This window comes from Coptis chinensis, chromosome 3, assembly GCF_015680905.1.
Source record: "Coptis chinensis isolate HL-2020 chromosome 3, ASM1568090v1, whole genome shotgun sequence".
Lineage (NCBI taxonomy): Eukaryota > Viridiplantae > Streptophyta > Magnoliopsida > Ranunculales > Ranunculaceae > Coptis > Coptis chinensis.
In genome coordinates this window covers 85917319-85985581 of record NC_141458.1, presented here as the reverse complement: position 1 = coordinate 85985581, position 68263 = coordinate 85917319, and the positions used below count along the sequence as shown (strand labels likewise).

Sequence of the window (68263 nt, the reverse complement as noted above, 5' to 3'; positions counted from 1 at the left end):
AATAAAGCTTGTAAATTAATAAATTCCAATTGTCCATCGTAATAAAGATATAATTCAATGTGGCTCACAACTCACCTAGTGTTGGCATCACTCTACCACATATATACCTCTTTGTGCTGATATATATATATATAGGGGTAGGTTCCGTTTACAACACTTTTTATACAATGTTTTATACAATACCCCCCACCGGACCCTTCAAGATGTTTTAAGGGCTAATTTTTTGTGGATAAGATGTTCTCACCATGGATATGACCTCCATAAAAAATCGGGGCCTTTGAACATTTCTAAGTTTGCCAAAAAATGGTTACAAAATCGATATTTCTGAACCGTAGATAAAAATTCATAAGTTGAGAGCAATTTTTCTCATCGTTAGGAGTTTTCAAATGAGTATAATTTTTGTGGAGATGATATCCATGGTGTGAATATCATATCTACAAGGAATCAATGCTTAATTCATATTTTCAAGGGGTACTGTATAAAACGTTGTATAAAAAGTGTTGTAAACGGAACCTACCCCCCATATATATATATATATATATCGAGATGTTCGTATCTCATTTCAATATTTGGTAGTGGGTTACACAAAATCTTTCGATCCTTTCACGTAACTTTATTTGCTATGAATATTTCATTATCATCGTCTATAATGTTAACCAATCTCGATCAAGGCAATTCTTGACGTCTTTCATGCATCATTAATTATTAATGTTTTCCGAAATGAGTTATCAATCAAAACTTAGAGAGGTGTGAGCTTATTTACGTGGATACTATGAATAAAAAAAATATTATAAGAATACTCTTACTATTTTTTCTTAATATTCTTCTTTAGAGTGACTTTATTATGTTTTGTAGGCTTGGTCGTGATATGTGATTTCTTCTGTTAGATTAATAGAAATATTGAAAAAATAAGTTTGCAAAACAATATCTCAATACATATATGGTGTCCAAAATCCATAATTACCTCATCATATTCAAAAATTAATTATAATTATATAAAAGCATGAGACAATTAAGTTGCTTTTAAGATTCATAAAAATAATGTAGAACCAGTGGCGAAGCCAAGGGTGTGCAAGGGTCAATAGCCTGCACACCCTGAACTTTTGGTGAAAATAAAACTAGTAGTAGTTATGTAGTTGGTGGTTATCATTTGCTACTTATATATAGGATTTAATAAATAAAATTAAAGTGTTTTACTACATGTGATACTTCATGTTTTTCAAGATAAGCATGCTAAGCAGTGTTATACAATTGAACTATTGGAGGAAACAAGATGCTTTCTAGCTTCAATCACTCAATTTAACGCTTATCTCTATCCATTGAGACCATAAAATCATAAAATTCTTTGGTTTGAATATGTAATTGTGCAGTTTTCTCCCCACTAAAACCCAACAATGTTTTACCAATTAAATATGTTATTTTTTTCTCACTAGAATGTAACTCATCCCATTATACTCGTGCATTTAAGGAACACATCAAATTCTTAATCATCTTGCCCAACCAAAAATAATTTTCTGGTTCCGCCATTGCGTAGAACATGAAGATAGCGAAATTGTAAACTGCACGGATATATCTATTGAAAAGAAAAAAAAACGGGATTATATGAATAAACATGCATATTCTTCGTAGTAAGGGCTCAAGGCACATGATGATCATGTGACAATTTGTAAGAAATTATTTTGGCGAAATCTCTCTTATAAGGCTTATTTTGCCCAGTTGAAAGGGTTGTACAATAGAAGTAAAAACTTTATTGTGATACTAGAACACTGGGTACACTACTTAATAGCTACTGATTTAAGGCCTAAACAATTAAGGAGTGGAATCTCACAAAATCACGTTAGTTTTGGCGATCAGACAAATCATATTTTACCAAAGTTTTTTACATTAATGAGCTAAGGGAAAAGTCTACAATTGACATTCATCAAATTCGTTCTGCTGACAATTTGGCTGATTTGTTTACAAAGACATTACCAACAAGTCAACAACAACCTTTAATAAGTTAGTACATAGTATTGGCCTAGCTATGACGGCTCAATGATATCTCATAAAAGAATGTTTGAGTATTTCTTGCACTTATCAGGGGGAGTAATGGAACAGGGGGAGCATCCTGAAGAATGTTCCCAGGGCATATGCCGATATGCGTTGTACTATTTTTCCTTAGCTATGGTTTTGTCCCAATGGGTTTTCCTAACAAAGTTTTAATGAGGCAGTATTATGAAAGTCCCAAAGTAATTCAGTTCAATGATCCTGAATAATGTTGTAGTTTTTTTCCTTCGCTATGGTTTTGTCCCACTGAATTTTCTTAGTAAGGTTTTAATGAGACTATTGTCATTGAATAGTTATAGAGCATCTAGAAGAATGCTATGGAAGCAAGTTAGTTACACATTTAAATTCAATCTGGTTTTTCTTATAAGATTTCCCAATAAAAACTTCGACAAGACTATGTTTCCAATGTAATCATATACTGTGATCACTCAAGGGAGAGTGTTATGAAAGTAAACACAATAATGAGTGATCACTATGCAACACATGCTATTTTAAGTGTAATAGTTATGTTATTATACAAAGCATAATGTCTTAAGTGTAATAGTTCCACACCACTATACAAAACATGAAATCATGAGTGTAATAGTTTTACTTTGTAAACTATAAATTGGACCTCAAATGAATAAGAAAATGATATGATTCCAAGTTTGATACTAATCATTCTCTTTAGTTTCATTCTTTTAAAACAGTCTATAAGTTTTTCATTTTCACATTGTTCAACTTTTAGGTACTTATTATACGCTCAATAATTCCTATCTAACGTCGGAAAATTAAAGTTTCAGATTCTATCATTTTAATCCATATCAAACACAACAATATTGAATTTTGACAACAAAACACTTGCGTTTTGAACGGACCTAGTAACTTATCCTTATCCTTATAGCTTCTCCTCAATTCTTGTCATATAAACAAAATAAGCAAATTCGATCATTAATATCCAAGTAGTTTTACTACTCATACTCCCTCTATAACTCATTTGGGACTCTATTTCCTAAATGACATCAAATTATATTATTATTATTTTTTTCAAAATCCAAAATGCAAATATATAAACAAATTAATTATAAATAACTTACCTAATTATATAGCTAATACAAAAAATAGTAACACATAAATAAATAAAAAAAACTTACCTATATTTCTACAAAATAAGAAAAAAAGAATAAACTTTAACACCCAAAAAAAAAATTGAATTGGGTGCCCAACGTTTTTGACATTTATATACACCATACATGTGAACCATTTGTTAAAGTCAATAGATAAAACATTATTATAAATTAATATAAACTAAAGTTTATGTAAAGTGATAAAAAAAAATAGAATTTTGTGAAAATAAAAATAAAAATAGAGGATTGAAAATGCAGAGAGTGAATTTTTTGGGGCACCCAACTTTTTTTTGGGCTTTGATTTTTGATTTATTTTGCTTGATTTGTTTGTGGAAATATAATTAAAGTAGAGAATAACCTATGCATGTTTAGTTTGTTGGAAACAAAAGTTAAGAGGGAGAATTTTAATAATATTAATAATTTATGCAGTCCATTTTGGTCTCACTTACATAATTATGATTCTAATCCTAGTGGCAGGATTTGGTTCTTTTGGGACCCGAGCTTTGCATCTGTAAACTTACTCAAGGAAACTTCGCAAATGTTACATTGTGAAGTGTTGTTGCTGCCCACCAATAAAGTTTTTAATCTATCTTTGATATATGCAAGTAATGGAAGAAATGAAAGGGTTCAATTGTGGAATGAGATTATGAATCTGAAAAACAACATCACACTGCCATGGTGTGTGTGCGGAGACTTTAACAGTGTGTTATACACTAATGAAAGACTAGGCATGGGACCTGTGCACCCAAGAGACATTGAAGATTTCTCTAACTGTGTGAATACTAGTGAGTTAGTGGACCTTCAATTTTCTGGAAGTTTGTTTACATGGACCAATAACTCTGACGGAGATTGTAGGAAATGCTCCAAAATTGACAGATGCCTAGTAAATTTGAATTGGAGCACCAGCTTCCCCGCGTCTGAAGCTGAATTCCTTCCTTAAGGTGTTTCAGATCATACACCAATGATTTTATCTTGGTTCAATAAAAGTCACAAAGCATACCCTTTTAGGTTCAGTAATTCATGGGCTTTACATCCTGGTTTCCATGATATTGTCAGAGAGGCATGGGGCTTACAACTGCTGGTAACCCCATCACTACTCTTTACTCAAAGTCAAGAACTTGAAGCTCATTTTGAAGGGGTGGTCAAAAAAACATTTTTCAAGGTTGTCTGAAAGGACTGAAGAAGCCAGACAACAACTTTTTCAAATCCAATTGTTGTTATAGGGTGATCCCACAAATAGACTACTGATGTTAATTAAATGAGAAAGCAACCAGATTGGCTTACAGGGATCTGTTGGAAACGGAGTACGAAGATATCAGGCAGCGATCTAGTTGTACATGGATGGTTAAGGGGGATAGATACACTGAGTTCTTTCATAACATTTTGAAAGAAAATAAAGCAAGAAACAAGATCTTGACTCTAACAGATGAAGATGGTCCGAAGGTAACAGGTGATCATGTCAAGCCAAAAATAGTTGAACACTATAAAAATCTGCTGGGAGAGGATAAAACAGTTAGAAATGAATCAATAATTCCACAGGTCCATGTTTCTAATGTAGTGGAGCCTAACCTGATCTGCGCACTCTAGAAGAGGACATACATGAAGAAGAAATCCGTAGGGCCCTGTTTGATATGGACAACTACAAGGCACTAGGACCTGACGGTTATAATGCTTTCTTCTATAAAACATGTTGGAGTATAGTTGGTGGTGATTTCATTGCTGCCCTCAAGTTTGCTTTTCACTCAAACACTATGCCAAAAGGTATGAATTCTACATTCATCTGTTTGATTCCAAAGATCACAAACCCTTAAAAAATCACTGACTACAGACCTATAGCTTGTTGCAACATATCTTATAAATGTTTTGCGAAGGTTATCTCAAATAGGCTTAAACCTATCATGCCTCTACTGGTCAGCCCAAATCAATCTGCTTTCATAGCAGAGAGAACCATCCAAGACAACTTATTACTATCTCATGAACTTCTCAGAAGTTATAACATGAAAAGCATATCCACTAGGTGCTCTCTCAAATTGGATATAAGTAAAGCTTACGACTCTGTGTGCTGGAAAGCTATAGAAGAGATGTTGTTGAGACTCAGATTCCCTCTCAAGCTTATTCGCTGGATCAATCTATGCTATTCCACTACTCATTTCTCTATTCTTGTTAATGGCACACCAGAAGGCTTCTTTAAAGGAAATAAGAGACTCAGGCAAGGAGATCCCCTTTCCCCTTATCTCTTTGTTCTCGTCATGGAGATACCCACTTGTCTTCTTATGACAAAGTTCAATGAGGGATTGATTAAACCACACCCCAAATGCGAAAAAACTAAAGTCTTCAACTTATGTTTTGCTGATGATTTACTTCTCTTCCTCAAAGGTGATATTCAATCTATGTCAGCTGTTAAACATGTTCTTGAGAGTTTTGCAGAAGCCACTGGACTAAAAGCAAACTCCTTGAAAACCACTCTCCTCACTGGTGGCATGAATGAAAGAGAGAGCAAGCATCCGGCGATTATATGGGAGTGACTCTCACCGAGCTATATCATCACATACCTTGGTCTGCCACTCACCTCCACTAGGTTGGGCATTAAAGACTGCTACCCTCTAGTAGAAAAGATCACTTGCGAATTCAAAACCGAAGAATCGATCTTACCGGAAGACTTGAACTTATACACTCGCTTACACAACTTTCCATGTATACCGGCAAGAACATTTGTAATGCCGCCAACCACATTGCTTGATCAAGTATCTAAGATTTGTAATGACTTCCTATGGAGTGGCTCTTCGAATAATAGTAGCATGCACCACGCAAGCTGTCTCAAAACTGCATTACCAAAGAATGAGGGTGGGCTCAATATCATGGATCTTAGAATCTGGAATAAAGTTTCATATTGTGGGTTAGTGTACAAGATCATAACTAAAGGTGAGAGTCTATGGACTAAGTGGGTGTGGAACCAACACATTAAAGGAAATAAGTTCTGGCATATGAAGGTACCACAAGATTGCTCTTGGGTATGGAGGAACATATTACAGATAAGAAAAGTGGCTTCAAAGTTCATCCGATATATCATTGGTTATGGGAGAAACATAGAAGTATGGTATGAACCATGGTGCAGTGACAACATTCTTATTAATGATCTAGTTGCAAAGAACCAATTGCATTTACCTTTGGAAGCCAAAGTTAGTGACTTGATCACAGATGGAGTATGGAACTCTAATGTCCATAGTTTGCCGGAGGGAGAGTTGAAAAGAAAGATTCTAAGTACAGAGATATGCAATCATGTGCATGAGGATAGAGTGGTGTGGACTTTAGAACCAGATGGGATGTACAGTTCAAAGACAGCCTATAATGCTCTAAGGATCCCTAGAGAGAAAGTCATGTGGTATAATATGGTGTGGGGAAAACTGGTGGTTCCAAAACATTCTTTCTCCTCATGGCAACTCATGTCAGGCAGCCTACCTACCCAAGATAGACTGATCAAGAAAAATGTGTTAAAGGAATCGAAGTGTTGCTTCTGTCACAACGCCAGAGAAAACTCAAAACATCTCTTTTTTGAGTGTTCGTTCACAAATGCAATTTGGAAAGGTATCAAAAAACTGTTGGGGTTGAGAATTCAAGGAGATTCAAAGAGAGAATGGAGGATCCTTATGAAGTTGTGCACGAGGAATGATATCGAGGCAGAGATACTGAAAACCTTCGTTTGTGCCACGGTAGACCATATTTGGAATGAGAGAAATGCAAGGAGATTCAGAAACATTAACTTATCTTGTACGGTGGTGCTAAGCAACCTGATTTCAGAAATGAAAACATACCTGCAAAGCCAAATTTCAGAGATTAAAGACACAATGAGAGGGAGGATTCTAATTGAAAGACTTAGGCTTCAAGCAAAGTACAAGAGAAAGGAGCCGATCCCATGTCTATGGATCAAGCCTCCAGAAAATGTAGTGAAATTGAACGCTGATGGTTCAATGACAGACGAGAGATGTAGTCTGGCAGGGTTATAAGAGATAGCGAAGGGGAGGTTCTACTTGCCTACACCAGTGAAGGAGGGTTGAGGTCGGTACTTTACCAAGAACTAAAGGGTATTCTGCTTGGGCTGCAATGGTGCCAAAAAATAAACAAGTCTGAGATATATAGTAGCTACTGACTCTCTCAGAGCTGTAAGAATACTCACAGATAAGGAACCACCACCGTGGTACTGCCTAAACTTGGTACTTGCTGTTAAGAGCATCATGAACGGCCCCTACAATGTGTCTGTGGTTCATGTTTATAGAGAATTGAACAGGGCTGTTGACTATTTAGCTAGCATATCTAGTCAACAATCTTGTAACTTTTTCATATAGCTTCTTGATGAGAAGCTCAGCGTATATGTAAAAGAGGATAGAGATGCAAAGATTTATGTGAGGTTTTAATACAGATCAGGGTCAGCCATAACCCTTAATCTAGTTAAAAAAAATAAAAAATAAATTTTTTGTTATTTATTTATTATTATTTTGAATTTTAAGTATTTAATTGAATAAATTATTAATTGTTTATTTGTTTATTTTTTTTTATTTTTGGAAAGAAATATATAATTTAGATGCCTGTAAGATATGGATCCCACAGTAGAGTTAGTAAGGGAGTCTAAATAGATTTGTTTTTGTTAATATCCACTTCCGAGAACATGATCCCATAAACAACTACCTCAAAACAACATACACATTTGACATCTGGCACCTTCTCATCCATTCTCACATATCCACACCGCATCAAATATCTAAAGACTCAAATCATTCGGACTATTCAACTAATAACAACCTACCACACGTCGCTGTAAAATAAGTCATTCTTACTATAGACTACAAGATCATTCTGTTCATACACAAAAAATGATTCTAGTTACAGCAAGCATCACTCCTTTACCTAGAAAATTCCAGTCTCCTCATATTCTCACTTTCTCTCTTTCCCTCTTTTCAAACTTCAGTCTTCCACTCAAAACGCTCCAACCACGACTTCTTCTGAAGATTTCGTTTTGTAAGCTCTTTTTTCCACTCTCTCATGTTTGTAGTCTTATTTTTCTTAGATATGTAGCTGTGTTAAAGTAAATGCAAAATGTATACTCTGTTAAAAGTTAAAACTCTGTTTTTTTTAAGTAAAGACCTTATTTTGTTTATTTGTTAGGGTTTCTGACATGAAGAAAAAGATAGGTGAGTTGGAAAAAGAGTTGGTTACTTATACGGCTAAGTGTGGGTCTTACGCGATTGCGCTTAATATGAAGAAGAAAGAAAATGCTGAGTTGGAAGTTAATAGGATAGCTTTTGAAAATGAGGTTAAGGAATATAAGTTTGTATGTGATGAGCTTAGGGAGAAAGTTATACGTTTGGAGGAAGATTGTAAGATTGCGAGTGAACGAGAGAAGAGGGGGGTGGAAAGGGTTAGTAGTTTGTCGAATGAGGTTGAGAAAGTGAATAGGGAGAGAGTTAAAGAAGTGGTTGAACTTAAACGGGTGATTAGAGAATTGGAATGTGATAAAAGAAGAGTAGAGGAAGAGAGTGACAATGTTATGAAAAGGGTGAAAGAGATGGAAATCCGTGTTAGAGAATTGGAATGTGATAAAAGAAGAGCAGAGAAGGAGAGTGAAGAGTATAAGAAAAGAGTGAAAGAGATGAAAACCCGTGCTTGGAAAGAAATTGAAGGGTATAAGAAACGGGAGAAAGTGACTGAAACCCGTGTTGCAAAGTTAGAAAAAGAAGTAGTGGATTTGGTTTGTTTAGCACCAGATTTTGAAGTTGGAGCTGATCTTTCCTACAAAGAAGAGAAGGAAGGTGAAACTGGAAACTGTAAAACCAATGGAGAAGTAAATGGTTCCGGTTCTTCCGAGTTGAATATCAAAGAAAAGGGTTTGAGTTGCAGCGGAGGAGTTCGTGAATCGGTGGATACTGGTTACATCTCTCACTCCCCTGTTAAAGGGAGCGGTGCTGGCCAAGTTGAAGGTATTAATGCTAAACTTTACTTCATTATAATTATCTGCAACATCTCTTTTGATTTCCATGTATTTGATGTATAAATGAAGAGACTATGCCCTTTTAGTTCAAGCATGGTCATGTGCTTTGAAGTAGCCTAGTTTACAATGTTTATTTCTTTCTTATGTGTTGTTGTTTTTAGTATGAGTTGATCTTTTCTGGTACGGGTAAAATGGCTGTATGGAAACCTTAGCTGACGATCTCTGGAGTACACCAAATGGTGAATAGCAACTCAATGAATACCCTCTAGTTTGGCCAATTAGTAATAGAAAGTCTATGACTATAATAAGAGGCATATGTACACAATCAGAGCCACTATATCTAGAATTTGATGTCATCGTAGGTTTGCTTCTAGGTGGGAACTCCATCCCTTCAAAGGGAAAAAACCTCAATTTTACACGTGATTAGTGCAAGCAGATCTGACATCTCGTGTTTCAGAGTTCTTTTGATAATCTAGCAGGGCAAGCTTATGTCTGTTTATCAATTGCTTCAGCAAAAATAACAGTGTCTATATAACTTGCATTGTTACATGGACACAGCTGCGAAGTGGAAACAAAATTGATCAGCAGGGGCACACACACACACACACACGTATACACACAAAGGAATGGGGGTATACCTTCTATTATTGAAGTGCTCATGCAACATATTATGAGTGGTAGTAGTTTAAGGCTCCATTTGTGCAGATACTCACATACCCTATGAATCTAGTTTCTGTTACTGTTTTCTCCCCTCATGCATTTGACTATTTGAGCTACTCTAGCTAGTTACTATAACATTGCATTTGTTTGCTGCCTGATTTAGTGAGAACAGTTAGCTTAATGTCTTGTTATGCTTTTTGATCATCTAACAGGCCCACCTGTGTTTAACTTGTTATCCAAGCCTTTGGCTAATCTTAAGGAAGAGTCCGTATCTGAGATGGCACATGGAAGCGGAGGTATAAAGAACACCGTGATTCAACTAACAGGAACCTCTGACGAGAAGCGGGGTTCACCCAAGCTGGGCATTGAAAGACCGAGATTTGAAACTGTAATTGAAATCTCCGATAGTGACAATGATATGGAAACAGTCCCAGAGAAAAGCCTTTCAAACAATAGTGTGAAGAGGGCTTGTTCAAATCAGATGTTCGAGGAAAATGGAAGCAGCAGTGGAGAGAAATATTCACAAGTTTCACCACTCAAACGTAAGCGGAGACTAAAATTGGTCAGCAGTGACAGTGAGGATGATGATCAAATTCCAATTGCTAAACTTCAGAAACATAGAGAAGAGGGTTCAGGAGTCGAACATCACTCAGATTCTTCTGGTAAACAGAGTTGTTGGGCTCCTACTGTCTCTTATCAGGGTGAAAATATTGATCAGTCTTTATATCCTTCAAGTCATCCATCAATTTCACTGAGACATTGTGAGGAGAAAAGGAGGACAGATGAATGTGTTCCCTTGAGACCTTTCGAGATGAGTGGGACTGCATACAATAAATCAGAAAGCATTACTCAGAATCGTAAAGAGAAAGGAGTAGAAGACGCTGTGTCAGACAGGGAATGTAAAAAATTTAATGAATTTTGTGTTAATGGGCCCAATGAGTGGGAGAGAGAAGGTAATTCTATCAATCCCAACAAAGCGGGGGATGTTTATACTCTGTTTAATTCAAGGATTAAAGCTAATAGGAATTGGAGGAATTGGGAATCTGCTATCGACATGGATACTTCATTTGAAGCAGAACCTAAACTCTGTATGAGAGCTGTTTGTGCTCTGTATCAGCAGCATAAGCGTCAAGAGAAACGAATGGGGCAATCTTTACATTTCACTAGTCGAGGATTTAGTAAATCTGATGAACGGAGGTATGGGTTAGAAAGTTCATTTTCTTTTCTAATACAAAATTCTATCGAATAGTTTCCTTATATTATGAAAAGTTGGCTTTTACTGCTTTGTTTTTATTCACTGTATTTTTCTTCTTTCTTGGTAAATTTATATCAGCATGCCGTAGCTTTTTGGTCCTCATTTACATGTATAAGTGTTTTAAGACAAGTTGGGACTTTAGCAAAACAGCTAAACTTGTTTGAATTTCTATGATCGGGAAGCTATTGCATTATAACTTTGCGATGTAACATCTGTTATGTGGGCTCTCTCTGGGTGTGCCACTTGTTTTAGTGCCATGCTAATGGAGCAAGAGGTGTGATGCACAGAATGAGTTGGATAGTAAGGAAGAAGGATGTCGTAGTTACGATGCACATTGATACCTGCCCATCCCGTCTGCTAAGGCAATGTACATAAATTCTATATTTAGGATATTATGGCTTTAATGCATGGTTTTATGAACTGGTTTTTTAAACCTAATTGAACCAGACTGGTTCCAGTTCAAACCACCGGTTAAACCCGTCTGGTTCTGTGTTGAGAAAAGTCATTGCAATTACAATGCATTTAAGGTTAATAAAATAAAGTATCTAATGGTTAAATTGAGTCAACTTGGTCGGGTTGAGTAAAGACCCCGTTTTCTAACTGAGTTACAGTTGAACCACGGAGTTCATCGGTTCCTAACAGTTCATACTGGTGGTAAAACTGGTTCCGTGCTGAACCAGTTCAACATAAAGAAATTGACCCGGTGAGCTCCGACTCCGGGTTAAACCGGCCGGTTAAAACTTGAACTGGCCGAGTCGTAAAACCATGCTTTAATGATTAAAAAATAAAATAAAATAAAATGGACAAGTATTTAATTTTTCGATATCTCATCTTTAGTTTCGACAGGTGATTTTTGTTGAGCTTTCATGCTCCATTTGTATAAATAGTTATGAAGATTGCATTTGCTTTACTTTCCAAGTTACTGGTTTATGTTTTTTTTTCGATATTGTGACTTGGTCAATTGATCTTTAAAAACTGTCCATGGACTCCTGGAGACTTAGACTACTGTAGGGATTTGCTGAATCGATCAATATGCATGGAAAGTTATATTATGTGTTCAGTGTTCTTTCTGTGAAATGGATACTGGAGTGACTGCTTTATGTGTCTTTTTTTCCAAGCATTTGGTGATGTAAGATAGTGTCCCAGTTTGAATTCTATACAGTTTCTTTTTTATCATCTCAAAACAGTTCTTGACTTGTGAGAATCAAATGAGAAATTTTAAAGGAGCAATAAGAATAAGACTTCTATCCGACTTTCTCTAAATTTTTGTGTGAGTTTTGGCTCTTAGTTTCAAGATGATGGAGAGTTTAGAGGAGGACCAACCTCCACAACTGGCCAGCTAGACTGGCATCCATAACAGCCTCCTCACCTGGAGGCAGAGGATGGACTAGCCTCACCTACACATTCTACCGGCCCAGCTCCACGTTATGGATTTTCTGGTCATGTAACATTTTGGGCCCTTAGAATGGTGAAGAGTTGTTTCCTTGTCTGTGTAACTTCCTCCTTATAAATTGTATTAATCGGAGATGTTTAGCAGGGAGGAAACATTGAGTCTAGTGTGACGAAATCTAAAGTTTTCATGTGGGAAGTTCTATTGTATAATTGGTGTAGATACTGGAGCGACTGTGGTTTGTGTTCATATATGTTAATTTTTTACACAGGGTTATAGTTAGAAGTTATTAAATACAGTTTCTTCGTCTCATAACAGTTCTAAAATTATGAAATTGATAACTTTTGAATGAGCAATTGGAGGAAGAATAAGAAGAACAATTCTCTCCCTTTCTCTGACTTTTTAGACTTGGATTGGTTGTCACCTATTGTGATAGAATATATCTTCTGCTACAAAATTAAGCAACATATGATAAGACAAAGGATAGTGTTTACTGTCTAGTAGCTTTTTTCATTAGCGCAGTTGGTAGGCTCAACTCGCCATTCTGTGAAACATCATCTATAAGTTAATTACAGAGCTGAAAACAAGGGACACATGACCCTTTGGACTCTAGTAATTATGAAATATTTGAGTTTCAATAGCACCCTGATGTATTGCTTCAGAAGCTGAGAATGAATATACTCCCTTCATCTATGTGCTCTTGTAGCTGTTTTGAAGCCGTGTCTTATGTTAGTATACAGATCAACTTATTTGGCGCTTTAACACTGACATGTTTTATGGTGGAAAAACAAAACTATTGTGTTTTCCAATTATGAAAAGAAAGAATGGCTTTCAGTTTTAATATATATATGTTTGCCGATATCAGATATGTTATATCTATTTACTTTTTGCTCATTCAAATGTGTTTCAGGATCACTAGGTTAGCCACCTTTCTTCTTGAGGGAAGCGAGAAAGGCGAAGTAAAGAAAAATATCAGTGACTTGGAGAGATACGAACCTAGGGGGCTTGAAGAGTGCAAGAGATTGGCCAGGTCCCACTACAAGCAGTTGTTCACTATTTACCAGAACAAGGAGGATCCTTTCTTCCCTTGGGGTTAGAAGTCATCAAGCAAACCAAGTAGCCCAAAGTGGTATGTGATGATGCTGTAGGTAGGTTAGGAGATGACCCTATGGGTTTTTGCTGTTTCTCACCCTGGACAGGTAGTAAGATCCTTTCTTGTAAAGCTTTTGAGATGTATCTACATGGTAATCGGTGTTCATAATCCTTACGTGCATACAATAGTACATGGTCAAGTTTTTTGTAAAGCTGTACAGATCTGACAACTCATGACTAGCTAACAAAATCTTATGGTAGTTAGAAGTTAAAACAATTGTTCTAGTTGCAGCATTTACCAAAAAAAAAAAAAAGGTACGTATGGGAAGATGTTATGACCCTAAAATATGCATATGTAAGAGCGTAAGTGGCAATTTCCCCTCTTCACTTAATTACCTTGCAATGGCAACAATATGATTGTCCACTTATGTAAATATCTTTATCTATTTACCTATACTATATTAATTGCTTGTCTGTTTCGGAGTTCTGAGCCAGCTTTGCCATGAAATTGATGAAACTGAAACTAAAATAGTCAAAGAGGCTCCGAGGCTATCATTGTAAGAGCAAGTCCAATGGGGAGCAGCTATAATGTGCTGTTAAAAGGTGACACATAGGCCTTTTAGCAGTCTCAGCTAAATTTGGCAGCCCAAATTTGAAAAACCAGTCCAATGGGGATTTTTAGCAGCTGTTAAATTCGGGATACGAACGTCAAAGTTTCTACAGTCTGTACGTTAAATTGCAACAGACGGCATAAACTCTGCCGTCTGTCTAGTCCAGACATCCCAACGGCTAAAAACGGTTAGTTTTTCTGAAATTGCAAATTTATAGCAACTACTTCACACAACTCTTTCACCATTTGCTCCAAGTTTTCGTACAATTTCTATCTACTCCAACTACAACAATCACTACTCCAAGTACAACATTCGATCCAAATGAACATGCAACCACATCAAAATGAATAAAATCTACAAGGTCCACCAATTTTTCAATTCAAGAAGACGAGGCTCTTTGTAAAGCGTTGATATATGTTAATGAAGATCCAATTGTTGGTGCGGGGCAACGAGTCACACACTATTAAGATAGAATATTAGAGAAATTTAGAGAGAGAGTTGGCAAAAACAACAAAAGAAGTAAGAATTCGGTGTCCTCTCGATTTGGACACATCCAAAAAGTTTGCAACCAATAGGCGGGAATTATCTCCTCTTCGGAGATGACTGCAAGAAGTGGCACAACGATCCAAGATCGGTTGGTCAAGGCAAAAATAACATATGTGTTGGCTCATAACACACACTTTCAATTTGAGCATTATTGGGTCCTCCTCAAGGATAGCTCAAAATGGAATGAAGAATTTGAGAGTCGGTCCACAGCTACATTGAGGAGACAAACCAACGTCATTCTCGATGTAGATGACGAAGTTGTGCCTTCAACACTCACAACGCCGTCGGCAACTCTTGGTGGTGTTCCAATTGATCCATTTCCTACACAAGTTGGGGATGGAAGTGAAGGTGGAGGTGGAAGTGGAAGTGGAAATGCAAGTGGAAGTGAAACCAAAAAAAAACGACCACCGGGAACAAGGGGTGAGAAATAAATGATGAAGAAAGGAGAAGAGAATTACAAGATGATGGGGAATTATTTGGTACAAATGATGAATGCCGCCACTGATAGGGTGAAGATGATGGAGCTCAAGAAGTGGAAATAATACAACAAATTATTAGGACAAAATACTTCTACTCTTGAGCCGGAAGTTGCCGAATACTTCAAGACGATGAAAATGGAGATAATTTGCCAAAGGAGAGAGAGTGAACGTTTGGAACTTCAAGTGGTGCTTTTAATGGGGGTGGTGCTTGTACTACTTAGATTAATTTCAATGTTGTTTTAGTTATTTCATTTCGATTGTTGTTGTTAGTTCATTTCCAATATTGTAATTTCAATTTGAATTTGAATTGTCTTGAAACAACATAAAGTCAAACATAGATAATACTTAAACTATATAACAAACATAAATAATACTCAAAGTACAAACATAGAAATACTCATACTACAATCCTTGATTCGCACGAAATTGTCAAAGGTGATTGACGAGGTTAACTTTTAGTCGAACATTAGTTTATCTGCTCTTAATGTGATGAAATGTGTTGAGTCTTCTTGCAATTTTCTCATTTCGATTCCCGACAACATGCAATGCGACTGGTGGCTCCCAATCTATGTCAATTTGTCAATTTGTCAATCTTCAATATCAATATCTCGTTCATCATTGACAATCATATTATGTCAAATTATACACATTTTTATTATCCGATTAATGTCATCCCTACTCCACATTCGCGCAGGCCTCTTGATTATCCCCCATCTAGCTTGTAAGACACCAAATGCATGCTCCACATCTTTGCAACACACTTATTGTATCTTAGCAAAGAATCCCTCTATATATTTGAGTTGTTGGGTGAGAGATTGTTTGTACAAGTGTAACCCATTTATGATAAATCCCATCGTCTAGCTAGACAGTAACCCATTTTGTATTGGCAACCATTCACGGTGTAATTGCAACGAGGAGCATTACCAGACATAAGATTGTCAAAGAGGTGAGAACATTGAAGTACGTTGACATTGTTGTTTGAACCCGCCATACAAAAAAAAAAGTGTCAAATCCACAAGTCTTGATCGGCAACGACTTTTAAAATTATTGTAGATTTATTCTTATGTCATATATGTGTACATTGTCAGGCCGTAGAACACATTTCTCATTGCCAATGCATACAATCCAAACTTCTAAACATACTCGGGAAGCCATGATTTTCACCTTGTACAAGTAGACATTAAATGTCTTATTCGTTTGGGGCCCTCAAATATTCTTCCTCAAAGACCGCCAACATGGCATCACAAAAATGTTTAAAGCTTTCAAAAATGGTGCTCTTTACGATTTGAACGTATTCATCCCACGCATCCGCACCACAACCATATGCAAGCAAACGAATACAAGCAACCACCTTTTGCATATATACTCGTCAAACATGACTTTCCAATGCCATCAACCCTGTATGTGAAGTACTTGTCATGGTCGGAGATGACTTTCAAGATTCGGAGGAAGAGATGGCGGTGCAACCTAAACCTCCTACGGAAGATATCAAGGGGATACTTCGGGTATTGCACGAAATAATCCCTCATAATCCTATTGTGATCGATCGTCGATTCGATCACAATAAATATACTTTCTACCAGGTATTGAGCCTCGATGATCACGAGTAACTTCGTGCATGTCTTGAAACAACGAGAAAATAGGTACAAACATGTTCTCACCGTCATTCATCATGTTCTCATATTTTGAATGTGAGAAGAAAAGTTGCAAAGTTGATAATGAATTTGAGAAGAAAGGTTGCAAAGTTGAGAATAGTAATACAAAAAGTTTGAGCGAAGACAAAGTTGAGCAATTTGTGGTCTATAAAGTTGACACAAGAAATGAGGTTGGTGGTTGAAGAGTTGATGGTTGAGGCTTTGATGACAAGTAAATGCATGTGAGTGAAAAATTGGTTGAATTTGGCTAAGTCTAAATCGGGTTGAGTGTTTGGAAGGTACGGACGACACAGTGTTTGCCATCCGTCCATTTAATTAAAACGGGAGATACAGACGATATAGTTGTATGTACATAAATAACCAACAAACGGTAGAAACTATGTCGTCTGTCTCCCGGAGCTTATTATGGTAGTTGTTAGCGAATGTCTTAACTTTGGCTGGGTTTTTTACTCCTACCCTTTTAGCGCCCCATTGGGATGACATTTTTGTGGCTGGGGTGCTATATTTACCTTTAGCAGCCCATATAGCCCCCATTGGACTTGCTCTAAGAGGTGCCATAAAGCATGAACTCATGAAGTAGCAGCGTGATCAAAGCTACTATTCTCTCATATTGGAGCCCAACCCAAGACATAAAGGCCTAAGCCTAAGCCCAAGCCAACAACAAAAATAATCAGATAACTAGGGCTGTCAATGGGCTGGACCTAGGTATGTCCAGGCTTGGTCCGATTACAGTCTTTGTTGGTCATGGGAATTGAACCTTGGTCTCATATCTGGCAACTAGAAAGTTATCCAACAGACTACACATTCTATTTGTTCTAACTTTGTTTAATCTAAACTAATACTCTTAAAGCTTAAAAACAAATAAAAAATACAACTACAAGTATCAAAATGTCGGGCCGGGCCACTAATGGACCGGACATAGGTGTGTCCAGAACTGGCCCATTAAAGCTACCGGGTCTAATTTTAAGTCTAAGTCCCTATGTTATCAGTTCGGATCCAATCGGGTTTCGGGCCTAGCCCGGCCCATTGACAGCCTAAAGATAACGAGTACGCTTTGAATTATTATCTGGTAATAAACAGAACAGTTTTCTAGCTTTACCCCCAAGTTCTTTCATCTAGAGGTTTACCCCCCAAGATCACACCACATCCAAGTCAACTGTTATCTTTTTTGTTAATGCATGTAAAAAGACTTTATTCCCCTTTACTCTTTTAATAGTTTTCTAGTTTACCCCCCCATAACTTATGCCAATTAGCTTTATCCCCCCCAGTTCTTTCATCTAGAGGTTCACCCCCCATAACTTAAGCCAATTAGCTTTACCCCCCTAATTATTTCATTTAGAGGTTTACGCCCCCAATACCATAACACATCAAAGTCAACTGAGTTTTACCGTAATGTTTTTGGTCAACACAAATGAAAAGACTCTAATGCCATTTTATAGGTATAATTACATAAATATCCTGTGACTTTGGAAAATACAAAATTGGAATTTAAATCATCTAGGACACATGTCACGATCTTGTGAACTATATCCGACAGCTATACACCATCACTACCATCTAGGGGTGCAAATGGATAGGTTTGAATTCGGATATGGTTGTATCCGAATCCGAAAATTTATACCAATATCCAAACCCGTATCTTAATCCGATGAATATTAAAAAAATTATCCAAATCCGATTTCGGATATCCGAATCAGATATCAGATAATATCCGATCCAAAAATTAAAATTAATTAAAAATTTATTTGCTTTTAATAATTCATTTTACCACTATAAAAACTAGTATAAATATATATATTTATCATTTATTATTATTATTTTGTTATTACAATTTTATATTATTAGTTTATGATTTTATATAATAAAAAAATAATAATTATATATTTTGTTATATACCAATTATTATCAAATGACATCCACACCCTTAGAGTGGTGTATGGCTGTCGAATAGAGTTTACAAGATCATGACATGTGTTATAGATGATATGAATTATAATTTTGTATTTGCCAAAGTTACATGGTATTTATGTAATTATACATAGAAAATGGTATTAGAGTATTTTCATTTGTCTTGACTAAAAACATTACGGTAAAACTCAGTTGACTTTGATGTGTTGTGTTATTGGGGGTAAACCTCTAAATGAAAAAATTAGGGGGTAAACCTTTAGATGAAAGAGTTGGGGAGTAAAGCTAATCGGTATAAGTTTTGGGGGGGTAAAGCTAGAAAACTATTAAAAGGATACAGGGCAATGAATTTTTTTTACATACATTGACTAAAAAGATAACAGTTGATTTGGATGTGGTGTGATATTGGGAGAGTAGACACGTAAAGGAAAGAACTGGGGGTAAAACTATAAAACTGTAAACAGAAAGAGACAAAACCTTGGTTGAGATGCGCTGTTTTCCCCAAAATATACACTCCTCGTCATAAACAAAGTCACTCATTCGAGTCTACCCCTCCTATTTTGAATTTTCTTTTTCTTTCTTTATTTATTTGGAGTTAAATAATAAGAAGACGAAGAAAGTTTCAAAAATAAAATGGGCGATGATAAACCAACGGCTGTAATGGCAAACAGAGAAAGAGATCGTGAACTTCTCATTCCAGTTGCTGATGATTCAATCCATGATGATGATGATGATGATGCTTCTTCTAAACCCTCTTCTTCAAACGCCGCTTCTTCTCACACCGGTAGAGAGGTTCGTTCCTTCGTTCATGTTTTTATGTTATTTCTAATTTGTACGATTAAATACTGAAATTAGGACCACATTCGATTGGGGGAAGAGTCGATCTAGATCATTTTCCAGAGTGTCACTTTGGTTACCTGTTGTTAGTTGTTACAAATCCAATTTTTAGGTTTAAGGAGGAGAAGAAGATGTTGAAGCACCTACTGCTGTATAGTTAGTTTGACTACTTATTAGGCAGTAGCCCCACGATGTTTTGAATTGAGACAGAATGGCGTTCTTGTAGGTGGAAGGGGATTTAAAGACTTTTAAAAATGATCTAGTACGATCGAAGTGAAAGGTTTGGAAGGATGTAGAATGTTACTAATGTCAAAACAAGAGATTGTCCAAGCATGAACGAGAAGAAAAATAATCAAGATTATGAGTCTCGAACCGGTAAAAAGTATAAAACATGCCACTAAATTCATGCATTTCTGATCTCCATTGTGATTTCCCAGGCGATGTTGTCCTTTGATAGATTTTGTTTAACTTTTATCTTCTCGTCTCTCACCACCTCTTCTCTGGAATCCTTGTCAGATAAGCAAGGAAGTGGGAGGTCAGTTATCATAAAGTATAAAACTTTGCTGTAAAGCTCATACACTTGAATATACAGCAAAGTTTTATACTTTATGATATAACTAAATATTATACTTTATACAATTGTAATGTAGGATATCTCATCCTTATGTATCTATATTTAGTTATATTAATAAAATTATACTTGACTGATCAAAAAAATAATATATATATATATTTTTTGGTCGGAAAGCGAGGTTTTAATAGAGGTCCCCTACCCCTTTTCATTAAATAAATAATATCATATCATAGCTTGTTACATTCTCTCACATATTGTTAAAAAAAAAAAAAAAAAAAAAAATTGACGTCCCGGGCATTTACTATTGGTTAATTAAAAGTCAGTGATTAAAATTTACCAGTGAGGCAATCGGTTTCAAGATGCATAATGGCAGGGCAAGGTCTTAGGAAACTGACAGTGCTGTTTAATGTTGCTAATTACAAGAAATAGCTTATCTATTTTTCCATCCGACACTTTGTTGGCTGTAGTTTTGTTGTTAAATGGTATTGTATCTGGAGGTGGTCCTGGGTGAAGTATCAGAGTAGAAACTCCTGTTGTAGTGGCAGTACCTCTTGCAGTCTTTAAGAACTACAATTAGAGGTCTACTCTAACTCTAGTCTCTTATAGCATCAGGTCGATGGCATGTTCATAATAAAATTGTGGAATATGTCTTCACCATGTAGGCGATTCAGAATGGGAAATGAGGCTTGCTTGGTTATCTGTAATAGTCAAAGGTGGGGCCTCAAGATCTTTTTGTACTTTGGAGCAAGCTGAAGCATCAGGGTATGCAAGGATTCATTGCTAGGAAAATCTCATTCTCTTGATTGCCTAATTTGTGAATATTCATTTATGTTACTATCTACAATCTAAGGAGCAATGATTGGCGGGAACTCCGGGAAGGTATATGCTTATTTGAGATTTTTAATCAGTTGAGGGCATACGACATGGATGAGAGTACCAGTAGATGATTCTTTGTGTTTAACGAGGATGAAGATCGAAGACACTGCCAGGCATTTGTTGGGCTAATATAGCAGATGGATGAGAGCCACATACATAGAAGGAATGTTTTGTAGCAGTATACAGGGTGTGAGTTCTTGTGAGTGTAATCGCATATTACTACCATCCACAGTGGAATGCTTTAATTTGAAATAAGCACTGATAGAATCTCAGTTGACTGAAAGATGAGGTTTTACCGTCAACATCATTTGGTTGTTAAAAGGAAACTAGGCTTTTGATTTTAGTAGCTTGGAACAACTTTTATGGACAGTTTTTGTGATGTGGATTAAGTATTACTGTTTGGACTGTTGAAGTTTGGAATGTATATGTGTTACACTTCATAATTCGTTTTATATTAATTTAATTAGTATTTACTTGAATATAAAACTGTATACACATTGCTCTGTTAAGCACCTGAAAGGAAAATTGTAAGTATATACTATTTACTGATGGGACATAATTTAATGATATTTAGAGAAGATTAGACTGTTCCCAAATCACCACAGTATTTGTGGTTTAGGTATACTTCGAAGTAGAATCTTCTAGGATTTTATTAGCTACTTATAATAGATCTCTTTTCTTTGACTTTTGGTTCAAATTAGCAATTAGGAATTAGGCTTTAGCAATGGTTTACTGGACTTAAAAAACTTTATGGCAATTTGTTGACGAGTTAGTTTGATTGGAAAGTGGTGTTTTTATTTTGTGAAAAATGAAAATATTATTAACTGTTCTGTTTGATTCTTGTTGTTCTATAACTTGACCCGTGATTTTCTTTTGGAAGTCATGCTTTCAAAGATATTACACAAATATTTCCGTTCTTTTTAAGGAATGAACTTGTACTTATGTCAATACTACGAGACAAGTAGTATTTCACAAAAGAGTACTCGTTTGGTCAATTTTTTGGGGGTTGGCCAAGAAGATTTTGCGATTAAATGGATTTTATACTTGGAATAGATCTTAAAATTTATTGATCTACTAGGGTGAGTATGTTCTCAACACTTCGGCCATGTTTTCATTGATCTTATTTTAGTTCTTTTAGAGCCCTCAAGATGTATCTTCTTCTAGTTGTTGTTTTTGGTGGTTTGTGGCTTTATGTTATACGAGGCCAAATAATCTTAATTACTTTACTCAAAAAGTTTCTGTTGATGAAACTACTCTTTCACTTTCTCACTTACAATCATTTGAAGGAAAGCGAGATTCTTGGCATTAATCAATGCTTATAGCGATTCTGTAGATTCTTCTGCATACTCTTTTCTCTCCTGCAGCTTGGTGAAGCAACTTGGATTCCTCCTTACTTGATCATGCTTTCATTCTGCAGGCTTTTTCCAAAGTTGTTCAAAGTTGGGCTTCAAAAAAGTTCATGACTGGATGGTTAGCATTTTCTTTTCTACTTTTTTTGTATACTCATTCATTCTCTCTCTCTCTCGTTGGTGGTTGTTGTTGTTATTATAATTAATAATAATAATAAATAAATAAAATAACAACAACAACAACAACAACCACAACCACAACAACACCAACAACAACCAATAAGAGATTATTATTATTATAATATAAACTCATATGCAAAATCTCCACACTTTAGTATGGTGACTGTATGCCTGTAATAATAATAATTGTTGAACTGCTATTCCTACTCTTGAGTCACAATGTCATAGGGAGGACAACTCCTGAATGCACCAGTTCCCTTTCCCCCCCTTAAATGGGACAGTATAATCCCTAGCTTATCAACTCGGGGTCGACTGGTTATGCTACTGAAATAATGATGGAAAATTTGCATTTTACCTGGAAATTTGGATGGATAAATTAAACACATCTTTGATACTTTTAGAATAATGAAATAATCCTTTACTCAAAAAGGTACTTGAGTTTTGTGGTCCTTTAACTAGTGCTACAATGAGAAATGGAGACAAATGGACTGTGTTGCATGGGTACGCTTATTATTCCGGCGTGTCCGTCGTGTCGTGTCGACACCGACACCGACACGACACAGATTCGCCGTTCGAATCTATACTCAGTTTCAAAGAAAAAAATAAAAAAGATTAAGAAAGAAGGAAGAGAGCGAGAAATGGAGTAGACTGACCTGATGTTGTCGGCTGTGCACTATCTTCTTCAATGGTGGCAGCTGCAACCCATATCTAGGGTTTATTTAACACAATTAAGAAAAAGTGGGCTTTTAATAAGTGATGTGGGCTTTAATAAGTGACGTGGGCTTGGGCTATTTTCTTTATTTCTTCCATAGATAGGATTAAATGGGGCTTTTAATAAGCAATGTGGGCTTGGGCTTTTTTGGAATAGTTATATTCAAGATCTAAACTTGTTTTAAATGGCAAATGGGCTTTATCAAAATCTCTCTCTATATATTTTTTCTATTTAAAATAATTTATTTTTTAATAAAATATAATATAAAATTAAAATATTAGCCGTGTCCCTGTGTCTTGATTTTCAGACCTCGCCGTGTCCAAATCGCCGTACCCGTGTCCAAACCGCACACTCGTACCCGTACCCATGCAACACAACAAATGGAGTAGTAGGTTCTGGTCCCTTTTTTTTCTTTTACATTTCAAACAGTCTCGAGGTGATCCAGCCATTATCTGAGTTTGGAACACCTTGAGATGTAAAACCTTGGACCAAAATGGAAAAAGCTAACAATCAATTTAATGTCTCCATTTCCTTGTTAGGGGGATCAGAGCCCAAATATCCCATTCATGAATTTGCTCGCAAACACAGGGTTATTTGAAACCTGTTTTCATCATCTCCAGTTTAAGTACTTCCTAATGGTGTTTTCTCACCCTGGCTCCTGTCTTTTTTATGTCAAATACTAACGAAATAACTTTGTTGACAAAAGTATATCTGGTTCCCTTTTTTATTGGGCAGGTAAGTACAATAAAGTTCTTATGTTGATACACATCAAATACGGATTAATTATTGGAAAAAGAGAAAAATCCTAGGTTACATGGATATGGCACTTTTGAAAAAAAATGTGTGTCGACACCGTGTCGACACCGTGTCGACACACCTAAAAACGGCAAAATTCGGCAGATCTAGAAGAGAAGAAGAAAAAATTGAAAACAATAGAAAAAGAAATAAAGAAATAAAGAAAGAAAGGAAGAAGAAGAAGATTAGAAGAAGAGTTAGTGGGTTACCTGTTTTAGCTTCGTCTTATTTATTCCTCTTGACTTTTGAGGTGGTGGCGGCTGAGTTCTTGTTGCAGATCTAGATCTAGGGTTTGTGTTTGAGGTGGATATTGGGTAATGACTAAAAGTCTAACTAAACATTGGACCTGTATGCCTGTTCAAAACTTGGGCTTGTATACAAAACAATTTACTGGGCTTCTCTTACTTGGGCCGTATTTTATGTCTAACTAAACATTGCAAATAGGCTTAATTTTTATTAGGCTTCTCTTATATGGGCTGTGTTTTATGTCTAACTAAACATTGCAAGTAGGCTTAATTTTTATTGGGCTTTTCTTACATGGGCCGTGTCCCCGTGTCGATCTCCAACAGCTCGCCGTATCCGACATCCCGTGTCCGTGTCGGACACCGACACACGTGCCCGTGTCAATGTAACTTAGGAAAAATCAAATATGGATACTCGTGTTGATGATTTAGACCATGTCCTGTGTTCTCTGGAAGAAGGATTTTGGAATCTCAAAATAAAGAAATTGCTCATCTTTGTCCTTTGTTCATTGCTAGAATCTTTTCACCCCTGTTCTTTTACCTACAATTTTACCCTGATGTTATGTCATCGTGGAGCTCTAGCTATTGGTATGAAGGTAGGACCAGCTGGCCCCAAGTGAGACTTGGACAGAGATGATCAGATGGTCCAAAAGAAAATTAGATTGAACATCTTACAAGCTTGTAATATTATTAAGAGTTTAAACCTATATCTTTATTAGTCCCTGGTAACATAATAAATGACCAGAGACATAAATTTTTTTTTTTGGGTGCGTGTGCATGTGTGGATTAGTCCCATGGACACTTTGATAGGTGGGCAAGTACATATTTTACTCCTCCTAATAAATGCAATATGTCTCGGAATACTTTAAATTAGATGACTACTTGTAGACTAGTAGTCAAGAAGAAATGATGTATGGACAGTCGGGCACTCAATTACGCAATGATATTATCATCTTGTAATTTTCTGAACATTTTTTAATCGCTCAAAAGTATTTTTCTTTCCTGTGTTAATTTAAATCAACATATCAGAGGCAAATGATAAAAGGCTACAATTGACTTGTGGGTGGTAAATTAAGTAATCGTCTACTGTTAATGGTATTGAGAATGGGGGGGGGGGAGTAATTCTTAGTAGCGTTCTATGTTGTGGGTTTACTCCCACATATTAAATAGTTAAAAGAGATATACATGATCTCTCCTTATTGAGGGAGAAGAGCATCTTGTAAATGTGATCTTTGCTAACATAAAATTTCCTTTTATGTTTTCACATTGTAATACCGGTGAAGAACTTTGGTACCCTTATCATGAGAAACTTTAGGCTACTGGCAACTAATGAAAACAAAAAGCATCATATTATGTCTAGAATAGGATAGTATTGTTGTTTATATATATTTGAACTGAAAAGATGATGTGTCAACTTGAGATTTAAGTGCCTTTTTAGTGACAACTAGTTATGTATTTGCTACTCATTGGTTTACATTTTGCAGTGTTATCCTACTTCCGATAGCAATCACATTCTACATTACATGGTGGTTCATTCATTTTGTGGATGGTTTTTTCTCTCCAATCTATGCCCAACTTGGAATTGACATTTTCGGTGGGTAACTATTTTCTGCAAAATAATAATATTTTCACTGTATCGTTTCCTGCCATATATGTCAACGTCGGATAAAAGTTCCTGAATACTCTTCTGCTGGGAAGAAAAGCAGAATGAGTTGTGCAGTTGTGCTGTCTTTCAGTTATGCCTCTCCTAGGATTGAAGCTCCTTCTTTTCTTTTTTCTCTTTTAAGGAAAAGGAAAAAGAGAGGATAAGTTGGCATTGTAGCAGATTCAGTAGATTCATAAAGATCAACTAGAAGTAATTGTGTAGACTATGTTGGAGCTCTAAATAGAAATCTCATTTTTAGGTCTATGCAGTTATAGGGCAAGAGCTGTGCTCGAGCCTAGGTAGCTAGTGCTTGGGAGTCGGGCCTAGCTTTGGGTTACTAGAGGCACAGATTCTCAACATGCTTTTGATGGCTATGATTCAGTTCATAGATAATTGTTCCACTACGTACTATGTATTTTAAAGAAATTTGTATCATAAATAAAAAAAGAAATTATCGCTTAAAATGGAATAACATGGGGGCATGGGATGGTCGCTAATATAAGACAATTTTCTTTTACTTGTCTAAAATCGCTATGTTGGAACTTGGAAAAAGTGCATGTACTGTGGCATGGATAGATTTCGACGCATACCTAAACAACATTACCTTATTATCTCTACGTGAGGACGGAGTAACAACTGGACAGGAGACGTAAGATGATTTTGAATGTTCAAGGTTTGAGAAAAACATGTGTTTTATATTGCTAATACTTTTTTCCCAGTAGAGGTTGCCACTGACACAATATGGCACCATCTTTCTGAGCATTGGATAATTTTGTTCTGTTTGAAAGTTTAGTTTTGCAATTTGAAGAAATGCAACTGTTTGTTTTTGTTGTAATGTCAGTATATATGTCAAATCTTTTGTTGAATGATAATTGTAAGAAATTGTCTTGGATGTGAGTTGGCTTCCACTAGGTGGAAAACTGTAGCATCCATCCACTAGGCTCACTAGGATGGAACACGTTGAATTATATGGGTCTTTTGTTTTAACCAGCACAAGTGCTCAGACCTTTGACCATAGGTGTTCGTGACATAGGACAATATATGGGAACTATTCCCCACCCTCGGATACAATGATGGAATCTAAAAATAGAGTACTATGAAAAATCACAGTAGCAATCACATAGGCAAATTTTGATAGAAGAACTCGAAATGAGTGCTCTTGAAGGTGGTGCATGAAGGAACTTTGCCCTTGGAAACCCACTGTTTTGTAAAGTTTTGTGATATAGGACAATACGAGGGAACTATTCCCCACCCTCATATATCAGTGGTCCAAGGTGTTTAAGGAGTTTTAGATATTGTCGTTTTGAGCAATTCTTGTTTAGATTGAACCAATTGCTAGGTTTGGATATGCTGTGATTGGTATTTATCTGCATGGTTGTAATGCTTTTCTATTGTATTGTAGGCTATCTGAGCCTATGTTTATTTATGATAAGTAAACTTTGACTGAACCAAAAATAAATAAATAAAAGAAAGTCCCTACTCTCCAATACAATTGATGGGATCTAAAAAAAAGAGTACAATGAAAAATTACAATTGCAATTGCTTGGGGAAATTTTGATAGAAGAATTCTTCATGAGAGCTTTCAAAGGTGGTCATATGGTTAAGTTTGTGAATATCCTCCACTAAAAAGTGTGTTTAGCAGGAAAATTGTGCCATCAAACACACTGTATATACTTGTCCTCATTCCTGACTTTCCATTTGATTCTGTGGCAGTATTTCTACATTTAACTTTCATGCTCATCTGCATATCTACATATGGCCACGTCCTTTGTTCTTATCTTTCCTTGTGAAATCAGGTCTTGGGTTTGTTACTTCCATAACATTCATATTCTTGGTTGGGGTATTCATGTCATCATGGCTGGGCGCTTCAGTTCTGGGCCTTGGTGAGTGGTTCATCAAAAGGATGCCATTTGTTCGCCATATCTACAATGCATCCAAACAGATTAGCTCTGCCATATCACCTGGTATGCTTTGGTTTGTTCTTCTCTCGTTTATTGACATGTTTATTTTTGCATTTCTGATGTCTACTTTTATTATTACAGATCAAAATACACAGGCCTTCAAGGAAGTTGCAATTATCAGGCATCCACGTATTGGCGAATACGCATTTGGTTTCATCACGTCATCTGTCGTCCTTCAGGTTCAAGTCAATTCCATGCTTTGATCTTACAGTGAAACTATGCTATTGCTGTCATGTTAACACAATTATGCATTACTTGCATATACCTCATGAAGGAATCAAAAGGATTGAGGCATATTTCAGTTGTAAAAATGTAAAGAAAAATTGGGTTTTTATTACAGAAGAGCTGCATATTGTACTGACAGATCATCATCCTCTCTTTTCTTTCCGCCTTTTAGTTATTTATTTTAGGAAAACAGTTTTATGATGTGAATCTTGGTGGAGGCAAACAAGGCTAAACACCAATTTGTAAAAATAAATTAAACCCAATTGATAGAACTTTGGGATTTCTTGCAAGCCCTGAAAACTAGAAAGAAGGAAACTAAGATTATAATATAATATAAGAGGAAAAACTAAAGTGCTGGGTCCTTCAAACAGTGATCATGTGGTTTGAGTACCTCACGAAAGATGTAAACATAGGAAGCTTGCGTATCAGATATAAACTCAGCCATCCGCCCAATAAAGTATCAGTCTCCTTCGTCCAGCATTATATTTGCAATGTGTACATGTAGCCATAGTAGTTGGATTGAATCAACTGCCTATTAAGTTGTAGATGCTTCTAACAACTTATGTAAGCAATAGACTTTCAATGACAATCATCATAGCAATATCAGTTAATTTACCACAAGATTGTTTAACTTTTGTTATAACCATTAAGTTTTCTTTTTGGTCTAATTTGATTGGTATAGACTCTAGAGTAATATTGGTCTAAAAGTTTAGTTCGTGACTTGATTCAGAGCTATTCCGGAGAAGAGGAGCTGTTCTGTGTTTATGTTCCTACCAACCATCTTTACATAGGGGATGTATTCTTAATTAATTCCAGAGATGTCATTAGACCGAACTTATCGGTTCGGGAAGGCATTGGTAAGTCTAATTTTGTTATTCTTTGCATATCTTTTATTGTCTATGAGTTCAACAAACTATTTTTTTGGATGAGCCTCGCTCACTTCCACTTAATCTCATCATCTGATTGGTCATACTGTAACCCCGCTCGAGCAAAAGAAATAACCTGAGAACATTACTCAGTCTGACAACCTATTTTTAATTTTTTTTTTATCATTCACTTGCTGTGACCTTGACCTCCGAGTGAAATCTACGACGTGGTAGTGTTTATTGTGGTCTGTAGGCATTTTGTTGAGGTCTGGAATGAGAAGTGAAAGTTTTTGATTTACGTGTTTCTAGTTGACATGGGAAAATAGGCGTGAATAAGAAAGAACGTATTCGTAGACATTTGGATATGATGACATCTTGTATCTTCTTTGACTGCAGAAATTGTTGTCTCTGGAGGCATGTCTATGCCCCAAATCCTTTCAACAATGGAGACACAGACAATTCAAGTGGACAGAACTAGATCTGCGAGAAGCTAAAACAAATGTTTTAACATACGTGTTGCGTGTTAGTCACTCTCATTCTAGGATGGGGTGCAAGGATGGCAACTGTGATTATATCAGTTTTCAGATAGCTTGATATTGGAAAACTTTATTCAGTAATTAAAATGGGATGGTGGATTCTGATGACAGATGTAACATTTTCGCTTATTAGTTTTCTGAAATTTGATGTAAAATGTAGACGCGGAAGCTTGGGAAAAGGAAATATACTGTATTTAATTGATTTTTGTTTTCCACTTTTAAAACATTGCTTTGTTGTCCAGAGATTGTCGTTTTTGATGTTGTTTTTATTTTTATGTCATGGATGCTTTGTTGCACCAAATTTCCACGTCTATTACACAGGCTTGCAACTATATATTGTACTAATGTGTGAAGATTCAACTTGATTTGAACTCCAGTTTGCAACTCAGCCAGCTGAACATCAATATCTGAGAGGTTTGGATTTGTAGAGTAAGGGGCCATTTGTTTTTGCCTCTTATAAGACCTTGAGGTCTTATAACCTCTTATAAGATGTGGCTCAGTGATTTTGGACATTTTTTTTGTTTGTTTTTTGCCTCTTATAAGATTCATTCTACTGAAATGTCTTATAAGAGGTTCCAATTATATAAGTACCAAAATTAGATCTACTTCAATATAAGTCTTTATAACTTGAAAAATGACTCAAACACCCCCGTCCATATACCCCAAATTCATTTATCTCTTTCTTCCATTTTCATTATTTTATTTTCCAAATAACTCCATTACCCCTAACCACCACCGACTACCACCACCACCACCACCACCACCACCCACCACCACCATCAGCACCACCACTACCACCACCACCACCACCACTCATCACTATTAAGACCAATATCTTCACCTCCACTACCACCACCACCAATCTTATTAAAACTATTACAACCACCACCACCACCGCTTATTAAGACATCCACCACCTCTACTACCACCACCACCATCCACGCTATTAAAACCAATATCATCACTTTCACTACCACCACCACTTTTATTAAGACCACTACCACTACCACCGCCAATTATTAAGGTAGTTTTCTAAAATTGATATTCTAATTATCAAAATTGATTTGAAACCCAAAATCAAACTATCGTTTATTTCAAATTAATATATTCAAATTAAATGTGATGTAGAGTAGGGTTATATTTGTCAAATAACCATCTATAAGATGTCATGATTTTATTTTTTTTCTATTTTACAAGTCTTTATAAGAGGAACTTAAAATTAAAAACAAACCACTTTATAAGACCCTCTTATAACACATGGTCTTATAAGACCCTCTTATAACTTAACCCAAAAAAACAAATAGCCCCTAAATCTGACTTATAAATGGGTCGGTATATGAGTTTACCACTTTACTCGCTATGGTAATGAAGAGAGAGGGATCACGCAAAAACTGGAATTACATTACCGAAGCAATACAAAATCAGTAAACAATATCAACGGTTAACACTTTGAATTACTAAAGCAAGGACTTCTATAAGACGGTTAGACCCACACGATAGGGACCCAGTTTAGAAAGAATAAAACACCACAAAACCCTAACCCTAAAAGCCTTTCTATATAAGTACCAATACTTCACGTCTCAAATCAAATACTCAGTTTACACTTCTTCATCTAGGGTTTATTTTAGGTTTAGTTGTTGATTAATGGGATAGATGTTTTTAGTTAGTTTAGAATTAGATGTAGGGGACGATGACGATGATATGTACAAGGTCTCGTTCGTCGTAATGGCTTTGTTAATAGCAGAGCCTTGCCGACCATCCTGATATATCACCACCCATAAGCTGAGTCCCTCCTCAAAATTATCATTTTGATTCATCTTTTCTTTATTGTTTTTTTTTAATCTTATTTTTGTATTTTTGAAAAGAAAAGAAAAAAAGGCCGATGATTATAAACATTTTAATAGACAAGCATATGTCTGAATCATTCTATGTTGAAAATCTAATCTTCTCTATGAGGCCTTGTTATTTATTTATTTATTTATTATTACTATTCTTGTTTTGAATTATGGAAGAAAAAACCGATGATGAGAGTTGGTATAAAATTTCAGTTATGAAATATTTTGTGATTACATACTTACAACTACTGCCTTCCTTCTGAGGTTTTTTTTAATCATTGGTGAGTTGTAGTTCAATTGTTCTTATTCAAGAATGGAGTCAAGTGATGATTAATTGCATAGTTCAGATGAGATTGACAATCAATCTTTGATTAATTTTTAGAAATTAGTCTTTCGCTCCTATCTGATGACTCCATCTTGTTCAAGTGATCGTTCCTCCCCTAAGAAAACCCATTTAATATTGTTTGCAATTAAAGTTTTGCATACGTTAGTTCTTAGACGATGCATTTAGTTTGGATAGCCTAGTTTATTAAATGTTTGAAGTTTTTTCTCATTCTTGATATTGAAGACGAATGCCTGACTGGGAACTTGAGTGCTGCCTGAAAATATTGATCGGTCTTTATATCCTTCAAGTCATCCATCAATTTCACTGAGACAATGTGAGGAGAAAAGGAGGACAGATGAATGTGTTACCTTGAGACATTTCGAGATGAGTGGGACTGCATACATTAAATCAGAAAGCATTACTCAGAATCGTAAAGAGAAAGGAGTAGAAGACCCTGTGTTAGACAGGGAATGTAAAAAAATTAATGAATTTTGTGTTAATGGGCCCAATGAGTGGGAGAGAGAAGATAATTCTATCAATCCCAACAAAGCGGGGGATGTTTATACTCTGTTTAATTCAAGGATTAAAGCTAATAGGAATTGGAGGAATTGGGAATCTGCTATCGACATGGATACTTCATTTGAAGCAGAACCTAAACTCTGTATGAGAGCTGTTTGTGCTCTGTATCGGCAGCATAAGTGTCAGGAGAAACCAATGGGGCAGTCTTTACATTTCACTAGTCGAGGATTTAGTAAATCTGATGAACGGAGGTATGGGTTTGAAAGTTCATTTTCTTTTCTAATACAAAATTCTATCGAATGGTTTCTTATATTATGAAAAGTTGGCTTTTACTGCTTTGTTTTTATTCACAGTATTTTTCTTCTTTCCTGGTAAATTTATATTAGCATGCCGTAGCTTTTTGGTCCTCATTTACATGTATAAGTGTTTTAAGACAAGTTGGAACTTTAGCAAAACAGCTTAACTTGTTTGAATTTCTATGATTGGGAAGCTTTTGCATTATAACTTTGCGAGGTAACATCTGTTATGTGGGCTCTCTCTGGGTGTGCCACTTGTTTTAGTGCCATGCTAATGGAGCAAGAGGTGTGATGCACAGAATGAGTTGGATAGTAAGGAAGAAGGATGTCGTAGTTACGATGCACATTGATACCTGCCCATCCCGTCTGCTAAGGCAATGTACATAAATTCTATATTTAGGATATTATGGCTTTAATGCATGGTTTTATGAACTGGTTTTTTAAACTGAATTGGACCAGACTGATTCCAGTTCAAATCACCGGTTAAACCCGTCTGGTTCTTTGTTGAGAAAAGTCATTGCAATTACAATGCATTTAAGGTTAATAAAATAAAGTATCTAATGGTTAAATTGAGTCAACTTGGTCGGGTTGAGTAAAGACCCCATTTTCTAACTTACAGTTGAACCACGGAGTTCATCGGTTCCTAACGGTTCATACCGGCCAGTTAAAACTTGAACTCGTTGGAGTTGTAAAACCATGCTTTAATGATTAAAAAATAAAATAAAATGGACAAGTATTTAATTTTTTGATATCTCATCTTTAGTTTGGACAGGTGTTTTTTGTTGAGCTTTCATGCTCCATTTGTATAAATAGTTATGAAGATTGCATTTGCTTTACTTTCCAAGTTACTGGTTTATGTTTTTTTACGATATTGTGACTTGGTCAATTGATCATTCAGAACTGTCCATGGACTCCTGGAGACTTAGACTACTGTAGGGATTTGCTGAATAGATCAATATGCATGGAAAGTTATATTATGTGTTCAGTGTTCTTTCTGTGAAATGGATACTGGAGTGACTGCTTTATGCGTCTTTTTTCCAAGCATTTGGTGATGTAAGATAGTGTCTCATTTTGAATTCTATACAGTTTCTTTTTGATCATTTCAAAACAGTTCTTGACTTGTGAGAATCAAATGAGAAATTTTGAAGGAGCCATAAGAATAAGACTTCTATCCCACTTTCTCTAAATTTTTGTGAGTTTTGGCTCTTAGTTTCAAGATGATGGAGAGGTTAGAGTTGGACCAACCTCCACAACCGGCCAGCTAAACCGGCATCCATAACAGCCTCCTTACCTGGAGGCATAGGATGGACTAGTCTCACCTACACATTCTACCGGCCCAGCTCCACGCTATAGATTTTCTGGTCATGTAACATTTTGGGGCCCTTAGAATGGTGAAGACTTTTTTTCTTGTCTGTGTAACTTCCTCCTTGTAAATTGTATTAATCGGAGATCTTTAGCAGGGAGGAAACGTTGAGTCTAGTGTGACGAAATCTAAAGTTTTCATGTGGGAAGTTCTATTGTATATAGTTGGTGTAGATAGCAACTGTGGTCTTAATTTTTTACACAGGGTTATAGTTAGAACTTATTAAATACAGTTTCTTCATCGTCTCGTAACAGTTCAAAAATTATGAAATTGATGACTTTTGAATTAGCAATTGGAGGAAGAATAAGAAGAAAAATTATCTCCCTTTATATGAGAGGTTTGGATTTGTAGAGTAAATCTGACTTTAAAATGGGTCGGTATATGAGTTTACCACTTTACTCGCCAAGTTAAATCTTGCCTTACCGAATCAAAGTCAGTCAAGTCACATATGGTAAATACTATGGATGATGATCGTGAAATTCTTCAAGGAATAGGTGCTTCATAAGACAGTGGAGCTCATATAGCAGCTGCCATTACCGAATTTAGTGAAGGTTAATGAAGACAGAGAGAGAGATCACAAATTCACATTGCAAAAACTGGAATTACATTACTACAGCAATACAAAATCAGTAAACAATATCAACGGTTAACACTTTGAATTACTAAAGCAAGGACTTCTAAATTAGAAGTTGAGTTCTATTTTGATTGGAAGTTGGATTACTTCCTACCATGTATATAAGGAAACTTTGAAAGAATTCATAGAAGTTCTCGTTCCCAACTCTTCTCTCCAACATGGTGGGTGTGGTGAGATACTGGCCTGACCAACCTCCACAATGGGCAAACCTCGAAGAAGAAGAATTTGAAGAAGAAAACTGGGAGGATTGCAGATTACAAAGATTAGCTAATCACATATCTTTTCGACATGAAACCGAACAATTGGAGGAGGACATTGATAATGAAGATGCTACTGTGGAAGAGAGGAGACAACTGCTTAGAGAAATATTTCTTCAACGGCATCACCTAGACCAAGAACACGATGCTTATGATGAAGAAGAATATGACGAGGAGGAAGATGAGGAGGAGGATGAAGTGATTATGACTGATAGGAATAATTCCAATATCTTGGAGAAGCCTGTTTATGTTCCCAAGACAGAATGGGACACCTTAGTTGAACGCGGACACATTGATGACGAACGATGTGTGCTTGAGTTGATGTATGAGAAGGGGGTGGAAGAGAGGAAGGCTGAGACAAAACAGATTGTGGCTGAGTTTATTCGAATGGATCAATGTAGCAGCAAGAACTTGGAATCGAAGGCTGATGATATTGTTGATGATATAATGAGGGGGGGGGGGGAGGAAGATGTTCAAACCCGTACCCCTACCTGAACCAAAACTTAGGTTAATGCCACAAGTCTTCACATCAGATGGAGATGATAATTCTGTAAACACTGACACTATATTTATGCGCAATTTCTCTGCTCCGACTGGTGAAGATAAGATGAACAAAATCAATACTGCCCAAGGTCATGCAGGTCAAACACTTCAGATGCCGTAGAACGGAAACATCTCGTTAATGAAGATACAAGTTGTGCAAGATCATCTGTAATTTGCTAATTGTTTTTTTTTAAGTGATTACCTTATGATTGTTTTCAACAAATTTTTACAATAGTGGTAATGCTGTTTACATATTGTCATGGGCAAATATCATCACCCCGATATTCCAGCCCAAATATGGCGATATTTTGATAATTGGTATTATAGTTTGTATGTTGCAGGGTTTAAGACCGGAAAAGGAAGGAGAAGAAGAGAATGAACACGCGTCAGTTAGTGATTGGAGAAAGCTAGTATCACAACACTATATAAAGAGTATAAGGGGAAAGAAAGAGGCATTCCGAATTCATTCAAGAAAAATCTATAAACCAGAACAAAGAAAGAGAGAAAAAGGAAAATGTGTAACCACCATTGATACTAATACTAAAAGCTTAATTCCAGTTCTTTCAATCTTGTTTCTAGCTCTTCAATAGTTTCTTGTTAATTGATCTTAGAGATACATCTTCTCCAACTACATTGGCGTCGTTTGTGATTCAAGGATCAAGAAAGAACATTTCTTTTCTTGTTTTCTTTGAAGTTTTGAATCTATTGTAAAGGAGTTGGAAGGAGTTTTGATAGTATCAGTGGAGAATAGGAGTTTGGTTAAAGAGTTTTGTCAAGATGCTTCCCAAACGAGCGACAACAAGTAAAGCATTAATGGTTGAGGAAGCAAGTACGTCTTAAGCAACATCTAAGAATGCAGATCGTAGAACTAGACGATCAGTAAGTAGAATGGTGGAAGAAGTGGATGAGATACGAGAGGAAGAAGTATCTCTGAAAGATTTGTTGAGAAGGATGGCTGAGTTAGAAAAAACTAATCAGATGTTAATGGCTGAAAATAAAGCTGTCAGGGAAGAAAATGAAAAGCGTGCTGAAGACGCTATGTATGAGAAGGATGACGAAGAGTCGAGTTCAGGCACCCCAATAGTACGAAAGAGTCACCTTGAGGAGGTAAGAAGAAGCCATCCTGAAGAAGTACAATCTATAGCGAGAACGACACCGAAAGTGGTGCAAGAAGAAGAAGTTAAAGCACCAGTCACAAAGGAGTTGGTGCAGGAAATGATGAAGAAGCAATTAGGAGATTAGTTATTGGAAAAGGTCTTGGCCTCAATAAGAAAGTTGGCAGATGATGTCGGTAGAAATCCATTGAAAAAGGAGATAGAGAGGGCCTTGTTACCTCCAAAGTTTAAGAATCCAAAATTTAGCCAGTATGTAGGGGCTACTGATCCCATGGACCATCTTTTTAGTTATCGACATCAGTTCTCGATATATCAGGGTACTGAATATTGGGATACGTACAGTACTATGTCGATCATTTTCATCAAGCTTGAAAGGAAAAACACTAAACTGGTTTTGCCCAATTCCGGAGGGATCCATTTCGTGTTTTCGAGAAATTGAAGAAAGGTTCCTCACTAATTACGGTCACCAGAGGGTGAAACCAAAGCGGGTGTCAGCCTTATTTCAATTAAAGCAAGCAAAGAAGGAATCACTGAAAGAATTTTTGGCAAGGTTCAAGGCCGAAACCTAGTCGGTAGAAAGGTTGGATGAATCAGAAATAATAGCCGTTATAGCGTTCCAGTCAGGTGTAATTCCAGGATCTTTTATGCATAAGTATTTGTTGAGGAAAGAGGTTAAAACTCTACAGGTCGGAATTCTATGATAAAGCTGATAGAGATATCAGAGTGGAGGAAGGGTTAAAAACGGCCAATGCTCAAGCGGTGTTGCAGGTCACTGATGCAGGAAGAAAAGATAAGGCTAGTAATGATTGATTGGAAAGTCGAGATTCTTCGAGGTCAGATCATAAAAGACCTTAGGAGCAGTTCGCAAACAGAGATAATCAGCCGCAACAAAGAAGGAAGTTTGAGAAAACACTAAAGGAGGAATTATATCCTAGTAATTTCATAGCTCTCAACTCCACGCCAGAAGATATATTGAGGAAGATAGCGAAGGAAGAATTCGTGATCTGGCCGAAATATACTCTCAGAGGGATAAAAGGAAAACCTTATTGTCAATTTCATAAGGTGGAAAACCATGAAACTAATAGGTGCCTGCAACTGGTAAAAGAGATTGATAGGCTCATGAAGGATGGAAAACTGAGAGAGTTTCGGGTTGATGTTAGACCTGAGGAAACGACAACTATACGAGAGAAGCCACTGGGGGTAATAAACATGATTTACAAAGGAGAAATTCCCCAGAAAAAAAAATCTTTCGAGATAAGATAAGAAAGATATCGACTGTGAAAGAGGTGCTCGAGGTCAATGTCGAGCCAAGTCCGGTGAATCAGCAGTTGGTGTCGGCTAGCATTCCTGGTGCAATCATGTTTGTACCAGAGGATCTGTCCAAGGTAATGTTACCACATGACAATGCTTTGTTAATCACTTTGCGTATTGCAGGTTATGATGTACAGAAGATATTAGTGGACTGTGGTAGTTCAGTTAATATTTTGTTTTGGAGAGCATTCAAAGGGATTGGTCTCGATGAGTCTCATTTAAAGCTACCGAAGTTCAGTTTATATGGGTTTAATGGAACGTGTACTAATCCCGCTGGAGAGATAAAATTGCCAGTTCGAGCTGGGCCTCAAATGATGATGATGACATTCGTGGTCATAAAGCACCATTCTGATCACAATGCCATATTGGAAAGGAAGTGGATACACAAAATGTGGGCTGTGCCTAGCACATTTTATCAAGTCATCCGATTCCCAATGGTATATGGATTGCATGAAATTAGGGGCGATCAGTCAGAATAAGAGAAGTGTAATTTTGTCACAGTAAAGGGAATGATGAAGGGGAAAAGCCAAAACACTGAGGGTGCCTTGGAAGATTCTAATTAGCAGTTACAGCAAGTTTTACCTGTCGACACCAATGTGCAAATACTTGAGCAGGTAAAGTTCACTCAAGAACTGAAGCAAAATGAGGAGCCCATCTGGGAAAGAAAAATCATAGAAACGGTGGAGAAAATTAACATTAGTACAGGAGAAAATGAGCATCATACGTTCATTGGTACAGAGATGGACGAAAGCATAAGAAATGAGTTGATGGGTTTTTTGAAAGAAAATCAGGATGTTTTTGCATGGTCGATGTCGGACCTCACCAGTATCAATCCAGATGTGTGTTCACACAAGCTGAATATGGAAGAAAATACAACTCCTATACACCAAAAGCATCAGAAAATGAGACCGATGTATGAGGAAGTGGTGCAAGTCGAGATACAAAAGATGTTTAAAAATGGCATAATCAGAGAGGTGGAGCATTTTCAATGGGTAGCAAACATCGTGGTAGTATCGAAGAAAGATGGTAGAGTTCGAATCTGTGCTGACTTTACCGATGTAAATAAAAAGTGTCAAAAGGATCATTATCCCATGCCTAGGATTGATGAGTTGGTTGATAGAACTGCTGGTTTTGAGTTGATCAGTTTTTGTGACGGGTATTCGGTTATTTTCAGATTCTAATGGCTATTGTGAACCAACTAAAAACGGCGTTCGTCGTAAATGGATGGATATACTGTTTTATCAGAATGCCATTTGGGCTGAAGAATGCAGGTGCCAATTATCAAAGATTAGTAGAGAAGATGTTTAAAAAACTCATCAAACGAGTTGTCGAAGTCTATATAGATGATATGGTCATCAAGTCTATGAAAGCTGTAGATCATGTAACCTCGACACCGTATTCAAAATTTTGCGAGAGTTTAATATGAAGCTTAATCCCAAAAAGTGTACCTTCGGGGTCAGTTCGGGCAAGTTTTTGGGGTACATTGTCACGAAGCAGGGTATCGATGCTAATCCTGATCAAATACGAGCACTTCAGCAAATGCCATCTCCTACAACTAGAAAGCAGATACAAAGGTTGACGGGAAGGATAGCTGCGCTCAATAGATTCATCTCCAGAACTTCAAATCGATGTAAGCCTCTTTTTAAGTTGCTTAAAAAGAATGTTAAATTCTGTTGGAATGAGGAATGTGAAGAAGCATTTTATGAATTAAAGAAATATCTACAAGAGATGCCAACACTTACAAAGGCAAATGAGGGAGAAAGTTTGCTCTTTTATTTGGCTGTATCAGATTTTGCTATAAGCTCTGTCTTTGTGAAAGTAGATAATGGGTTGGAAAGGCTGGTATATTTTCAGAGCAAAATGATGCTCGAGGCGGAGACTCGATACTCTATTTTGGAGAAATATGCTTTGGCATTTTTATTTTCATCTCAGAGGTTAAAGCCATATTTTCAAGCACATTTTGTGATAGTGATGACGAATTTACCGTTAAAGCAAACTTTAGCAAAAACCGCTAAGTCAGGAAGGATGTCTAAGTGGTCGGTATTAATAAACGAGTTTGGAGTAGAGTATCGAAATCGAGTATCAGAGAAAAGTCAGGTGTTGGTCGATTTTCTGGCAGATTTTCAATCTGAAGATGCTAGTTGGGGCATGGAAGAAGAGGAATTCTCAATGCTACAAGAGCCTGAAGAGGTTATTGATACAGACAATCCATGGGCGGGAACTAATGGTTGGTCGATGGATCATCTAGAGGTAAGGGGTGTGGCATCGGAGTGGTGCTGGTCACTCCTGAAAATCAAAGACTCGAAACAGCAATAACATTGGGTTTCCATGCATCTAATAATGAGGCTGAGTATGAAGCTTTAATAGCGGGTCCCGAAATGGCTAGATCTCTCAATATAAAAGAGTTGTCAATTTTCATTGATTCGATGCTCGTGGTCAGCCAAATCAATGGAGGATATTTGGCAAAATGTGAAAACATGGTGGAGTATTTGAGTTTCATAAAATCTAAGCTGAGGAATTTCAGTAAGATAAAGCTCCAGCATCTCAATAGAAATGAGAACATGCATGTTGATGCCCTGACTTATGTTGCAATGATGCTGGAGAACACTGAGGGTCACACTCTACATATCGGAGTTCAACAGAGGCCGAGCATCGACATCGATGATTTAGAAGTTATGGAAATTGACACACTGGGGGCGTCATGGATGGAAACATATATCTCATACTTATCTGAGGGCAAAGTAGTGGAGGACAAAAATGAGGCAAGAAAGATTAAATCTGGTGCTCAAAGATATGTATTGATTGATAATGAGTTATATTGAAAGAATCCTGGAGGTCCACATTTGAAATGCATATTGCTTGAGGAAGCACAACTAATCATTGCCGAGCTTCACAAGGGCGAATGTGGAAACCACTCAGCTGGTAGATCGTTGGCCAATAAAATCACGAGGCAAGGATATTTCTGGCCTCAAATGCGAAGAGACTATCTTCGATATGCGAAAAAGTGTGTACAGTGACAAATTCATAGGAAAGCCATACATATTCCAGCTGAAGAGTTACATTGTGTCTCAAACCCATGACCTTTTGCTCTATGGGGTATGGATATTGTCGGTCCGCTAACACCAGGGAGAGGCAAAAGAAGGTTCATACTGGTAGTCACAAACTATTTTACAAAGTAGATAGAAGCCATCGCTTTGCAGCACATTAAAGAGCAGGATGTCATAAACTTCCTTTTTGTACGAGTCATATGTCGATATGGATTGCCCTATGCCATTATATCAGATAATGGCCCGTAGTTCGAGGGAGGAAAGGTGAAAGCTTTCTTGAAATCTTACAAGGTAAATTATTTCACATCTGTGCCATACTATGCTCAGGGTAAATCATTTCTTGAAATCTTACAAGGTAAATCATTTCACATCTGCGCCATACTATGCTCAGGGTAACAAGCAAGCTGAGGCAACAAATAAAACCATTATGGATAATATCAAGAAAAAAATTAGAAGACAAGAAAGGTCTTTGGGTGGATGAGCTGAACAGCGTTTTATGGGCTTATAGAACGACACCTCGAACAACCATAGGTGAATCACCTTTTACTTTGGCTTATGACATGGAAGCAGTAACTCCATCTGAAATGGTGGTATCGACATCCAGAACAAAAATGATAGTAAATGGTTGAAATGATGAAGGAATGGCTTCAGAAGTTCTAAATCTTGAGGAAACAAGGGATCAAGCAAGGGTAAAGCTCGACACCTATCATAGGCAGCTCAGAAAAGATTTTAACAAGAAAGTAAGAGAAAGACATTTTCAGGAAGGTGATTTGGTCTTGAAAGTGGTCACTCAAGCTACTAAAGAAAAAGGGGCTGGCAAACTAGCAGCAAGCTGGGATGGCCCTTACATCATTCACAAGGTCGGAATCAATGGAGTTTACTACTTAAAAATGGTTGAAGGTGTAATATTACCAAAGCCTCAAAATGTAAGCAATTTGAAAGCATTTTATCAATAAAGATTGTTTCAAGTGCCATGATGTAATTTTTTGTTATCAAGGTATTGTCATTTTCAAAATTAATATTTATACATGTATAACAGATCTCTATATCTCTAGAATTATATAATTGATAACAGGTCAAATAAAATCTTGGTGATCTGTAGATCCTCATCTCGACACCAGGTCCAAAAAAAATTCTGGTGATATGTAGATCCTCATCTCGACACTAGGTCCAACAAAAATCCTGGTGATCTGTAGATCCTCATCTCGATACCAGGTCAAACAAAAATCCTGGTGATCTGTAGATCCTCATCTCGATACCAGGTCAAACAAAAATCCTGGTGATCTGTAGATCCTCATCTCGACACCAGGTCCAACAAAAATCTTGTTCTTGGCAGCAATGCGAGTTCAGGTTAATAAAATCCAGTTCTTGGTAGCAATGTTGAGTTTGGGTCAATAAAATCTAGTTCTCGGCAGCAATGTCGCGTTCAGGTAAAAAAATCCTGTTCTTAGTAGCATTGCGAGTTCAGGTCAATAAAATCCAGTTCTTGGTAGCAATGTCGAGTTCAGGTTAATAAAATCCAGTTCTTGGTAGCAATGTCGAGTTCGGGTAAAAAAATCCTGTTCTTGGCAGCAATGCGAGTTCAGGTCAATAAAATCCAATTCTTGGCAGCGATGTTGAGTTCGGGTCAAAATATCTAGTTCTTGGCAGCAATGCAAGTTCAAGTCAATAAAATCCAATGCCTGGCAGCAATGCGATGCGAACTAGTAAGGTATGTCTTTATAAGTGATATTTTAATACAATATCAATGTTAGTGTCAAATGTCGACGTTGAGTTTTTTTTTATGGATACAATGTCGAAGGACGAAGCATGTATTAATAGTTAAGGATGACAGTGGACGAGATAATGCAATAATATTTCATTAAAATGAGGAAAAGCGTAGGCTAAACAGCCTATTACAAGATTTAAATAAAAACTTAAAATATAGATAACAAGACTAATCATCATCTTCATCGTTATCATCATCGTCCTCATCCTCATTTTCATCTTCATCATCACCATCTTTACCATCATCCTCATCATCATCAGTGGTGGAAAACCCATTGCCATCTTTAACATAATCATAGCAATATGGATCTCTCAACCATTCATCATCACTTTCTTCTTCTTCTTCTTCATTGGTTTCTTATTTTTCTATTTCTTATTATGTTTTTTCTTCGTCATTAGAATAATCTGTAGTAGGGCAATCAGACCAGTAAGGAGGCCAATCGGGCAGAACCATAAAAAGGGCTGAGATAATAAGGAAGAGGGAGATGAGAGACATGGCTTCTTGTCAGTTAAACTAATGGAAATTTATCAGAAGGGAAGTTGGAAGAGATTATTCAAAATCAAGGTTTTAAAGGGCTTTTATAGTGGAAAAAGTATATCCAAACGAGAGAATTTAAGGGTGGTTAGCAAGAAAACAAGGAATATTAATGGTAGGTAAACATGAAAACGAGGAACAATAATGAAAAAGTAACTCTTTATTGTTTGTGTGCGGGACAATTAAAGTTTGAATGATAATTAAATAAGCCTTAATGACATGTTTTTAGTTCAGCGGGTGTTGGTTTTTGAGCCAGTTGGGTAGATTTTTTGTTTGTCAAAGTGTAAATATATATTTTTTCTTTTATCTAAAAGCATGGGAAAAGGTGCAAAGATAAGTTAAAAAGGCTAGTAATCTATAGATTCTCATCTAGATACCAGGTCTGAAAAATATGATTCAAAAGCAAAGGTATATATGGAGATATATCGATGTAAAATATATATTAAGTACCGATACTGCTTTTAGTTGGAGTGATATCGAAACTCGATTTTTAAATTCAAAATATATATTAAGTATCGATACTGCTTTTAGTTGGAGTGGTATCGAAACTTGATTTTTAAATTCAAAATATATATTAAGTATCGATACTGCTTTTAATTGGAGTGTTATCGAAAGTAGATTTTTAAATTCAAAATATATATTAAGTATCGATACTGCTTTTAATTGAAGTAGTATCGAAACTCGATTTTTAAATTCAAAATATATATTAAGTATCGATACTGTTTTTAGTTGGAGTGGTATCAAAACTCGATTTTTAAATTCAAAATATATATTAAGTATCGATACTGCTTTTAGTTAGAGTGGTATCGAAACTCGATTTTTAAATTCAAAATATATATTAAGTATCGATACTGCTTTTAGTTGGAGTGGTATCGAAACTCAATTTTTAAATTCAAAATATATATTAAGTATCGATATTGCTTTTAGTTGGAGTGGTATCGAAACTCGATTTTTAAATTCAAAATATATATTAAATATCGATGCTGTTTTTAATTGGAGTGGTATCGAAATTCAATTTTTAAGGTTTCAAAATATATACTAAGTATCAATATTATGTTGGTTAGGAGTGGTATCAAAAATTATATTTTTTCTTTTTTTATAGATGATAAATATCATATGTATTGCATGCAAAATGAATGCATAACAATAAAAAAGGTCTATTTCTATAATCCAAAAGGAGTGTAAAGAAATCTAGAGAGACAGTTAGATCATTGCATCAATATTACAATCAAGGGCTATAAAACAAATAAAACTAGGTTTGGGTGAGCTTCGCATCGAGGCGCTTGTTTTCCAGAAGGGTGTTGAGGGCATCCCATACTTCAGGTCCATCTAAACAGCTGGGTGTGCTGATAAATGAATCTGGATTGAACGGTGGGGTACTCGTTGTTGTTGTATCCACTGCTTCAACAGTTGGGGTGGCAGAGTCTACAACATCTTGTTTAGGATCAAGGGCAGCACTGTCAAAGGGCATCTCGCTTTCGTCATCAGAATCCAGGTTGTATTCGGTGATGACATTAGCAGAGAGATATGGTCTGAAACTCCTCATTGTTGTAACACAATATTTCATATGAGTATCAACATTGGACAGATTAAGTTTAGCCTTCTGAACTTCTACCTCAGGACTAGCAGTATTTGCTTCGAGATTAACTGTTTTGGTTTTTTCTTGATCAAGACTCACTGCATTGTCTTCATAAGCCTTTTTAAATTTTTTGACCAACTCAGTATTCTCTTCAACAAATTTCTTCATCTCGGCGTTCGCAGAATTGAGAGCGGAGCAAGTCAAAGCATGTTTTTCTTCTCTTCTTCCAAAGACTGTTTTATTCTTTCCTTCTCTTGTTTCAGCTTGTCATTATCATCTCGAAGAAGACGCAAGCTCCTCATATCTTTCTCAAATTGGCCAACAACAGCAACTTTAACCTGAAAGGAAGATAGGATTCATGGACATAATATACATCGTGAGCAGACTAGGATAAAAGTACGATAAAAATTGTTTTTTACCTTTTCAATGGAGGGGGACAATATTTGAAAGCGCTCGGTTGTGCCAATTTCAGCCATGGCTGATCTATCTCGAGGGAGTATAGTATTCATGACAAGAGCTTCTCCGAGGCCAGGTGTCGGAGGGTTAGAGAATAAAGAGGCAGATTTAGGAACTTTTTGTTTGTTCCGAAGGACAAAGTTAGCGACAAATGCTTCAGAATGAGAAGAGGAACCTGAAGCTGTGGGGGGATCAGTAGGTTTGTGAATGGCTGGTAAGGTTGGTGATTTGGCAGGCACAGGAACCGTTGGTTCAGTAGTGGTAGTTTTGGAAGTTTTTGTTATCTTCGAGTTTCGTGGTGCATCAGTGAAACCAGTTTCTTTTCTTTTCTTTTGAGGAAGAATGGTATCGATAGGTTGTTCTTGAGAAATGGTAGGAGCCTGGGAGGAGCTACCAACTGTTGTTTTTTGCAAAAACTTTTTCAGGTGTTTGGCTGATTTGTCTTCAACATGAGGAATGCGAGAGCCCATATCTGTGTACAATAAGCAGTAATGATCAAATATATCTTGCAAAAGTGGATAATTATAGAAATAAGGAATTTCTTGTTTAATTTTGGAAAAAAGATCTTCAGTCATTTTAAAACCATTTAACATATAATCAAAATTACATCGAGGAGTGTTAGCGGGCAATTCAGCTGAATCAAAAGTTTTTCTTAATACTTTTTCAGATGAAAAAGGTTGTAAAGGACATGGAATAGTTTTGCATGACATAACAGATTGGGGAGGTAAAAGATCTTGACCTCGAAGGACGGTACTTTTAAAGAAGTATAGAGGAGTGACATAATTATCAACATCAGGGAGATTGATGTTCATTTTTGGATTGCCATATTTATCAGCACTAGTTCGAGTAGAGAATTTTTCACCAGTGCCTTTTAGAAGATCCATGACTCTAGTGGATTCTCCAAGACTTCTCATCGAGGTTGACTTTGGTATTGAAACAAAGTCACAACGGTAGACCAGTCAAACAGCAGGTCCGAGATAGAGGATAGAGAGAAGGGTTCAAGAGATGAGGTGGCATAAAATAGCGTACCTCTAGTATTAAAGATATGATATGCCAAAGTTAGAACAACGATCGAAGCAGATGACTCCCATTGCCCAGATACAACGATAGGGTATAATGGTCATCTGAAATTACTATCTCGGTTTATCCTTATGATGCCTGCGCGGTTGATTCGTTTTTCGGGATGAAAATAGCTGCTAGGCTCTGATATACCATTTTTATTCTTCTCGTTACGTTCGACAAAGGTGTAGTACGGTGTTTTTGAATATTGATAAGACGAATTCTTTGGGATATCCGGACATCGGATACAAGGTGAGAATTATAGTAATTACAAATGTGTAGCAATCTCCAAAAATTGCCTGTGCCTTGGCTAGGAGAAATGGTCAGGTAGTTCAATACCTCTCGATCGAGGTTAGATAAGGGAAGGCGCAAACCAGCAGCTAGTTTCCCAACAGTAATAATGGTTGTTTTAAGATTGCCACTTTGGCATCGAGTTCCTCTAGTACTTCTAGCGTAATGTCGAAGATAGACAGTGTCTGGTATCTGGTAGGCAGCTTTAACTATGTCTAAGTTAGGTCTTTTTGGAAAACAAGGGTTCAAGCCACTACTCCATATGCTATTATCGTCCATAACTTCACGCTCAGACTCCGAGCTAACAGTCTCAAAAGGATGGCAGGATAAGCCATCAGCCAAATACGAATGAAGCCATCAGCCAAATACGTTAGGGTGCCATTTTGGTTCATCAGTTTCTGTTCGTTGTGATGACGAAGCCTTGGAAGACGAGCTGATTCGAGTTGCATATTCAATACTTTCATTCGACATGTCAGTATCACTAGAAACAATAAAATTTTTATTAGAATTATATCTTTTATCTGAGCTACTATCACTATATTTATTATAATTATGTAATATATTATTTACTAAACACGTATCGAGGTCTCTAGATGATAATGTCGGGGTTCGAGGTGAAGAACTGTGTCTCAAACGCATACGTTCTTGACGTCGAAGCCAGGATTGTTTCGAGAGAGTGCGTATAAAGTTAACACAAGTTTTTCTCTTAGCCATACTGTCAAAAATTATAATTCAAGGTTTAATTAGTATAAATATACACAGATAATATGTGAATACTCAAAGCCTAAGCCCTAAGTATAATAATCTGGAAAGAGAAACAGACGAAGTTGTTCAAGATATTTTTAAGATAACGATAAAGTTTGGCCAAGAAGTAGCTTGTTAAGTTATTTTTTACTAACCTGATAACTGTGCAGAGAGATTTGCTGAGGACAACAGCGAGTACAACCAAAATTAAGCTTTCCAGATGATGTTAATGGTGGTAGGGTTTGGGTTTTTTCTCTCAAGCTTTTTCGCAAATAAGTGAAGAGAGAGAGAAAGCGAAATAATGCTTTTGTAACAGCTGTAACCGATTGATTTTTTGAATTTTAAAATTGGTGAAGTTGTTTTGGTTCTCGAAACATTCAAATTTTTCGTGGTTGAAATTTAAAAGTTTCGAGAGGGGGCGATATTGTGGGCAAATATCGTCACCCCGATATTCCAACCCAAATATGGAGATATTTCAATAATTGGTATTATAGTTTGTATGTTACAGGTTTAAGGCGGAAAAATGAAGGAGAAGAAGAGAATGGACAAGCGGCAGTTAGTGATTGGAGAAAGCTAGTATCAGAACACTATATAAAGAGTAGAAGGGAAAAGAAAGAGGCATTCCGAATTCATTCAAGAAAAATTTGTAAACCAAAACAAAGAGAGAGAGAAAAAGGAAAATGTGTAACCGCCATTGATGCTAATAATAAAAGCTTAATTCCTGTTCTTTCAATCTTGTTTCTAGCTCTTCAATAGTTTCTTGTTAATTGATCTTAGAGAAACATCTTCTCCAACTACACATATATATCCAATACATATCCAATAGATACTTTTTTCATGGCACGCATATACGATCTTGGATTCTTGGGATTGTATGAGTACCAATGGTGTTTGTTTGTTTACATATCCAAGCACCATTTTCCTTAGACAGTGGAAATCTTATGGCATCCGCATTTCTTTCTTGCAGAGATGCTCCATGCGACCATGCCATCCTTTTACACTGTTATGATATACACATTATATCCAAAGAAATTGTTGAAGTCTTGTGCTAGATGACCACATTTACATAATGTACACATCTACGTACCATCGTAGGGATTGTAGATGGATCATGGATTTGATGTATTTATTTACTGATTCTGAAGGCATTCCTTTTGTTGAAGAGTCAGAACCCAGAGTATGTACGTACGATTGGTTTTTATTTGAAACTGATTAGGCGACTTGTTTCATTGAAGTAAGCCATCATTCTATTATGGGATTTCAGAAAATTAGTCTAGAGGACTTAGTTATAAATATTTAGTAGTCCTAAGACTCCTCTTAAATTTGTTTAGAATTTAATACCCCAATTTGACTGAATATGAAACTAACCACCCGTTATCCAACTTTACCAAGAATAGACGAAAATATCCTCACTTGGAAACAAACATAACCGACTATCTACCGAAAGTAATATAGTGGGATACAAAATAAAAAATTAAATTTCACACAAAAATTCACTTATAACTACCTCCTCTTCACATTTAAAAATGCATATAATGAAAAGAGGGCATCTAGGGTGCATCGAGTGTATGAGTCTTGGAATGAGAGCCCTTGGACAATACTTCTTTTTCAAGAATACACCAAGACTTGTGCCTATATGAGTGGCCCATATGCTATATACCGAAAGTACACCCCTCGAGACTAGCTTTTCCGTAATGAAAAAACTAAAAATATTATGTCTCCAATATTTTGTGGAGGCATTTGACACTAGTCGTTAAGTCTAAACTCCAAACCACTAGACATTAAACCCAAAATCTTTATAAACTAGACCCTAAGCCTAAACCCTAAACCTTAAGACACTAAACCCTAATCCCTATAAACTAGACCCTAAGCCTAAACCCTAAACCTTAAGACACTAAACCCTAATCCCTATATTCTAAATTTATAAACAATAAACTCTAAACCAACCCGCTTTCATTTAATAGTAGTTAATCAAACCCAACAAAATAAATAATCAAATGCATTTTGTATCCTGTATTTTAAAATGCGTGGTGTGTATGCATTTTAAAATATATAGGTTTTATAACGTGCATCCGTGCATTTTAAAATATATAAGTTTATAACGTTAGTGCATCCGCATTTTAAAATATATAAGTTTATAACATGGTGCATCTGCATTTTAAAATGTATAAGTTTATAACGTCCCACATTCGGATGAAAACAGGTAGTAGTGTCAAATTTAACTTTTGGAGCAATACACGCATACTTTTTGCTAAATTCTATTCAAACCCAAAATCTACTCTTTTTGTTAGTAGTTATCTTATCTAAAAAAGTAGTTATCTTATTCAATCTTTATTCCTAGTAGTTATCTTATCTCTACAAAGTTATTTTGGAAGGGTGAAAAAGAGAATAATTTATATTAAAAAATAACAGGTGGCACCTAGTCTCGAGTCAAAAGCTTAGATTCTAAAGATTTTCTATAAAAAAACACTTATGGCGAATAAAAACAATGTAGGAGTATTAAAACCCAAAAAAATTATGGATAGGGCTTTAGAGTTGTTTTTTTTTTAAATGAGACTCTCTAGCCCAATTTCTTGTATGGGATTTATGGCACAATCATTTTACATCAAAGATTCTTCAACGCAAATGAGTATAAACTATATACTACGTACTATAGTGCCTTAAACTTCTCTTCGTTATAATTTTATAAAACACCACTCTTTGACACAAAAACAATTGTTTATCGAAGAGGTTGATAGACTGAGACATGCTAACCCAATTGAGAAAGCGACGGTTTCAAATATACCAAACATGTGATGGACAAAAGGCCAACTATGTGTTTGATTAAGTAGCGATGCTAGACTGGCACTACCTTTTTACTCACACTATTTGTCTATTTGCAGTGGCATAGAAGCCTTTTGAAAGGGTAGGTGGTTTATGGGTCCTCTGTAGTATGGACTTCCACATTTGTAATCTTTTTGACATTGAATTGATGGTCTAAAATTTTCGTTTTTTCTGCCACTTACTTATAATTTTCTTCTTATTACTCGAGTAAATAGCGGTCTTTTTATTCTACAAAGCGATCTTTAATTTCCTCATTTTCTAGTCATGACAGACATATTAGAAATTCAGGTAACCAGTATCAATAGTCCACTTATTGAACTGATTTGAGATATATGGAAAATGCATGTAAGCTAAACCATAATTATTTCCGTACTTCATAGAGAAGGAGCCATAGTTTGGGATTTCAAAATTCTCAAATTTTAATAAATCTAAAAACTGAAATTTATCAAATTTCAATTAATTTTGAAATAATCAATATTTCAACTCTGTATTTAGAATTCTTATTTTTTGAAAAACCAAAATATTGGACGGAATTATGAAATTTCATCCGGAATCACAAACACTGCAAAGAGCTCGATGAAACTATTCATGTAGTCATATTTTCAACTTTTCAAGTACCAACTACCAACCACATTATTCAAGTGTTTAATTACAAACCGACAATACTTACAAAATGCCAAAATTTGTAATGCATATTTTATCCCAGTTTATACACTAGGAATGCTACTTAGCATTTGTCGGCAAATTCTAACCCACATTGCACACAGGCGGTAATTTCACAAATCTCTACAAAAAGGTGGTATGTAGACTTGTAGAGTTGTAGACGATATTCAGTGTTTACACAATTTTTGCCGTGCCAAGTGGTTTTGTGTTTTTAGTGGCACAAACACTAGGAATAGGATACACACACAACACACGTGTTTGTGAATTGTGATGAACACAAAAGATATCCCTCTCAGTGGGCATAATAATAAGTTAATAACTACTAGTCAGCAAAGCTCCTGCCGACACTTACGCAAAGAAACAGAGATCCTATACATACAACTGGTGTGTGGGCTTTCAGTGCTTAGCCTCGGAACTCCCGAACCTATTCCCGAACCAACTCTTCTTTTCTTTCCCGAAGCCATTTCAAGAAATTTCAGCCTTTTGAAGCAAAATTCTCTTTTCTTGGTATTGAAATTTAGGCTTCATTTATAACCCATTTGAAGATTTTAAAACGTTTCTTTACATATAAGAAGCAAAAAAAAAAAAAAAATGCATGCGAAGTCTGAATCAGATGTTACAAGTTTAGCCCCATCGTCGCCTTCAAGGTCTCCGAAAAGGCATGTATATTATGTACAGAGTCCTTCCCGAGATTCTCACGATGGCGATAAGTCGTCGTCAATGCAAGCGACTCCAGTTTACAATAGTCCAATGGAGTCGCCATCGCATCCGTCTTACGGACGGCATTCAAGGGCTTCTTCGGCTAGTAGGTTTTCGGGGCCTTTTAGGTCGTCGTCTGGTAGGAAAGGGAATAGGAAGAGAAATGAAAATGAAAAGGGTTGGCCTGAGTGTGATGTGATTCAAGAGGAGGGGTCTTATGATGATCTTGATGATAGAGGTCTTTCTCGCCGTTGTCAGGCTTTGGTTGCTCTTTTGGGGTTTGTTTTGCTTTTTACTGTCTTTTCACTCATAATTTGGGGTGCTAGTCGGCCTTACAAAGCGGAAATTGTTACCAGAGTAAGTCAGTTCTTGATTGCTCAAGGATATATATTAGTAAGAAAATTGAAGCATCATAGTTTAGAAAACACCCACCCCAGTGTTAGCATTGCCCAGTATGTCAGTATCAAACTATCATATTCGTTTTGGAAAGAGAACTGATTACCTTTGTGTTATGTTCTTATTGATTCATTTGATTGGCATTTCTTAGATTTTTCTATTGTTGAACAGTCAATTAGTTCAGCTAATTTGGTTTGATCTGCAAAAGTTTCTCTGTAAATTTTTTTGCCACTCTAATAGTGAAGATGTTGTACTATATTGAACTATAAAGAAATCGAGCTACAATACAAGTTTTCTTCATATGTTTAAAACCATATATAATTCTCTCTGTTCTGCTTTATGTAGATTTGAAAGTATTGTGTATTCTCTCGGTTGTTTATAACTATGTTAAAACATTTTTTTTTTCAGTTTTGTTAGTAATCTTTGTTGTAGTTACGAAAATAGTATATTGTAAATGGTATACCTTTGATTATTTATTTCAGCATCTTCTACCTAATAGTGTTGTGGATGCTTGGTTTTAGTTTCCATTCTCTCCTTTTTAACGTATGATATTGGGTCTATCTATTGGCATTGGTTCTGGATTAAGAATTTAAGATGAGACTCACTGTACAACTTATGTCTTATTCCCTTCTGATTTAAGGGGACATCTACTTTTGCAGAGTTTGACAGTAAATAATTTGTATTTTGGGGAAGGATCAGATGCCACAGGGGTCCCAACCAAAATGCTGACTGTGAACTGTTCTTTGAAGATGAGCGTGTACAACCCTGCATCATTTTTTGGCATTCATGTCAGCTCCACACCCGTCAATCTCATCTACTCGGAGATAACAGTTGCAACTGGCGCGGTAACTATCTTTTCTCCTTCTTGGTTGTTGCAAACACGATTTCAATCTGTTTGTGAAAAGTGCAATGCACTTGTGAAAAGTTTCATCACAGGAAGCTGTTTGTTGTTTCTTGTTAGATAGGACTTCTACTTTGGTAATCTCTCTTTAAGAACTGGTGGAGTTTGTTCTTCTGTTTCATTGGCAGTTAACTATATCCTAATGTGATGTTTATAATTGCAGTTAGCAACATATTTTCAACCAAGAAAAAGCCGCCGAGTTGTAACTGTGAATATAGAAGGAACTAAAGTTCCTCTGTATGGAGCTGGTTCAAGCTTTGCAGTTTCGGACACCAAGGGAGGAGTGCCATTGACATTAGAGTTCGGAATTCGAACGCGTGGGTATGTGGTGGGGAAGTTAGTTAAGACAAGGCATCAAATGCACATCACTTGTCCAATACTCGTTGATTCTACCTCCAACAAACCTATGAACCTGAAACAGAATTCATGTAGATATGATTGAACTAGCGCAGGCATGAGCAACTGGATAATAAGATGGGAACTCTGTTATGACTTATTGAGGACACGTTATCAGCAGAGATGGAGTTTCTCCCCAATCACATCCCAGTCTGTATGATTGGACTTGCATTGCTTGTGAAGTTCCCCACAGAATGATGTTATAGGACCCATTGAAGTCTAAGGTTCATCTGTGTGTCTGTTTTACATTGTCCGATTGGTGTGTTAGAGCTGTGAAATGATAATTTATATCCAGTTGTTGCTTGTGTTTATTAATTGTGTACATTGGGCCCTCTAGCTAATATCACCTGTGAGCAAGAGCATTTTTTTTTTATTGTATCCCAACCTTTGTGTGTATTGTAATATTATATTATCTAGAAGAAAAAGAAAAGTGGCTTCAGCAAATGAGGAAAACGCTAAAAAGAGTCATGGTAAAGAGTCCATTTTTTACGGTACTAACATTTGAACGGTGCTTGAGTAGGCCTTCTGGTGAATTTCGATAAGCTTGATCACAGGCTCACAGCTCTCATTTCAGCTTGAACAAGAAAACAGAGACTCGCCGTCCAAGACTATCGATTATATACTCAACAAAAAACATGCACGAAGAATCCAAAATTGAAAGAACAAAAATCAGATTAGCATTAGACATGTTCATGCCTCGGTCCATCCGAATGGCGTAATGTTGGTGGGCTGGAGGCCCAAGCGTTTACTTAAAGAGTGGACTTAAGACGGTTAGACCCACACGATAGGGACCTAGTTTAAAACACCACAAAACCCTAACCCTAAAAGTCTTCTCTATAAGTACCAATACTTCACGTCTCAAATCAAATATACTCAGTTTACAACTTCTTCATCTAGGGTTTATTTTAGGTTTAGTTGTTGATTAATGGGATAGATGTTTTTAGTTAGTTTAGAATTAGATGTAGGGGACGATGACGATGATATGTACAAGGTCTCGTTCGTCGTAATGGCTTTGTTAATAGCAGAGCCTTGCCGACCATCCTGATATATCACCACCCATAAGCTGAGTCCCTCCTCAAAATTATCATTTTGATTCATCTTTTCTTTATTGTTTTTTTTTAATCTTATTTTTGTATTTTTGAAAAGAAAAGAAAAAAAGGCCGATGATTATAAACATTTTAATAGACAAGCATATGTCTGAATCATTCTATGTTGAAAATCTAATCTTCTCTATGAGGCCTTGTTATTTATTTATTTATTTATTATTACTATTCTTGTTTTGAATTATGGAAGAAAAAACCGATGATGAGAGTTGGTATAAAATTTCAGTTATGAAATATTTTGTGATTACATACTTACAACTACTGCCTTCCTTCTGAGGTTTTTTTTAATCATTGGTGAGTTGTAGTTCAATTGTTCTTATTCAAGAATGGAGTCAAGTGATGATTAATTGCATAGTTCAGATGAGATTGACAATCAATCTTTGATTAATTTTTAGAAATTAGTCTTTCGCTCCTATCTGATGACTCCATCTTGTTCAAGTGATCGTTCCTCCCCTAAGAAAACCCATAGTTTTGCATACATTAGTTCTTAGACAATGCATTTAGATTGGATAGCCTAGTTTATTAATTGGTGTAAACTGTTTTCTCATTATTGATATCGAAGAGGAGTGCTGCCTGTTGCTTACCTCTTGGATCAAATTAAATGACAGTTGCACCGAAATTTAATGATAATCAAATTAAAAGCATATGTTTTAAAACAATTGAAGTTCTGAGGTAAAATTAAATGTGAAGAGTTTCAGGATTGACCAAACTTAAATAGACAACTCAAGATTGAGTCGGGGAAATTCAACAATTGATCCAAGGTTTTTAGGAAGCCTCAATGCATTGTCCCGTGTTCATGTGACAGTACGCCACAACTGACCAACGAAGGGCATCATTAAGATCGTACCTTAAATAACATCGTGACTTAGGTTCTGAATTCTAATTGGTGAGTATATATGAACCTTGAGAACCCTCTCCAGTCTGCAATGGTAGAAGTCCCTAAGCACCTGATCATTTACAGCACTTCCACACAAGGCCCAAAATTTCGTTCTTAATATATGGAATAGATATATCGGATATTTGGTTTTGTCGACCAGTCCAAAGTTTCTAAAATATCGGATATCTCACCGATATATTGGATGCAGCTCGGATATCTCGCCGATGTATTTCGGATATATCGGAAATCCGGTTTTTTGGTCAAAAGTCAACTATATATATCGATTATCCCAAATATTTATATCGGCGATATAAACTTTCATAAAATTCCGATTATTATAAAAAAAGGGTTCAATATTGGTCTCATATAAGAAAATTCGATTATCGGTGTACCAATTTACCGAGATATATAAATCGGATATCTCGGCGATTTTTGTTTCCACATGGCCAAGTTAGTTCTCTATTGGAATATTGGATATTTGGATTGTGTCGATGTATGGGCTGAATTGGATGCAGCTAAAGTTGCATCAGTCTGATCAATCATGGTTTTACAATCCGGTTTTTTTAAAAGTCCTATTCCTGACAGACCCCATATTTTGTTGGGCAAACTCTAAAAAAAAACAATTATTATAAGTGTGCGGTTCCAAAAAATTGAATTCGAAAACTCCAAACTTAACGTATGGTAACACTACGATAAACGGTGTGGCCAATTTGTTTGAACTAAATCTCCTATGATATGACAATGGTGTGACTATTGTTCGGGACATAAAATTCTGTTTCTTGGCCTCTTAACTGGTGTTGGCACATCGTTTGGTCCCAAACGGTGTGGCCAAGTCATTTGGAACTTAGTCCAAACGTTGTTGCCATATCGTTGGGTTTGTACAATAAATGACCTACGACCTAGTTGAGTTGTTTATCGTTGGGTTTGTACAATAAATGACCTACGACTGGTTGAGTCGTTTAAGCTTGGGGGTTTTCGAGTTCAATTTTTTGAGACCAATGACACACTTGTAATAATTGTTTATTTTGGACTTTTTGGGACCGACACACTTGTAATAATTGTTTTTTTTAGGGTCTGTCTAACATAATATATGGTCTGTCAATAACAAATACCTTTTTTAATCGATCCGGTTCAGACCACTGGGTCAATTTGAAACCGGCTAATTCTTGGCTTTAGTTAACCGGCTTCATAAAAAGTAACCTTCTCTCACGGCCGTTTTTCGTCCTGCAGTAATCATCCACTAATACTACAATTTCAGCCACCATGATTAGGCTAAATGTACGAACCAATTAAACAAGTGATGACAGATAGGAAGGTAGAATCTCTACCTAGTAAGAAAAAAGAACCCATAAGAGCATTCCCAATATAAGCAGTTTTGCAGTTTTGATCAACAGCTTATTACATTCACTATCACCAAAAAAACACCTGAACAAAGACGAAAAAAAAAGAGTAAAAAAACATGTGCGTATAGAATGAAATGTTTGGTCTGAAGTTTACAACTCAATAACAATCTAGAAAGTGTTACCCTCATTGTTACTTAGTTAAAATCTACTCTAATTGTCACCCTTGTATTGAGTCATTGTTTTTTGCTCAATAAGAGTGACAAGTTGTTGTTTTGTTTCCCTTCAAAGGTGCTTGGATTGGGAATACTCTAAGAAGCGAGATGGTGTGCTGGCTTTAAACTTAGGTCTAATTGGTTTATCAAGTGGCGCGTGGGCTGTGACATTTAGGCCCACATTGCTATTGTTTTGGTGTGTGGGTTTTCAATTTAGAGCAAGTCCAATATGCTAAATTGGGCTGCTAAAACGTGCCACATAAGCTTTTAGCATCCCCAACCATACTTAGTAGCCCAAAATAATAAAACCATTCCAATCACACTTTTTAGCAGCTGTTAAGTTCGGATAACGGACTAAGTTCGGGTAACGGACAACATAGTTAAATTAATTAAAACGGGAGACAGACGATATAGTTTTTGCCGTCTGTACATAAATAACCAACAGATGGCAGAAACTATGTCATCCGTCTCTCGAAACTTATTATGGCAGCTGCTAGCGAAGGTCTTAACTTTGGTTGGGTTTATGATAGCTTCCAAATTTAATACCTTTTAGCAGTTCTATTGGAATGACATTTTGGTGGTTGGGTTGCTATATGGCCCTCCTATTGGACTTGCTTTTATGCAAGCAAGCTGTTAAAGGGGATGCACGATACGTTTTTAACAATGTACCTCAGCTATTAAAGGGGATGCACGGTACATTTTTAACATCTTCTGAACGATCTGGGAAGCGTCTTTCTTGACTACACTTTGATCTGTTCTTTGTGAAAGCTCGTTGAGCTATTGATTTACTTCGTTGATGTTGTCCTCTGCTATGGCACCTGGGGCATTTTGCGTGTCCACTTGTGCACGCAAAGCAACATTCTCCTGCCTGAGCAGGGTAATGTGTTCGTTCATTGTACCTAACTAACCTGCCAAACTCTGGATTTGAGCTTCGAGGCTTGCCATGCTTCGTGGGCTCGAGGATTTTGTGTATTGGTTTTGGGATTTGTGAAGTGATTTCTCAAGAAATCGAGACCACAGACGGCGCCAATGTAAATGAGCGTTTTAGTCTTCCCTTACATACAAGATTGGGAAGAGAAGGAGGTTAAATATTGAAAAGATCGAGTTTGTTGTTGAGCGAACTGCCTACATATCTATCTCTCGATTATGGGGAGAGAGAAGAATCAGGTCTGACGTAGTTCATATGAGAGATATTTATAGCTGGTGAAAGTGGATCCCTATCTAACACGTGTAATGACAAATACAAATGTATGGTTGAGATCGAGAAGGAGTATTAGAATGGTGTTAGTAGGAATTCTGTAAATGATGGGGAGTGGTTACAGTGCTTCGTAATTTGCGGAAATAGAGTGTATAAGTAAGGCTTTGGCAATGATTGCTTCTAGAAGATATGTTGAGTCATGATATAGAACGCTCTGTGTGAAGATGTGCGAGTCGGTCTGTTATAGAACAATCTCGTAGCTCGTGGATGTGATTTGATGATGTAGGTCGTTCCGAAGGCAGTTCAGGGAACTAAGTCAGAGGTCGGTGTGGTATTTTCGCTATGCTGGACACGTGCTTGATATTTTTGAATGAGGATATCACTCCCTCACACCGTCCTTCTGAGGTTTTTTTTAATCAATTTTTTCTTTTTTCTTTTTATTGTTTGGTGAGTTGTAGTTCAATTGTTCTGATTCAAGAATGGAGGCAACTGATGATTAATTGCATAGTTCAGATGAGATTGACAATCAATCTTTGATTAATTTTTAGAAATTAGTCTTTCGCTCCTATCTGATGACTCCATATTGTTCAAGTGACCGCTCCTCCCCTAAGAAAACCCATTTAGTATTGTTTACAATTAAAGTTTTGCATACATTAGTTCTTACTTCTTAGACAATGCATTTAGATCGGATAGTCTAGTTTATTAAATGGTTGAAGTTTTTTCTCATTCTTGATATTGAAGAGGAATGCCTATGTTATGACTTGGAACTTGAGTGCTGCCTGCTCCTATCCTTTTGTGTTACTGGATCAAATTAAATGACAGTTATACCAAAATTTAATGATAATCAAATTAAAATCATATGTTTTAAAACAATTGAAGTTCCGAGGTAAAATCAAAGTGAATTAGCTTCACAAGATTTTTCATTTGGCCGATTACAATGTGAAGAGTTTAACAGGATTGCAGATGTTGGTGTTTACTGGACAACGACTTGATAATTTGGGTGATAGGGAATGACTGCACTCTTCTTAAGATAAGAGTTGTCTACGTATCAAGTTTCTTGGGGTAAACTTGAATCAAGCCTTACGTTGTTCATCTCTCTCTATTTATAGATGTTTGAGCTGACCTTCTATATTTGCTCTGGACCGTTATGAAGTGTAGATCCACCTTGTGTGCTATCTTGATGATTCGCCATTATTCTGCTGTTACAAAGTTAATGTCTCTATGATTGTGGTATTTATTGAGTTCCAAGATTGCGCTAGTTGGTTTGCTTCTATAAATGACTATAACTGATGCTGTGGACGACCTGGGTGTTGGGTCGTGGGTTCGACCTGATGGTGTGGGATGAGTTGAAAGAGGACAACTTGGTATGTGGACACGTATACTGTAGTGTGGAACGGAGGGTATTTACAAGGATTGACAAAACTTAAATAGACAACTCAAAATTGAGTCGGGGATGAGATGAGCCCCTTGTAACCTGACTTAGGTCTTTTGATAATGAAATATTTTACCAGATCTAAAAAAAAAAAAAAAATTGAGTCGGGGAAATTCGTTCCGAATATACAACTTCAGTCCAAATGAAATTAAAGTAAAATTCTTTGATTTAGTTTCTGTCCCGGGTGTTGTATTCAGTGTATTGTCCTGTGTTCATGTGACAGTATGACACAACTGACCAACGAAGGGCATCATCGAGATCGTTCCTTAAATAAAATGAACATCGTGACTTAGTTTCTAATTGGTGAGCATATATGAACCTTGAGGCTTTCACATGGCCAAGTTAGTCTCTATCGGAATATTGGATTGTGTCGATGTATAGGCTGAATTGGAAGCAACTAAAGTTGCATCATCCCGATCAATCATTGTTTTACAATCCTGTTTTTTTAATCGACCCAGTTCAGACCACTGGGTACATTTGAAACCGGCTGATTCTTGGCTTTAGTTAACCGGTTTCATAAATAGTAGGGAAATTTGTCCAAACCCCCCACTTCTGAATAAATCCCCTACATTTGTAAACATCACGATTTATCCCTCGCTACGTCTGACTTCCATCCAAGTTCTATTAGTATTTCACCTAATACCAAAAGTACCCCTCAGTGATGTACATTGACTAAATTACCCTTGAATATTTCTTTTGTCGTTTTCTCACTTTATTACATAAACTATTCTTTAAAATAGCGGGAAAACTATTTGGGTTTTTATTATAGTAAACCCCTCTAATTTTATTGAACCCTAGTACTTAACCTCCGTTGATGACATTCTTAATTCTTCTATCCAACTTTGATTCGACGACAAGTGAAGTTTGATCTACTGATTCCATTCTATTTTCTCTCTCTTCGCAACATGATTCGACAGCAAGTGAAGTAAGTTTGCTGTAAACCAATTTTCCCTTGCATGTTTCTATTTTTATGTTTTGATACATGAAAGTATAATATTTTTTACTTTGATTTGTATAATTTGCTGTAAATGTGGGAGGTTTACACAATATTTAGGGGGGGGGGGGGTTACACAAATTAACCTTTTGTATATATATATATATATATATATATATATATATATATATATATATATATATATATATATATATATATATTATTGCAGAAATGGTAGAGTATGGTTTCAGGACTTTAAGATTTCATTATGGAGGAGAGCTTAGAGTATATTCAAAGAAGGGTGTGAAAGTGTTCAATAACGTGGGTGGGGATGTAGTTGATTCTTCATTATTGGATGGTGATCTTGTAAACTTGATGGACATGATTGCATGGATCAAAGACCATGATCCAGGTCATTCTGATCCTGTAATTGAAATAGAGTGGGTTGATGGTGAAAATGTAAGGAAAATAACTTTTGATGGGGATTTGTTATACATGTGGGTGCATGCAAAGCATGATAGGCGTAGTTATACTCATTTGTATTTGAAGCTGACTGAAATGATAACTATGAGTAGTAATAGTGATGGGGAGAGTTTCCACAATGATAGTAGCCCCTCAAGTGGTAATGAGAGTGAAAGGGGTTTCTGGGGTGATAATGAAGAAAACTTGTATAATATGGAAGAAGAAGAAGGGGAAGGGGATGAAAGTGGGGCAAGCATGCCTATGCATGAGGGTAGAACATACAAAATGGGAGAAGTGTTTGACGTAGATGAGTGGCTTGAGGTGGAAGTATATGACAAACTTGAGAAGTTGACCAATAAAAGTTCCCAAAGGCCCAAACTTTTAATATATAAAACATGACCTTTAGATAGAGGGGAACAAGAACCACATGAGGGGGACCACAATAAAACAAGTCTTGACAAACCTAAGGAAAGGACACAAAATATTTCTTCAGAGAGACAAAGGAAGGGGAAGTATATCCATACAGAAAGAAGGACACAAAATGATGGTTTACCTCCTGATTTGAACAATGATGATTTACCTACTGCTTGTGAGTTTCTTACCCTTATTAATTTTATTTTGAGACTAATTTTAACCTTAATTTGTTTGTTGGTTGTACATCATTTTTAACCCTAACTTATGTTTGTTTGTAGCTGGTAAGTTTCATAGGAAGAAAAAGATAAATGTTGAACAAATTGATGCAGATGATATATTTTCAAGTTCATCTGATGAGGAATATGAGCCAGGGGATGAGAATTCTGGTAATGATGGTGAAGGTTATGTAGGTTTGGTAGATGAGAATGAAGCTTGTAGTAGATAACAAGATGAGAATGAAGTGCCTGTAAATGATGGTTTACTAAGTCAAGTAGTTCATAATACATTTGAGATACCAACTGATGGGGGTGTGGCTGCTGAGGAACATAGGCCTAACCTATATGTGGGTAAAAAATGGAAGGATAGATATGAATGTAGAGATTACCTCAGAATATATGCTATCAAGAATAAGTTTGTGATTTGGTTCAAGAGAAATGATAGCAATATGATTGAAGGTGTTTGTGTGAACAAAGGCAAACAACCATGTGGTTGGAGGGTTTATGTCAGAATAATGACAGATAGCCACACCATGAAGCTCAGAGGTTTAACAGATGATCTTTGTTGTGAGGCTGATGCTGAATATAAGAATTCAATGGCTAATGCTACATGGATTGCAGCTTAGGTTGAGAATGATATTGTAAGACCCCAATTATTTTTCCATTATTTCGTAACAATATTTAGAATTTAAGAATGTGATATTTATTTCATGGTCAACGTGCTAGTAAATGTGGGTTTGACTTTTTGATAGAAAGAGAAAAAGAGGGAAAATAGTTTGTTTGGTTTGAAAATGATTTAATAGGAAAGTTTTTAAGTTTTAAAATAAGATGTAGAGATTTTATTAATAAGAAAATATGGGGAGAATAATTTCGTAATCTAGGGGAGAAAATATGGAAGGATTTATCATAAATTCAAGGTTTTCAGAAAAATAAGGTTTTTCTTAAAAACATAAACTACACACACGAGCTAAAACAAAGAAGAACGGAGACACGGATCGTGCGTCTTCTAGTTAGCTTGGGATCGGTTTTCTTTCATATGCTAAATACTCTTTTTCGCGATACTAGAGGTGAGTGATTATATTTTTTAAATCTATTTCACCAAACCTACGAAAAAAGCTGTACTGTCAAAGTTTTTCCGGCTCAGTTTCTTTATGTTGCCTATTCTTCTTTCGATATTTTTCTTATCCTGCTGAATTGTTAAACTTGCCGAATTGCTGAACTAGTTAAAGGTTATATATTGTTTTCCTTAATTATTGAAATTATTGGACTGTTGGAACTCTGAAGAAGTTAATGGCTGCGCAATCCCAGAGAATAGAAAAATCGCCCTCTTTATATTGTTTGAACTTTTATTATGTTTATTATATGGTTGTGCTGGTTGGATTATGATTGGTGGTAATGGGGGTTGATTGGGTGGGTGCTGTTAAAGGTTGGAGGCGTTAATGGCGTCGAGACAGAGTTTTGTGAGGAGTGAGGATATTGGTTTTGATTATACCCAAAGGTTTGGTTTTTGATGGGGATCAAAACCGAACTATTTGGTGGTGGTTGGTGGTTGGCAGAGGTGCTGTTGAAGCTCAAAAATTCATTAATGGCGATCCCGATCTAGTTTGGAGGAAGGGGATCGATGTAATGTATGGGGTTTTTGTGTTTGTTAAAGTGTGAGGGTTTTTCGCAGGGAGGAAAACCACTGGGATGAAAGTGGAGGAAAAGGAGAACTCATGGTGGCTGGTGGTGGAGGAGAGCTGCTGGTGAGGTGAGGAAGACGACCTCTTAGTTAGGCCTTGGGCCGAAATTTTAGTTTTGTTTGGTTGGGTTGAAACCTATTAGTTGTTTTTGGACCGTACCACATTAGTTTTGTTTCTTTGGGCCGGAATAATGTCTTTTGTTTGGACCAGTTTCTATTTTTGTTTTGGACCGGTCCATATGACTTAAAATGGGTCCAATTGGGTCTTTAAGTGTTTAGACTTTTGGGCTTTGGTTTTGGGTTTTGTTTTGGTTAGTTGGATTAGGACTATGGGTTGAAGTGTTGTACATACGGGTTTGCATCAGGACCCGTATGGACGAACACCGGTTTGGGATTGGTGACTGTTGGGTTTGGCCATTTGACTGTTGACCGTTGACTGTTGACTGTTTATTGTGTTACATTTTTTATATATTAAATTTTATGGACTAATCAAATGATAGAATGTTGTGGAAGCATGTATAAACTGGTTTGTCATTATCTAAGAAAGATTTGACGTTGATATTGTGTAATTTTTGACACGTGATGAGATTGAAATTTTAGGAGACATAATATTTCTAAACGCTATAAAAATGTTATGCGATACGTTTGGAGCAATTGTGACATTAGGTGGTATGTTGAAATTGTTGTTCTGTTAAATGATATGATATGTTAGGATATATATTAAATGCGATATTTTTGAGAAATAAATGTAAACGCTCCATCATTATATCTGTGAGATGCTACTATGAGGTATTATAATATTTGTGGATATTTCCAAAGGGATTATGGTTTTGTGCAATATATTTTATTTGACACGTGAAAGAATGAAAATAAGAGGTATTGTGATATTTCCAAATAATGTGGCTTAGTGCAATAATTTATTTGGCATGTGATAGAGTGATATGGTTATGATATACCAATGTATGATATTTGAATAAATTACGTCGTAACGAAAATCCTAGAACCTAGCTACCACAACTCATGTGATTTGGCCCTTGTGTAGGGCGTATGTGATATGATTGGCCCTTGTGTAGGGTGTATGTGATGTTGATTGACCCTTGTGTTTGTGTAGGGCAATCGTAGCCGAATAGTGGTTTGATTTTCTCGTTCGCAAAATTAGAACGAGGCGAGCGATATTTTATGCCGAATAGTGGCAATACCCACATAATGACGTTCGTGTGGGGGTTACCTGGTATGCGATATCCCGCTTAGGGTAACTACGCACGAAGTGGTTCATTATGTGAGGGGAGACATGTGGATGTACATATTCGGCATTGGAAAGCGATTGTGGTAGCCAGGGAAACTAGGTAAGACATAGAGACGACGTGATTCTAGAGGCACTTGAAGAAACTCTAAACAATAATTGTGATGATATATCAAAATGTACGTTAAATCTATAATAAACAATTTATTGTAATTTGTGTTTCATTCACAATGGTTTTGCAGAAGGGTGGGTTGAATTGATTATTTATGTAGGTGTGACCCACTCTGTGATTAGGCCTACACCAGTTTAAGTATAGAGTAAGTTTTAGTTTTGTTATTTTATTATTAGATGCAGTGGATCTAGTATGGTTTGAAGCTAAGGCGCCTCGGTGGAGGAACTAAATGCCTTATTATTGTTGCATTGGAAGCTAAGGCGCCTCAGTAGAGGAACTACCTGCCTTAATTATTGTATTTAAGAATATTGTATTACTCGTTGGATGTTAAGGCACCTCGGTGGAGGAACTAATTGCCTTATTGATTGTGTATATATATGTATAAGTATGATTTGTATTTTAGGGTTACTCATACCAGCATTGTTTATAATGCTGACCCGATTTGCATGTTTGCTTATCGGGTGTGTTTATAAAATGAACACAGTTGATAAGTCTTGACAGGATTTGTGTTGAAGAAGGTTGATGCTGCTTGTGGTTCGCATTAGCGTCTCATTATAGGATATATTTTGTTTTCCCTTGAGGTGCAATAGATTTTCAATTGAGACAATGTTTTTGTATTTTCAGTTGTAATTATAATTAAAGAGTTGTTGAAAAGAAATTTATAACTTAATCATATTTGTGAATTTTTGTAATGAAGATGACTTTTGTTTATTTAATTTTTTTTTATTGGTTTCAAATTATTGGAATAATTAAACAGGTTATGGGTTTTTGGAAGTAGAGAGTGCATCACACCTCGAAAATCGAAGAGTCAGGAACAAATATTGTTTTTCTGATTTTGTCGAAATTCGGGGTGTGACAGATATGAGGATGCATCATGAGAGTTTTAAAGCTAAGGATATCAAGTCAATAATATTGACTAGATTTCAGGTGAGGATAAAGTACTGGCAGGCTTAGAGAAATGCATGGAACCTAGCCATGGAGATGATACATAGTAATTATGATTTGTCATAAGCTAAAGTACCTGAGATGTGTAAGCAACTGCTAGTTTCTGACCCTGGAAGTATTGCAAAATAGTTTCCATCAAAACTATAAGAGTTTTGAATGTTGTTGTATATCTTTCAAGGTATGTATAGATGGATTCATACTAGGGTGAAGACCTCTCATAGGACTTGATGGGTGTTTTCTGAAAGGGAGGTATGGGGGCGTGTTTGTCTGTCAATTATTGCACTAGATGGTAACAATGGGTTGTTTCCTCTAGCATTCTATATATATGGTTCAGAGAACACAGAAACATGGACACATTTCTTGGATATTATGGATCCACATATTAGTAGACACCTTGCAAAATTAACCATTATTTCTGATAGGCAGAAAGGGTTGATTAATGCAGTTGCAACTCATTTCCCTGATTGCAACCAAAGGTTCTACTTTAGACACATGATGAAGAACATGAAAAGCAAGTTTAAAGGCCTGGAACTTAAATCATGGAATGCTGCAAAGACTTTCTCACCATCAGAGTTTGTGAAGCTTCTGGATAAAGTTACTAAAAGAGATGACAAGGCAACAGAGTATTTGATAAGTGAACACCCTTCTCTTTGGGCAAGATCTTAGTTTGATGCAACTAGTAAGTCAGATCACCTTTCAAAAAACTTCATTGAAGCTTGGAATAGTTATATCTTAGAAGCTGGGGATAAGCCAATTGTTAAGATGGTGTCGGCTATTATGGTTTTGCAGATGAAGTTGTTATATGATAGAAAGGAGAAATGTGAGAGTTGGAGTGAGGATGAGTTGGTGCCTAGGGTTAAGAATATCCTCAGAAAAAGAGAAGATCAAATTGGCCCTTATCATGTCAGTCCTTCAGATAACAATACTTACCTAGTGATGCTTACAAGTGGTGTTTGGTGGAATGTAAGTTCAATTAATAGGACTTGTGACTGTAATGAATGGCAAGTTACAGGGATTCCTTACATTCATGTTGTGGCTGTGATCAAGCCAAGGAGATTTCTAATAGCTCAGTAAGTTTTAATTAAACTTTCAATTCAAGTTTTCAATTTAATTTATTCAATTTAATTGGGTTAATTGAAGTTCTACTTTATATAGGTTACGTAGTCCTTATTTTACTGTAAAAACATACAAAGCTGCTTGTAGTGAACATATAACACCATACTTGCATGAGGATGAATGGCAGATAGCGAGTACCCTACAATATTTATAGTTGTTTGCTACAATGTTTATACTTGTACCCTACAATGTTTGATTGGTTTATATGTTTATTTTTGGTACAGCCTACATAAACAGATTAGGTCTACCCACCAATCAGAACCAGACAACCAGGGAGACCTCGAGTTAACAAAAAATGGGTGATGATGAAAATAGGAAAAAATGTTCTGGGTGTGGAGAGCATGGCCACAATATTAGGGGCTGTCAAGGTGGACCAGTTGGTGGCAATGATGCCATTAATGCTCAAACTGGAGCCCAAGTTGGAAGAACAAAAGAAGAGGTGGGGGACCAAGAACTAGAGTACAAAAGAATCCTTTTCTTTAAAGACCATTCAATCCTGAAACTAGATCTCAAGTTCTTGAAGGTGAAGGTGGGAGAGGGAGAGGGAGAGGGAGAAGGAGAGGGAGAGGAAGGGGTGGTAGAAGAGGAATGGGGAAGGGGAAGGAGTGTTGAATGCCAAAGTGAAAACCAAGTTTTTGAAAGATAGAGTGAAGGTGAGCCAGGAAGAGGGAGAGGGAGAGGAAGAGGGAGAGGAAGGGGTGAATACCAGAGTGAAGACCAAATTTTTGAAAGCCAGAGTGAAGGTGAGCCAGGAAGAGGGAGAGGGAGAGGAAGAGGAAGAGGGAGAGGGAGAGGGAGATGAAGGGGTGTTCAAACTTGAAGTCAAGGTGAGATAGAAATAGGAAGCGGCGGGGGTGTTCAAAATTAGAGTCAAGGTGAGACAGAAACATGAAGTGGTGGGGATGTTCCAACTTAGAGTAGAGGTAGAGGAATGGGTGGTCGAAGAAGGGGAAATGCTTCATAATCATAGACTTCACATGCTACAATGTCACAAGCTCAAGCCTCATGCACTGATGTAGAGTAAGGAAGAACTATTTTGAACATACCTGGCATGCCACCTATGCCTCCTCCACCAAAGAGAAGGAATCAACAAGGAATGACATCAACTCAAGCATCATGCACTGGTGGAGCTTCACAACCTACTAAAGTTTGGAAACCATGACTGAAGTGTTGGAGTGCTTGATTGGGTATTTTGTATGGTTCATAGGTTGTTTTTACTTTTTGATGGGATGTTGTTAGGTACTTTTGGGTCCTATGGTCCTATGTTATTCTAGTAATATATTTTTATGTTGTTTGTGTTCTTCTACTACTTTACTGCAGTAGTGTTTTAAGTATTTTTATGTTGTTTGGGATGTTGTAGTGCTATTCTTATACAATTATTGTCATATGGTATTGAGTTTGTAGTGCATGTTAGGTGCATGAGTTTGCAGTTATTGTCATATACTTGGGGCATGTTGTTTTGTTTTTGTTATTTATTTATTTGTTACGTATGTTACTAGTACTAGTAATTGCAGAATGAATGTGTTAACAGGAAAAAAAAAAAAAAAAAATAGAGAAATGAATGTGCTGACAGGAAAAAAAAAAGAGAAGTGAATGTTGCCATTAATTTAGAAGTGATAGGTTTTTAATAAGTTGTGTGATAAGCACCCAAAACTGTAATACTAAACCCCGTAGGGACATATTATTTTGGTTAATTATGTGTTTAATAATCATAAAATAATTATATTTTCGAACTTTTGCAGGTTTTCGCAGTTAACGTGAATATAATGATAAAACCTGCATCAAAGTACGGGAATACTGTGCATACTTGAAGTCTTCCCACTCAGCCCCAGTGAA

General features: G+C 36.4%; 5 protein-coding genes, 1 long non-coding RNA gene and 7 other non-coding genes across 16 annotated transcripts; 12 read left to right on the top strand and 1 right to left on the bottom strand.

The window, feature by feature from the left end:
• The first annotated feature begins 8022 nt into the window (after nt 1-8022).
• LOC147511296 (uncharacterized) lies at nt 8023-13966 on the top strand. Its single transcript, XM_086603002.1, has 4 exons — nt 8023-8165; nt 8313-9124; nt 10008-10992; nt 13351-13966. Exons 2-4 carry the CDS (start codon nt 8323-8325, stop codon nt 13535-13537), a joined length of 1974 nt encoding a protein of 657 aa, XP_086459128.1. The 5' UTR covers nt 8023-8165; nt 8313-8322; the 3' UTR covers nt 13538-13966.
• A 5119-nt stretch (nt 13967-19085) lies between these two features.
• Nucleotides 19086-29767, top strand: LOC147511294 (protein CONTINUOUS VASCULAR RING 1-like). The gene is made up of 7 exons (XM_086603001.1): nt 19086-19520; nt 22433-22485; nt 25778-25887; nt 27735-27902; nt 27981-28078; nt 28855-28981; nt 29387-29767. Exons 1-7 carry the CDS (start codon nt 19362-19364, stop codon nt 29482-29484), a joined length of 813 nt encoding a protein of 270 aa, XP_086459127.1. The 5' UTR covers nt 19086-19361; the 3' UTR covers nt 29485-29767.
• LOC147511295 (uncharacterized) lies at nt 19337-22441 on the bottom strand. The gene is made up of 2 exons (XR_015219315.1): nt 20171-22441; nt 19337-20040 (listed from the first exon to the last, which is right to left on the bottom strand). It is a non-coding gene; the product is annotated as an uncharacterized LOC147511295 (long non-coding RNA).
• A 1079-nt stretch (nt 29768-30846) lies between the features above and the next one.
• On the top strand, nt 30847-35865 carry LOC147511290 (uncharacterized). Of its 4 annotated transcripts, none has more exons than XR_015219313.1 (2): nt 30847-32456; nt 35640-35865. XR_015219313.1 is itself a non-coding variant. In XM_086603000.1 (2 exons), exon 2 carries the CDS (start codon nt 34657-34659, stop codon nt 35248-35250), a length of 594 nt encoding a protein of 197 aa, XP_086459126.1. In that variant the 5' UTR covers nt 31023-32456; nt 33712-34656; the 3' UTR covers nt 35251-35619. The 4 variants fall into 4 exon arrangements, 1 of the variants encoding a protein (XP_086459126.1); XR_015219312.1 differs by having other exon boundaries at nt 35626-35865; XR_015219314.1 differs by lacking the exon at nt 35640-35865 and adding an exon at nt 33400-33582.
• On the top strand, nt 31212-31316 carry LOC147511293 (small nucleolar RNA Z43). Its single transcript, XR_015219684.1, has one exon. It is a non-coding gene; the product is annotated as a small nucleolar RNA Z43 (small nucleolar RNA).
• LOC147511292 (small nucleolar RNA U83) lies at nt 31543-31628 on the top strand. The gene has a single exon (XR_015219724.1). It is a non-coding gene; the product is annotated as a small nucleolar RNA U83 (small nucleolar RNA).
• On the top strand, nt 31676-31776 carry LOC147511291 (small nucleolar RNA snR60/Z15/Z230/Z193/J17). Its single transcript, XR_015219688.1, has one exon. It is a non-coding gene; the product is annotated as a small nucleolar RNA snR60/Z15/Z230/Z193/J17 (small nucleolar RNA).
• A 1906-nt stretch (nt 35866-37771) lies between the features above and the next one.
• LOC147511289 (uncharacterized) lies at nt 37772-38905 on the top strand. The gene is made up of 2 exons (XM_086598419.1): nt 37772-38161; nt 38339-38905. Exons 1-2 carry the CDS (start codon nt 37772-37774, stop codon nt 38903-38905), a joined length of 957 nt encoding a protein of 318 aa, XP_086454545.1.
• Nucleotides 38906-51041: 12136 nt separating this feature from the next.
• On the top strand, nt 51042-53474 carry LOC147511288 (uncharacterized). Its single transcript, XM_086602999.1, has 3 exons — nt 51042-51744; nt 52443-52628; nt 52848-53474. Exons 1-3 carry the CDS (start codon nt 51280-51282, stop codon nt 53124-53126), a joined length of 930 nt encoding a protein of 309 aa, XP_086459125.1. The 5' UTR covers nt 51042-51279; the 3' UTR covers nt 53127-53474.
• A 572-nt stretch (nt 53475-54046) lies between these two features.
• LOC147511287 (small nucleolar RNA Z43) lies at nt 54047-54151 on the top strand. The gene has a single exon (XR_015219683.1). It is a non-coding gene; the product is annotated as a small nucleolar RNA Z43 (small nucleolar RNA).
• Nucleotides 54152-54377: 226 nt separating this feature from the next.
• Nucleotides 54378-54463, top strand: LOC147511286 (small nucleolar RNA U83). The gene has a single exon (XR_015219719.1). It is a non-coding gene; the product is annotated as a small nucleolar RNA U83 (small nucleolar RNA).
• Nucleotides 54464-54510: 47 nt separating this feature from the next.
• Nucleotides 54511-54611, top strand: LOC147511285 (small nucleolar RNA snR60/Z15/Z230/Z193/J17). The gene has a single exon (XR_015219686.1). It is a non-coding gene; the product is annotated as a small nucleolar RNA snR60/Z15/Z230/Z193/J17 (small nucleolar RNA).
• A 3682-nt stretch (nt 54612-58293) lies between these two features.
• LOC147511284 (small nucleolar RNA snR60/Z15/Z230/Z193/J17) lies at nt 58294-58394 on the top strand. The gene has a single exon (XR_015219689.1). It is a non-coding gene; the product is annotated as a small nucleolar RNA snR60/Z15/Z230/Z193/J17 (small nucleolar RNA).
• Nucleotides 58395-68263: the final 9869 nt, after the last annotated feature.

Bases quoted from the DNA above. Each gene is read 5' to 3' on its own strand.
- LOC147511296 (XM_086603002.1), top strand. From the start codon at position 8,323: ATGAAGAAAAAGATAGGTGAGTTGGAAAAAGAGTTGGTTACTTATACG. The intron at 9,125-10,007 runs GTATTAATGCTA...ATCATCTAACAG, and splicing joins CGGTGCTGGCCAAGTTGAAG to GCCCACCTGTGTTTAACTTG. The intron at 10,993-13,350 runs GTATGGGTTAGA...AATGTGTTTCAG, and splicing joins AGTAAATCTGATGAACGGAG to GATCACTAGGTTAGCCACCT.
- LOC147511294 (XM_086603001.1), top strand. From the start codon at position 19,362: ATGGGCGATGATAAACCAACGGCTGTAATGGCAAACAGAGAAAGAGAT. The intron at 19,521-22,432 runs GTTCGTTCCTTC...TTCATTCTGCAG, and splicing joins CTTCTCACACCGGTAGAGAG to GCTTTTTCCAAAGTTGTTCA. The intron at 25,888-27,734 runs GTGGGTAACTAT...TTGTGAAATCAG, and splicing joins ACTTGGAATTGACATTTTCG to GTCTTGGGTTTGTTACTTCC.
- LOC147511290 (XM_086603000.1), top strand. From the start codon at position 34,657: ATGGTGGGTGTGGTGAGATACTGGCCTGACCAACCTCCACAATGGGCA.
- LOC147511289 (XM_086598419.1), top strand. From the start codon at position 37,772: ATGTTTGTACCAGAGGATCTGTCCAAGGTAATGTTACCACATGACAAT. The intron at 38,162-38,338 runs GTATATGGATTG...ATACTTGAGCAG, and splicing joins AAGTCATCCGATTCCCAATG to GTAAAGTTCACTCAAGAACT.
- LOC147511288 (XM_086602999.1), top strand. From the start codon at position 51,280: ATGCATGCGAAGTCTGAATCAGATGTTACAAGTTTAGCCCCATCGTCG. The intron at 51,745-52,442 runs GTAAGTCAGTTC...CTACTTTTGCAG, and splicing joins AAGCGGAAATTGTTACCAGA to AGTTTGACAGTAAATAATTT. The intron at 52,629-52,847 runs GTAACTATCTTT...TTATAATTGCAG, and splicing joins TAACAGTTGCAACTGGCGCG to TTAGCAACATATTTTCAACC.